The sequence below is a fragment of the Azolla caroliniana genome, unplaced genomic scaffold, assembly GCF_043228905.1.
Source record: "Azolla caroliniana isolate FFs.n. ecotype wild unplaced genomic scaffold, voAzoCaro1.0.p SCAF_5, whole genome shotgun sequence".
In the NCBI taxonomy this organism is placed as follows: Eukaryota; Viridiplantae; Streptophyta; class Polypodiopsida; order Salviniales; family Salviniaceae; genus Azolla; species Azolla caroliniana.
The window spans coordinates 12,476,037-12,548,125 of NW_028230440.1; the positions used below are offsets into that span (position 1 = coordinate 12,476,037).

Here is a 72,089-nt window from a genome sequence, read left to right on the forward strand (position 1 = left end):
AGTAATGGTGTGGTGCTAAGCGTGTATGCATTAATGAATTAGAACAAATGGTTGCCAAAGCAAAACGCATTGAAAAAGTTGACATTGGGCATGTAGTCGTCATGTTTTTGTTGAGTGCAATTGACATGGTAGTCCTTGCAAATGCTTTGGAATATGAACAAAAACTTACGAACGCCCTGGAAGAATTTTGCATGCAAACTAATTTGCATGTCAATAGCCAAAAAATTGCTTCTATAGAGCCAAATTACAGATAACCCATGCACTATTACAAGAATGAGCCAACTGAAACCATAGAAAGCTTTATGTACACCGTGGCCTTGACGTTCCCTCAAATTATGCATTTGAGAGGTTTATATATGCAATGGTGGAGAAATTGAATATTCGGTCTTAAAGAAATGCCTATTTAACACTTTGGTGATGTTGATGCTTCCCGATGGGGTGGAAGTATGAGGAAGTGGCATCCCTAACTTCTAAATCAACTTGGGAAGTGTTTGGAAATGTCGTGGAGAGATTGAATCACTTCCCATTGACATCATGGTCATGGAAAGCGTTATTGAATACACATTCCACTTCCCAAACACATCCAAAAGACACATAAAGAGTGTTGAGATACAAGCTCAACATTGGGTACATAAATGGGTGTGTAACCTAGTGCATAAAACCGTACGCACAAAGGCTGTAACGGTGCGTAAGCCGAGAGGCTGTTAGAGCGTTATTCCTTGTAAGGAATAATTTTGGGAGTTAGCGTAGGAGGCTCATTAATGAGCATTGAAGTATGTGTCAGTACTCTGACAATACTTCTGTATGTCCATAAGGACTTGTATAAAAAGCATTGATTGAGCGCATCTTGTATAGAGTGACAGAGAGTTATTTTTTAATCTAAGTTTTGTGTGTTCTACTCACTCTCTCTCACACACACACTCTCTCACACACACTCTCTCTCTTCTGTATATGTTGTGTCGTGTTCAAAGCTTTCCATTAAACCTTCTCTTCGTCATCTGTGTTACACGGTTCTGTCTGTTATGCTTCCACACACAATATTCTTTTACATGGTATCAGAGCGCAAGGGTTGAAATCCTCTACAGCCGACAAACATTAGACAAACATCAAGAACTAAAGAGAAATAAGAATGGATAGAGGGATGGCTAGCTCGCTTCCTACAGAGAAGCTGAATAGAAGCAACTATGCATCTTGGTCGTACAAGATGCACCAATACTTGCTTGGGCATGGCTACTGGAGTTATGTCAATGGAGCTAACGACACAACACCCGAATCGACACACAGAGACTTCCCGGCCTGGGAATAGTCAGCGAGTAGAGTTCTCTACTGCTTTGCGTCCTGTGTGAGCGAACAACTCTTGAGCTACATTCGGGATGCAAGAACGCCGAAGGATGCTTGGGGAAATCTGAAAAAGATTTTCGCCACAAGCACCACAACCAGGAAGCTCCAACTTCGACAGGAGTTGAGCAATGTGCGTCAACGTGACATGACGGTGGCTGACTACACCTCCAAGTTAAAAGATATCTGTGATTCTCTTGCCTCCATCGATGTGAACGTTGAGGAGGGCGAAATGGTGTAGATCTACCTTGGAGGATTGGCATCGAAGTTTGAAGCATTCCGAACTGCTATTTGTACAAGGGAGAATACGCCGTCGTTTTTCGACTTGCAGTCGATGCTCCTTGTAGAGGAGAATCACATGGGTGCGTCGACGAGTACGCACTCCGACAACAAGATGTTGTACACGGAGGGAGATAGGCCACGTGGACGTGGTGGACAAGGCAAATCAGCACACAATGGAGGCGGTTGACGGGAGCAAGGAAGCAGGGGGAGTCGACGAGTCGACGAGAACCGGTAAGGGAAACACGCCACGGAATGCTGGTATTGTGGCAAGAAAGGCCACAAGGAGAGCGAGTGCTGGAAGAAGCACACCGATTCGGAGAAAACCGGATCCGGATCCGGACCGACCGAACAAGGAAATCGGCAGTGGACGCACTACACCGAAGGATCCGAAAAAGTCGGAAAGGGGACAACCTTCGTGACAAGACACGCAACGAACTCGATGAAGAAGACCACCCCAAAATCGGACGAAGAGTGGTACGTTGACTCCGGAGCGTCAAAACATATGACGAACCATAAAGAGTGGTTCTCATATCTTGAAAAACCGGAACAACTGGGAGTAGTCACAACAGGAGACGACACTCCGCATCCGATCGTACATGTCGGTGAAGTTCCCCTCAGCCACGTCGGGCAAAAAAGGAAGCAAGTGAACGTGTTACACGTCCCAACAATTACGAAGAATCTGGTGTCAGTCGGACAAATCGTCGACCAGGGGATGCAAGTCCGGTTCACGCATCTCGGGTGCTTCATTGAGGAAGAAGGCCAAGTTATTGCGCAAGGGCGCAGAGATGGGAGGATGTTCATCCTTGACACCAATGACGTAGGCACCGCCATGTTCGCGAAAGAGCAAAAAGTCGAGTCGGATATTGACTTGTGGCACAAGTGGATAGGCCACGTCAACTACCAAAGGCTTCAGGACCTGCAATCGAAACAAGTTGTGTTCGGATTGCCGAAATTCAGTGGCCGAAGGGCCCAAATTTATGAAGCCTGCTAGCTAGGGAAGCAACACTGACTTCCTTTCCCCAATGAGCGTAATTGGAGCCGAAATAAGCTCGACTTGATACACTCAGATGTATGGGAACTAGCTTAGAACGTGAGTCTTGGCGGGAGTCGATATTTCGTCTCCTTCATCGATGACTACACCCGGCACACATGGATCTACCTCATCGAAAAGAAGGGTGAAGTCTTCGACTATTTCTAGAACCTCGAATATCTTGTCGAAAGGGAAACATGGAGGAAGATCAAGTGCCTGTGGTCAGATGGCGGAAAAGAGTACTTTTCCGGCCAATTCAACAGTTATCTGCAACAAATGGGAATTCGGCATGAATTCAGTTGCAGGTATACACCGGAGCAAAACGGCGTAGCCGAAAGGAAGAATCGGTCGGTTTTGGAAGCGGCACGGGCAATGCTAGAAGAAAAGAGCATGCCCAAGTTCTATTGGGCCGAAGCGGTCTGAACCGCGGTCTACATCCAGAATCAAATCGGAGAAAAACTGTCGACACATGAGCTGTATTTCAGAAGGAAGCCGAATATACAACACTTGAGGGTTTTCAGTAGCATCGCGTATGTGCATGTACTGAAGGAGAAGTGAAGGAACCTTGACGCAAAAGCCGAGAAGTGTATCTTGGTTGGCTATTCGGACGAACAAAAGGGTTATAAGTGTTATAACCTCCGAACCAAACAAGGTCGCGTAAGTCGCGATGTTGTGTTCGATGAGTCCGCGTCTTGGTATTTGCTTCTGACGGACCTCAACTCCAATCTGAGCGCGAAGTCAGAACTCCTGAAGAGAGTCTGATCTCATTTTGACTAAGTCGACCGAATGAGCGACTAAGTCGGTTTGACCATTCAGATGAAGAGTCGGCGAGTAGTGGAGACTCGGTCGTGCATTCCCCGCGTAGGGAGCCGAAGAGATGACTTATGCGCAAAGAAAAGGGAAAGAAGAAGATGCCGGAGTACGGCACGGATAGGGACGAGTCGGATTGACACGAATCTGACTCCGAGAAGAGCAATGACGGGCCTTCAAGAGCGAAGCCCATGTCGGCCAAAACGGCATCAACATCGGCTAATGAGCATTTACGCCGATCTACCCGCCAGAAGAACCTTGTTGTGCGGTTCGGATACAACGAGTACATGGCGCATCACTATGCGTACATGACACGTGTAGCAGAAGTGCGTGAGCCGGAGAGCTACGCAGAAGCAACAAAGGATGCGAATTGGTGTGCCACCATGGAGGAAGAGATGAACGCACTTGCGGAGAATGAAACCTAGAACCTGGGTGACGTCCCCAAGGGTGTAAAGCCGAGTGGATGCAGGTGGGTGTACAAGTTCAAGTACAACACCGACGGCTCGGTCAACCGATACAAGGCTCGGTTAGTAGCAAAAGGCTACGCGCAACAACACAACATCGATTACGATGAGACGTTTGTGCCGGTCGCGAAGATGACGATCGTCCGTGTTTTGCTTGCGGTAGCTGCGGCGAAGGGGTGGCACTTACATCATATGGATGTAAAGAATGCGTTCTGCAAGATGAGCTTGAGGAACAAGTGTACATGGTACAACCCCCTAGATTTCACTCCGGAACGAACACTTCGGCGGTATGCCGGTTGAAGAAGTTCCTTTACAGACTAAAGCAAGCCCCGCGTGCCTGGAACGTGAAGATCACGCAACAATTGCGTCGGATGGGATTTGCGACGTCCAAATCGGACTCTTCCTTGTTCATCCGGCAAGGTTGACTTGGGCCGGTTAGTATTTTACTTTATGTTGATGACTTGGTCATCGCCGACATCGACCTAGATGAAATTGACCACGTAAAGCTCCAGCTTGCGGCATCATTTGATATGAAGGACCTGGGCAACCTTCATTACTTTCCTTGGATCCAAGTGATCCGAACCCTCGAAGGCATACTGATCAGCCAACGACATTACATGTTGAGTATGCTCTTCAAGTTCGGGATGGCAGACTATAAGTCCGTCTCAACTCCTCTCGACAGAACCGTGAAGCTTCACCCCGACTCCGGAAAGGTTTGCGACCCGAAAAGTTTCCGACAGATTATCGGAAGCCTCATTTACTTGACTATCACCTGGTCGGACCTCAGTTACCCTGTCGGCTTGATTAGTCAATTCATGGCGTGGCCAACCGAGGAGCACCTTCAGTGCACGCAACACATACTTAGGTATGTCAGTGGCACTGAGGACTGGGGGCTACTATATCGGACTGGTACTGTTGCACAGCTAGTCGGCAATACAGACGCCGATTGGGCCGGAAATGTCGGCGATCGCCGATCCACATCTGGATTCGCGTTCTCCCTTGGGAGCGTCACAATCACGTGGAGTAGCAAGAAGCAGCCGACAGTTACACTGTCGAGCACAGAGGCCAAGTATTGAGGAGCGGCTATCGCAACTTGCGAAACCATATGGCTGAAGCGGCTACTTAAGGATCTGCAGGTGGAGGTGTCCAATCCGACGACGATCTACTGCGACAACCTCAGCAACATCCAACTTGCAAAGAACCCTGTCTTTCACGCCCGGACTAAGCACATTGAGGTGCACTACCACTTTGTCCACGAGCGTGTCCTCTCTGGTGAAGTCGAACTTCAGTATGTTTTGACGGATCGGCAAAACACAGACATCTTCACCAAGCCCCTTGGTCTAGACAAGTTGCGGCAATTCTCGGGTGTGCTTGGGTTGTGGTACCTCGACGTGCCGAACTTGAGGGGGAGAAAAGTCCCGCAAGACCACGGAAAGGAGCAGGAAAGGAGCGGAAGTGACCACAACACCAAATCAGATGACAAATTCGATTTAGTGTCGGCTAAAGAAGCCAAAGGCGGATCCGCGGAAGAGTCTGGAAGCGGACAAGAGGGCAGCAGTCAAAAGAAAGAGCCGGAGCCAGCCAAACATGGGGGAGATGAAGCCAACAAGGGCGAGAAGGCCAAAATTGAGGACAAATTGCAGACAGCCAATTCAGACAAAAGCGGAGACGAATCAGAGGCAGCTGATTCGGCTTAGATATTTGATTTGGAGACGCCGAATCAACTGAAGGCCAAGCAGAAGAAAGGGAAGCAGAAGAGGTGCCAACACCATGACAGGAAGGGAGCTAGAAAATCTTGTACGAGCAAACAAACCGATCGTAAGGGTCGAGGCGCGCAGAATCGAATAGGTCAAGGAGTGCAAGTGAGGCGTGAAGCCAAGAGAAACCAGAGTGAAGGACCGAAAGAGCCTCAAGTTGAGCTTGAGGGGGAGTGTTGAGATACAAGCTCAACATTGGCCAGATCGGTGCATAAACCGATGCGTAAACCGGTACGCAACAAGAGGCTGGATCGGTGCGGAAATTGGGAGGCCGTTGAACAGATATTCCACGAGGGAATATATTTGGGAGTTAGTGTAGGAGCTCAGTTATGAGCATTGAAGTATGTGTTAGTACTTTTGTCTGTCCGTATGGACTTGTATAAAAGTGCTCCCTGAGCACATCCTATGTACAGAGTTTTACACATTATTTTGAATTGAGTTTTTCTGTGTGTTCATTCCCTCTCAGTCTCTCCCACGTACATTGTGTCTTAAGCTCTCCATTAAACATGTTCTTCTCTGTCGGTATTCTGTGTTTCGTATAGCTTCCGATGGCTCTGTCAAACGCCACAAGGCCCGATTAGTGGTGAAAGGCTATGCGCAGAAGCACGGTGTGGATTACAACGAGACCTTCGCGTCGGTCGCGAAGATGACCACCGTGCGCGTTTTGTTGGCCATAACAGCGGCGAAGGGGTGCCATCTACATCATATGGATGTGAAGAATGTGTTCCTGCAAGGTGACCTTGAGGAGCAGGTATACATGGTACACCCCCCCCGGATTCTTATCCGAACAGAACACTTCGGCAATGTGCCGATTGAAGAAGTCGTTATACGAACTTAAGCAAGCCCCGCGAACTTGGAATGTGAAGATTATGCAACGGTTGCATAAGATGGCTTTTGTGCCATCGAAGTCAGGACTCTTCATTGTTCATTCGGCAAGGTCGACATGGACTGGTTTGTCTTTTACTTTATGTTGATGATTTAGTCATCGTTGGTGATGACCTGGATGAAATTGTCCGCGTAAAGTCTCAGCTTGCAGCATCATTCGACATGAAGGATCTTGCAGACCTTCATTACTTCCTTGGGATCGAAGTGATCCGCACCCCCGAAGGCATATTGATCAGCCAGCGTCATTACGCGTTGAATATGCTCTTCAAGTTTGGGATGGTAGATTGTAAACCCATCTCGGCCCCTTTAGATAGAAACGTCAAGCTTCGCCGAGATTCGGGAAAGGCGTGCGACCCAACATGGTTCCGACAGATTGTCGGAAGCCTAATCTATTTGATGATCACTTGGCCGGATCTCAACTACCCGGTTGGCCTAATCAGTCAATTTATATCGCAGCCCACGGCTGAACACTTTCAGTGCGCGCAAAGGATACTATGATATGTCAGCGGCACTAAAGACATGACGTTGTTGTATCAGGCAAGCGTAGACGAACAGTTAGTTGGTTACACGGATGCCGATTGGACCGGAAATGCCAATGATCGTAGATCCACATCCGGATACGTATTCTCAATGGGAAGTGTGGCGATTGCGTGGAGTAGTAAGAAGCAACCGACAGTAACATTGTCGAGCACGGAGGCCAAATATCGAGGGGCAACTGTTGCTACGTGTGAAGTCCTTTGGCTAAAACGGCTATTACGAGATCTGCATGTGGAGGTGTCCGCTCCAACGACGATCTATTGCGACAACCTCAGCAACATCCAACTTGTGAAAAACCCCGTATTTCACGCTCAAACCAAGCACATTGAGGTGCATTACCATTTTGTCCGTGAGCGTGTCCTCTCTGGTGAAGTCGAACTAGCGTATGTTCCGACAAGTCGACAGATTGCCGATGTATTCTCAAATGCTCTTGGGTTGCACCACCTCGACACGTCGAACTTGAGGGGGAGACAAGAACATGAGAGTGATCTTGAAAGGAGCGGAAGTGATCATCGCAACGGAACTGATCACCGTGATTCCGAGTCGAATGAAGAGTTTGATTTCAGGTCGGCTGAAGAAGCCGAAGATGAGTACATGGGCCGTAACCACGGGGAAGAGCCGAAGACAACCGAAAAAGGGGGCGATAAGGCTAAGACCAAGACATGGTCTAACATTGTCAAAGGCCTAAAGACTGAAGACGAATTGGAGACACCAATTCAGGCATAAGCGGAAGTGAATCAAAAGTGACCGATTCAATCAAAATGTTCGATTCGAACATGCTGAATCAATTGAGGGCCAAACAGAGGAAAGGGTAGCAAAAGAAGCGCCAGCACCAAGACAAAAAGGGAGCTGAGAAGGGCCATGTGAGCAGACAAGTTGACTAGAAGGGTCAAGGCGCGCGGAATCAAACGAGTCGAGGAGCACGTGCAAGGCGTGAAGCCAAGAGAAGTTGGAGCGAAGATCCAGAAGAGCAGGCAGAACCTCAAGTTGAGCTTGAGGGGGAGTGTTGAGATACAAGCTCAACATTGGGTGCGTAACCCAGTGCGTAGACTGGGTGCGTAAAACCATACGCACAAAGGCCGTAACAGTGCGTAAGCCGAGAGGTCGTTAGAGCGTTATTCCTCGTAAGGAATAATTTTGGGAGTTAGTGTAGGAGGCTCATTAATGAGCATTGAAGTATGTGTCAGTACTCTAACAATACTTCTATCTATCCATAAAGACTTGTATAAAAAGCGCCGATTGAGCGCATCTTGTATAGAGTGACAGAGAGTTATTTTTTAATCTAAGTTTTGTGTGTTCTGCTCACTCTCTCTCTCATTCTCTGTCTCTTCTGCATACGTTGTGTTGTGTTCAAAGCTTTCCATTAAACCTTCTCTTCGTCCTATGTGTTACACGGTTGTGTCTGTTACGCTTCCACACACGTTATTCTTTTACAAAGAGCATATTTGCTATTCGAGATATAAAAAATGATTTGGAAGATAGGATGCAATACACTTGTCTCGTGATGCATGGATAAATGGGACCTTTTTCGCAATGCTAATGTATCATGACATGGGGAAAACATGTTGGCTCAACGTCATACACTATACTACACATGTTGCACATAACCATAAAACCATATTCTTTACCAAATAAGGAAATCACACACATTGATACATGTTAGAGCCTATCTTATTGGCTACATTCAAACCACTACTTCCAATGACTTAGACGTAATTCACACTTGCTTTGATGGGGAATAATACATTGGGTCACATGTGATAAGACTAGTCCACTATATAAACTTTGCCCTAAATAAATTCCAGAGTCTTAAGTATCATACTTTGATACAATGCTCTACCTTTGGATATGTTCAACTTTGCTTTCACACATCTTCGACATATCCCAATCCTTGAATAAATTTCTCCCATTGTGACATTCATTAGTAAAGTTCTTGAAAATTATGAGGTGTTACCCACTTTCACAAATTTTATACTCTCTCTCTCTCTCTCTCTCTTTTCAATCGTAATTAGCTTACCCTATTAGTAAGTTGTTACACTACAAGACACTATGTCATGGGTTTGAACCTCTCTATTATATACTCCGTACATATCTCTTAATTCACTAGATGCCACTTGGAATGTAGGGTTTAAACCCATGACCACCTGGTCTCCATTGGGCAACCTTACCAACTAAACTACATCCATCTGGGCTCTCTCTCTCTCTCTCACACTCATAACAAGATCTATGATATGATCCAAGAAGTTTAGTTCTATAATCAGCTACAGCTAATAGGTTTCAGAGGTATTCTTCTCATAGGTTTTCGTCCTACAATGGCAACCACTCGTAAGGAGGCCACAAAGTCCCGGAAAATGATCGATAATGAGCCACAATTTTTACTGTCAATGCAATAAACTCAATCACGATGGACAAATTGCTTAGAAGTCACTTGATTTCTCTTCAAGACACCATAAAGAAGCAAGTTGAAGAGATTAGGACACTAATGAAAGAGAATGTTAATCTCCAAATTGTTGTCATTAGGAATGAAAGTCTTAAGAAAATAATTGCAAAACATGGAGATGAGATTCAAGAATGTAAGAGAACTTCTTTCGAAATAAATGAGTGCCTTAACAAGATTGAGTTAGAGGAAGCATTAAAAGAAGAAAAGTTGGAAACGATGAGGCGGAATTTGTTACCGGCCGGCAAGGAGTCCAAAATACGGAGTGAAGGAATTAATTAGATGGTTGTAAATGAGCATAGTGTGGACGGACGGACTGGAAACGGTATGCCGTTCCAGATCCGGACGGATCCCGAATAGGTGCGAGAGGCACCGTTTTGTACTACGGGCCGGAAACCTATTTAAAGGCCCGGACCCCATTGTAATGACAGCGGATAATTAATAGAGCTTATGATGTTTGTACTTCTGTCTTGATTTCCGTTCTGTAATCACTGTTATATCTTACGCGTGTAATTAACCGAAGCATTCTAATCGTGTAACCTATGTAAGTCGGTGTAATCGTTGAATATTAATCCTATGCCGTAATCACCCTTTGGTGAAGTGTCTCCGTGACACCTTGTGTTAGGCCTTGTCCGGCTAAGAGAATAACACAGTTTTGGCGACCACGATTCCTGCTTTCTCGCAGCGAACGACGGTAATGGATGACTAGACCAACGCACGACTTGGGTACAGACCGAGCTCGACGCCTCGCCGAACGGCAAAGACGGCGTGAGACTTTCCAGCAAGCAGCGCAGGAAATTCGCTCGGATCGTTCGTTCTCCAACGAGATCCGGAGAGTCGCGGAGGAATCTCTTCGGTTACGGCAAACTCGCGACCAGGACGACGGAAGCAGTCTAAGTAGTCTCCGGGAAACCGAACGCCTGCTAGAGGCGCTGGCAAGCGGAGAAAACGAGGCAGAAGCCTTTTCAGCCTACGAATCGGATTCCGAAGGGGGATACAGCGTGCACACGAACTACCGGAGCAGCAACGATACCCCCGGCGGCCCGGAGGACGACGGGTCGGATACCGTGCCGACTCCAGAACCGGAACCGCTCAACCAGGGCTATCCGGAACCACAAACGGAAGCCGTCAACCCACCAACACCGGAAGTGGAAGAAGCAACGCCACCAACACCAACGAAAGAGCCGGCAAAGGTACCGGAAGAAGAGCCGGTGAAGGAACCGGAAAAAGAACCGGAAAAAGCACCGGAAGTGGAACCGGAGAGAAAACCGGAAAGATATCAACGAACGCCACTGAACCGCGGCCTAATACTGGACGACGACATGCCGTTCCAATACTCAAAGTATCGCGATGATCCGGACGCGGAAGCGCATGTTGATGACTTCGAGCAGACATGGGAAGCAAATCACACGTCCCAGCGAATGACACCGGAGGAAGAAGAACGCTCGAAGATAGCGGAATTCGGAGTCACGTTGGAGGGACCAGCGACACGATGGCGGCGGTCGCAGGACCCGGCGACCATCACAACATTTGCAGAATTAAAAGCAAAATTCTTGCATTTTTTCCACAAGGAGGTCGACCAGACGACAATGGTGGGCCTGTTTTATACGATCCGGCAGGAGGCAGGGGAAAGCATTCCCCAATTCGTCATCCGTTTCCAACGAATGCATAGCCAGCTTGCCCGTGCACCTCCGGAGGAGGAATTACGGACGATATTTTTAAACGGACTCCGGGAACCGTTACGCACGGTGTGTACGGTGATCGACTTTCGAGGATGCACCATCGATCAGGTCATTGACCGGGTCAGAGAGATGGAAAAGACAAGCTCATGGCTTACGCTGGGAACACTGCAACGGGCGTTACCCACCGAGGAAGATCTCCGGTTCCGACAGGCAATTCAATGCACAATCTGCTTGAATGCCGGACACTCGGCAGTAGAGTGCACCATGCGCACTCAGTGTGTGATTTGTCAATCCAAGAGTCATACAACGGACCGGTGCGAGTACAACTTGTTAAATCGACAAGCACCACCCGTCCGACGGATCGAGCCAAGAAACAGCCAAGACGAAGATGAAGATCGTTGGCAAAAAATGAACCGGTACCGACCGGCACAGGATGTCCGGTACGGCGACAGGCAAGAGAATGATGGCCGGTACGGGAATCGGCGTGATAACTACGACCGGTATGAGCGATCGGACCGTTATCGGGAACCCAACAGGCGACACGAGCAATACGACAGAGACCATTCCCCTGGTTACCGAAGGCACCAGGAGGACTACAGCCGATTTTACGATCCACCACGACCGGACTACCGAAATAAACATAAGAATAATAAGAAACGTAATTTCAAGAAAGGTGGTCACCCTAGGGACCCGGAACATGGAACCCCAAGGAGCCAACCGGCACAGAACGCACCACTCGCTACGGGACCGGCGCCGGCTACCAGCAATGCTGAATCCAGCAATACCCGTAAAGAGTACTGCTACTACTGCAGGCAGGAAGGCCACTACAGTAACCAGTGCCCGGTAAAGAGCTACGAGAAACGACCAGCAGTTAATATGGTGGTTCCGGAAGTGACGGATGTACAGCAAGTAACCACACGGTCGAAAGGCATGGCCAAAGAGTGGGAAACACAAGAGGCCATACGAAAGCAGGCGACGGAATGGGTGAAGGAAGCCAATGAAAAGAACGTCACGGACGCGGAACGGCAAAAGGCAAATACCATAGGGAGTGCCGGCGGTAGCCACCCAGACAACGAGACATGGCAGGCACTGCAAGAATGTCAGATCACGTTGCCGTTAGGAAGACTCTTGCAGCTCGTGCCGCGATTTACGGAAGGGCTAAAAACGGGCATGACAGACGGCATAGCCCCACCGGCACCAGTCCTCTTCTCGAACCCGGAGGAGGGACCGACAGTGGTGGACACTAGTAGCCCGGTGATCACAGCTATTGTCAAAGGGCATGAACTTCCCGGCACAGTAATCGATGGAGGTTCCGGAGTGAACGTAATAAGCCTCCGCACATGTGATGCCTTGGGTATACATGAATGGGAGCCATGTCCGTTCTGGCTATGGATGGCGGATACGAGCTCGGTACGGCCGACGGGCTTAATACGGAAATTGGAAGTCACCATAGGAGGTCACACATTTCACATCTCGGCTGTAGTGCTGCAGCTACAGGCGCAAGGCGCGTACCCTCTATTGCTGGGCAGACCATGGTTGAAAACAGCACACATCAAGCAAAATTGGCGGAAAAATATGATTACCTTCCGGCGCGGGAAAGCCAAGGTCCGGGTACCGACACAACCACGGACGAGCAACGGTAAGGAATGCACACCGCTGTACGCGGAATGCGTGAACATGCTTGAAGGGTTGGCAGACGACGAAGAAGCTCAGTACTTGGAGGAACACCCAAAGATCGTGCCACTCTTCGAAATCGACGTAGCTGAAGCCGTAGCCCCATACTTGCCGCAGCGGGACGACACCGAAGCCGAACCAGACAAAGATGCGATTCGGGAGTTACGGCAAGCACAGGAAGCATTGGAACGGGAAATGGCCGTTTCCCAACGGGTAAAAGCATCCCAGCTCGACGAAGTGAACCTAGGAAGCAAGGACGAATCAAAGCCGGTACACATCGCCAAAGAAATGAAGCCAGAAGATAAAGCGGCGATGATCAAACTTCTCACGGAGTTTCGTGACGTATTCGCCTGGTCATACGAAGACATGCGAGGGCTGGACCCTCAATTATATCAGCATCAGATCCACCTAGGCAAGGACGCGAAACCAGTGGCACAACGACGTTACCGAATGAACCCCAACTACGCCGCCAAAGTGAAGGAGGAAATCGACAAACTCCTAAGAGTGGGCTTCATCCGGCCGGTAAAGAAAGCGACGTGGCTGAGCCCCATCGTCGTCGTCCCCAAGAAGAACGGTAAAATCCGTGTGTGTGTTGATTACAGGAAACTAAATGCCGCCACAATTACGGATGCATTCCCTCTTCCGTTCACGGACGGAGTACTGGATGCCGTCGCCGGTCATGAAGTTTATAGCTTTCTAGACGGGTTCAGCGGGTACAATCAAATTCGGATGCACCCGGACGACCAGGAGAAGACAGCGTTCGTCACCGAATGGGGGGTGTTTGTGGCCGAAGTCATGATGTTCGGCCTAAAAACGGCACCAGCAACTTTCCAGCGAATCATCATGGAGATCTTCGGCGAATACATTCCTGCCTTCATGCAAGTGTTCCTGGATGATTTTGCAGTCTATAGTCGGGGAAAAGACCATTTGCAGCACCTACGGTTATGCCTTGAAAAGTGTAGGTTATACCGGCTAAGCTTAAACCCAGCAAAATGCATCTTTGGAGTTTCAAGTGGAATATTGCTGGGACACATTGTAAGTAAGGAGGGCATTGCGGTCGACCCGGACAAAGTAAACGCCATATTAGGGGCACCGGCGCCGAAAACGGCCAAAGCACTAAGCCGATTCTTAGGACAGATCCGGTGGCACAGCCGGATGCTCCGTCACTTGGCGGACTTGGCTACACCATTACATACCGCGGTACATCGGACACCGTTCCAATGGACGGATACGGAGGATAAGGCATACAATGCCCTGAAGGTACTTTTATCGCAAGCACCCGTCGTGCAGCCTCCGGATTGGAGCAAGGAATTTCACGTGTTCGTGGACGCGTCCGACATCGTTATTGGCAGCGCCTTAATGCAGCTTACGGAGCCCAAATGGTACCGGCCGGTATATTACGCCAGCCGGAAGCTGTCCCAAGCGGAGAAGAACTATTCAACGACGGAACGGGAGGCCCTGGGCATGATCTACAGTGTAACAAAGTTTCGGCATTACCTATTGGGAAGGAAGTTCTCCTTTCATGTGGACCACTCGGCGCTCCTGTACTTAGTATCCAAGGCGTCCCTGACCGGTAAGTTGGCCCGTTGGACCTTACTGTTGCAGGAGTTCGAATTCGAGATTTTCCACCGGCCCGGTATCCAGCATGCCGTAGCAGACTATCTAAGCCGATTAGAGTCCGGAGAACCAGGCGACGGAGTAGCGGATGAATTCCCGGACGCAGAGTTATTCCGTATCACCCCGGAAACGGCAGCAGACGACACGGTGGTAGCAGAAGATAGGTGGCTGACGAACATGCACCAGTTCCTAAGCACGGGCCTGCCACCGGAGGAAATGAACCGGGACGAGAGGAAACGACTGGCGGTGCAGAGCCGCAATTTCTGTCTCTTACGGGACACTCTCTACCACAAGGGAGCAGATGGAATATGGAGACGGGCAGTCCGTAGTGACGAGAAAGAAGTAATCTTACGGGAAGCACACTGTGGGGTCGCCGGAGGACACTATGCCGGGGAAGCGACGGCAAGAAAGGTATGGCAGAGCGGCTTGTGGTGGCCCACGACGTTAAAAGACGCCGTCAAGTATGCTAAGGAATGTGACCTATGCCAACGAATGGGCCAGCCTACGGAGCAAGCACGGATGCCACACCAACCGGTACTTCCACTAGAGCCATTACAAAAGTGGGGGTTGGATTTTGTCGGACCGTTCAAGCCACCGGCAATGAGAACGGGTAATCGTTATGTCATCGTGGCAACAGATTATTGCACTAAATGGGTGGAGGCTAAGGCCCTGAGAGACAACACCGCGTTATCCACAGCAAAATTCCTGTACGAAAACATTTGGTGCCGGTATGGATGTCCGATTGAATTAATCAGCGACCAAGGAGGGCATTTCCTCGGCCAGGTAGTGGAAAGCTTAACAACGTTCTATGCCGTGGTTCATAAACGGAGCACACCGTACTACCCACAGGCGAACGGGCTAGCGGAGTCCACCAACAAAACGCTGCAGAACATTCTCCGCAAAATCGTCAACGAAAACCGGACGGACTGGGATACAAAGCTCCATAGCGCGCTATGGGCGTACAGAACGGCATTCAAAACAAGTATCCGGACAACGCCGTTCCGGTTAGCATTCGGCTTAGAAGCGGTCATGCCGGTCGAGTTTCAGGTACCAAGCTTACGGATCCAACTACGGGAACGGCTGAATGAAAAGAAGTCGGAGGAAATGCGGCTGGCAGCACTATGCGAACTAGAGGAGCAACGGCTGGCCAGCATCCTACACATGGAACTGGAGCAACGACGACGGAAAGCGTTCGTTGACCGTCACCGGAAAGGTAATGAGAAGATGTTCGACATTGGAAAGCCGGTGCTAGTATTCCAAACGAGGATGGGCAAGATGCCGGGCAAACTCCGATTCAGATGGACAGGCCCGTATTGGCTGACACGGGAATACAACGGGTCCTATCAGATAGGGACACTTGCCGGGGAAGTACTAGGCAAGTGGGTGAATGGATTTCGACTAAAGCCCTATAAAGGACCGATGCCAAAGAACCCGTTTATGCAGCTCACCGGCACTACACCAGGAACCTGTCCGGGATCGGTACGGATCGATCCGGAAGAAAAAGACGACGGGGAACCCGTAGTAGTGACGAAGGAAGACACGGCAACCCGTAAGGAAAACGGTCAGGGTCCGAAGGGACTTACGGATGTGTAAGGTCACACACCGTCATAAAAAAAAAAAAAAAAAAAAAAAAAAAAAAAAAAAAAGGTCACACACCGTCATTAAAAATCGAGGTATGAACGGGTGTGAAAGCAAGGCGCGAAAAGGTACGTAGTGGGCATTTAAGAGACGCCACGCTACTTAATACTAAATTGGTACACGACGTGGGCATGCTCGAAAAAGGCGCCAAAACGCACAAAGAAGAAGCAGAACGCATGGAGACCTTTTCATTTCGCGAGCCAAGAAGCACAGAAGCACCAAGACAGTGGAAGCTGAGCAAACGCGAACCTGCACGCAGAGAACCCCCGCGCTCAGAACGCTCTCTCTCTCGCTCTCACTCTCATCACCACTCTACCTCGCCATCTTCCCTCGACCTTGAAGCAGACATGGAACCACAAACGCTGTCGGAAGCGGCCAGGAAATGGTTCAGGCAAAACGGACTGGAGGGGTTCTTGGCCATCATGGAGGCACCGCCGCACAGAGAAGCCGACCGGGTCATCAAGGAGCTCGCCACAGAGGTCATCACCGAGGAAGCGATCCGCGCGCTAACAGGCCTTCCGGAGGGAGGAATCTTTCAGATCGATAACCCAACCTCGGAGCAACTCACCCGATATTTCGGTGAGTACTCTGTTGCCGGCAAAGGCTATCGGACGCAGGGCGGCGAAGATCCGCTATTCAGGGAGATAGCTCGAGTGCTCCATGAGTACGGTCACGTGTACCCCCGACCCCCTGTCATGCCAAAAAATCGGGCAGGGATGATCATAGCCACCTATGAAGGGGTCAAGGTGGACTGGCCGGTGTTGATTGCAGACGGGTTGTGCATGGCAATCGACATGGTACGAGGGAAGGACGGCAAGGAGGGCCGGAAGCTGTGGCACGCCGTAGCTCAATGGATAACATTGCTCGTGCCGCCGGTCGAGACCGCCCAGCCAAAGAAGCGGCCAAGAGTATCGGAAGGAAGCACCTCGAAGCCGGCGTCCAAACGACAGCAGCTGCTGGCGTCGAAGGCGACGAAAGGGAAGAAACGGGTCCCAGAACCGGAGGAGGTGTCACCGGTCCGACCCGTCAAGATAACCTTACGGAGACCGGGACAGAAGGAACCGGAACCCTTGACGGCACAGAAACATGCCGTGACACAGGAAGAGGAAACGGAGGAGCCAGAAGAGCACCTCCAACGACGGTCAAGAAGTAGGACCGCCGAGACAGGAGGGGAGCGGTCGTACCCGCGAGAGGCAGAAACGCCCCCAACTCAACCTGAGCAAACCACAAGGGAAGAACCGGAACCGGTGCGTAGGGAACCGGTCTTGTCGACTTCTATAGAAGTCAGTCCAACGGCTCCGGAGACGGCGAGAACCGGAACTCAACAGCCGGCGAGCCCAGCCAGAGCACACGGCGGCCAAGGAGTAGAACCAGAACGGCATATGCAGGCAATCAGGCCAGACAATTCCACAGAGAATGAGCCGACCCGACCAGTACAGCAACAAGGCACCAGTAGCATGTGGCTACGGTGGGTAGGCGAGCAAATCGCCGGAGCGGTCGAGTATATAGAGGCGGAAGAGAGAGCGCACCAGGAACGGTTGCTCGTCACAACCGTAGATCTAGAGACGGCCCGGTCCAGAATCCGGAGCCTTGAACAAGACTTGGACAGGGTCACAAGGGAAACACAAGTCCAAGCACCGGTGACTCCGGGCAATGTACAGAATAAAGCGGCAGATCAACCTGTACATAGCAAGCAGACCCCGGCAACGGAAACCGTTCCGGAGAAAAATGCGGCACAAGCCCAAGAGCTTGCGGATTTAAAGGATGAGCTTGCTGCCCAAGAAGCGCTGAGGAGCCGCGAAAGAGAACTGAAGACGGCAGCGGAGGCAGAACTCAAAAAGACTGCTGAGAATCTACGCCGGGCCGAGGAGAGCTTACGGAAAGGCCACCAAGCGTACGACCGGCTCAAGGAGGAGAAGGAGAAAATGCTGCAAGAGAAGGAGAGACTCCGGAGGAACGCCGAAACAGAAGTAGAGCGCCTGAAAGAGGAACTCCGGCAGGTAAAGGACCGGGAGGAGCGGAACCATCGCCAGATCAACGGCAAGCTCAAACTAAAAACAGAGGAATTTGAGAACTTGCACCGGGAGTATAAACGGTTGCAAACGGAGCACAAGGAACGGATGGATGAGCTCCGGCAAGCAGTTGATCGGACCGCAACCGCATTCGCCAAGGAACAAGCGGAAAACAGAAAACGGTTGGAAGAGGCGGAGAAGGTTCGGACAGAGCTCCTCAGGCAACAGCAGGCGGAAAAAGAAAGAGCGGCGGAGGTACTGCAGAGGCTGCAAACGACATATCAAGGGCAGCTGACGCGCTACAGAGAGCAGGCGGAGGATACGGCAAATCTCATCAAGCAGTTGAAGGAGGAGTGACAAGTGGTGGAAAGCAGAGCACAAATGGGAGTAAGTCGCATCCAGGATATCATGCGGGCCTGGTTGAACCAGACCAAGAGCTTGATTGACAACGGCTCCGTCAAATGGTGGACCAAGTGGGCCACGAACGCGGCGGAACTCCAATTGCTCCGGGCTGACGTAGAGAACCGGCGGAAGGAGGGAGATGATTGCTATATGCTGAATTCTGAAGACTTCACCGGCATAAGAGATGAGCTGGCCGAAGACTTTCAAGCCTTGGCGGAGGACCAACTAGAGCAAGTCCGGCAACTTGTAGCTCAGCTGGACGATGACAGGCTGGAGGCGCAGATCCAGTTTGAAAGTTACGAGAGGTCCCGGATCCGGGGAGAGAAAGAACGAGAACCGGTTACGGTCAACCTCAGTGATGAGGAACCGTTACTGGAAGGAGACCGGACCGGAAGCAGTCAAACGGAGATGCCGGAGCCAGAGAGACAAACGGAGCAGCCGGAGTCAGCGAAACAAACGGAGCAGCAGCAGCAAGCAGAGCAGCCGGAGCAACCTCAGTCCCAACCACAACCACAGCAGCAGCAAGCACAGCCGCAACAACCACAACCGGAAGAACAAGCGGAAATTCTTGAACAAAGTAATTTGGACAATTTGGGTGAACAATAAAGGGGCCGAGAAGGGTTCGACGTACAAGGTACTGTCCCACGGGCGTGCCATGTGTTACCGGCCGGCAAGGAGTCCAAAATACGGAGTGAAGGAATTAATTAGATGGTTGTAAATGAGCATAGTGTGGACGGACGGACTGGAAACGGTATGCCGTTCCAGATCCGGACGGATCCCGAATAGGTGCGAGAGGCACCGTTTTGTACTACGGGCCGGAAACCTATTTAAAGGCCCGGACCCCATTGTAATGACAGCGGATAATTAATAGAGCTTATGATGTTTGTACTTCTGTCTTGATTTCCGTTCTGTAATCACTGTTATATCTTACGCGTGTAATTAACCGAAGCATTCTAATCGTGTAACCTATGTAAGTCGGTGTAATCGTTGAATATTAATCCTATGCCGTAATCACCCTTTGGTGAAGTGTCTCCGTGACACCTTGTGTTAGGCCTTGTCCGGCTAAGAGAATAACAGAATTTAAGTGAGATAAAATAATGTATGCATAACAAAGTCATGGGCTGATGTCGAGCCACAATCACCAACGATTTTGAATGGCAATGCAATAAACTCAATCACAATGGACAAATTGCTTATAAGTCAATTGATTTGTCTTCAAGAAACCATAAACAAGCAAGGTGAAGATATTAGGACACTAATGAAAGAGAATGCTAAGCTCCAAATTGTTGTCATTGAGAATGAAAGTCTTAAGAAAATGATTACAAAACTTGACGATGAGATTCAAGAATGGAAGAGAAATTCTTTCGAAATAAATGAGAACCTTAACAAGATTGTGTTAAAGGAAGCATTAAAAGAAGAAAAATTGGAAACGATGAGGCTCAACTTGAGGTCGGATCGTGGTGTTAGTGTCCGCGACATTCGGTTCTTCTACACGGCTCCTTCTGGCGTTGCTCCGCCTTGCTTGCACTCCTAGTCTAGTCCAATCCTATTTGTCGCGACCCTTCTAGTTCTGCACACTTCGACCTCCTCGGTCGGCTTGTCTGCTGCGACTCTAGCGCTTGTCGATCCATCGGTTCTTTCGTGTTGGTATCGACTTCCATTGCGTCCATTTGGCCTTTAGTTGATCCGGCTTCTCCGAATCTTGAACCAAATCGGTTTCCTTCGATTCGTTCCAGCTCTTGTCCGAGTCAGTGTTCTCCAACTCGTCTTCCTGTTTCAGGCCCTTCACCACATCGGACCACGTTCGGGTCTTGGCCTTTTTCTTCCGGTCGGGTCTATCCTTCTTGACTCTGCCGCCGCTGCCACTTGTTCCGACTTGTTCGAATGTGCTGACTTCCTTTTTCCTCTTGCCTCCCCCTTTCTTGGTTCTTTCTTCCTCTCCAGGTCCTTGTCTAGTGCCCTCGGTTCCCTTTCCTTTTCTCCCCCTCAAGGATGGCACATCGAGATGTTGAACACCAAGCATTTTGGTGAAGTGCTGCAACTTGTCCGATCCGAGCAGGTTTGATGAAGATGTCGGTAACCTGCCAATCCGTTTGAACATACCAAAGCTCAGGACCCGCTCACATACAAAGTGATAGTGCACTTCTATGTGTTTCGTCCGAGCATGGAATACAGGGTTCTTGGTGAGCTGAATGTTGCTCATGTTGTCACAGTTGATCAAGATCGGGGTCGGTACCTCGATTCGTTGATCTTGCAGTAGTTGCCAAAGCCAAATGGCTTCACGGGTGGCATTGGTAGCACCCCGGTATTCAGCCTCAGTGCTCGACAGAGCCACTATTGGCGGCTTTTTGCTGCTCCACGCAACAACCGCGCTACCTAAAGTCCATAAAGGACTGACAGAAGTATTGACAGGTACTTGATCTTCCTCTCCATTTCCTGTTCAACTAAGCTTTGAAGGTTCCGGAAACACTCGAAGACTTCGCTCTTCCTCTTGATGAGGTAGATCCACGTATGCCGGCTGTAGTCGTCGATGAAGGAGACAAAATACCGACTCCCGCCAAGACTAACGTTCTGTGTCGGTCCCCATACATCTGAATGTATTAGATCAAGCTTGTTACGGCTCTGGTTTCGTTCAGTGGGGAATGGAAGTCGATGTTGCTTCCCAAGTTGGCAGGCTTCACAACTTTCGGTCTTCCGGCCGCTAAATTTCAGCAAACCGAAAACGCGTTCGGTGGGGAATGGAAGTCAATGTTGCTTCCCAAGTTGGCAGGCTTCACAAATTTCAGCCTTCCGGCCGCTAAATTTTGGCAAACTGAAAACGACTTGTTTCAATTGCAGGTCTTGAAACCTCTGATAATTGACGTGGCCAATCCGCTTGTGCCACAGGTTGATGTCCAATTCGACCTTCTACCCTTTCGCAAACATAGTGGTGCCAACATCATTAGTGTTGAGGATGAATATCCTCCCATCTCTGCGCCCTTGCGCAATTATCCGTCCCTCTTCCTCGATGAAGCACACGAGGTGCGTAAACCACACCTGCATCCCCTGGTCGACGATTTGTCCGACCGACACCAGGTTCTTTGTGATTGTCGGAACATGTAGTACGTTCATCAGCTTCCCCTTTTGTCCGACATAGCTTAAAGGGACTTCTCAGACATGCACAATTGGGTGAGGGGTGTCGTCTCCGGTTTCGACAATCCCTGGTTGTTCCGGTTTCTCCAAAAAAGAGAACCACTCTTCATGGCTCGTCATGTGGTTGGACGCTCCGGAATCAACGTACCATACTTCCGATCTAGATGTAGTCTTCTTCATCGAGTTAGCCTTGTGCTTCATCACGAACGCTGGCCCTTTACCGGTTTTCCTGGTTCCGGATCCTTCCGATCCTTCTGCATAGTGCGAGCTTTGCTAGTTCTCCCGACCGGTTTTGCCGTATCCGGATTTTTCCGAATCGGCGCGCTTCTTCTAGCACTCGCTTTCCTTGTGGCCCTTTTTGTCGTAGTACTAACATTCCATGTCGGCCTTCCCTTGCCGGTTCCCGACGCCACTTTGAATTCCCCTGCTTGTGGAGAGTTCGGAACTAATGTTGGCACCACCTCTGTGCCTCTGGTCCTGCTCTTGTCAGCTGCCTCCATTGCGTGCTGACCCACCTCGTCCACCACGTCCATGGGGAGGATCTGTCTCTGTGTACAGCATCCGACCATCCAATTGAGTGGTCCTTGACCCACTCACGTGGTTTTCTTTGACCATCAGCATCGATTGCAAGTCGAAGAAGGACGGTGGTTTCTACCAGATGCAAATCGTTGTCCGGATTGGCCCGTACCTTTGCGCTAGACCACCGAGGCAGATTTGTACCATCTCATCTTCGTCCACCGTCACGTTGATGGACCCGAGTGCTTCGCAAATCTCCTTTATCTTGGTGGTGTAGTCTGTAACCAACATGTCTCTTTGCTAGATGTTGTTCAGCTCTTGTCGGAGCTTCAACTTAAGGGCTATGGTACTTGCGGTGAAAATCTTTTGTAAATTTCCCAAGCCTCCTTCGACGTCTTTGCATCCTTGATGTAGCTGAGCATCTGATCATGCACACCGGACGCGAGACAATACAGTACCCGACTCGCTCCTTGCTCCCATACCGGGAAGTCTTTGTGTGACGGCTCCGGTGCTACTTCATTTGTTCCTTCCACGAAGCTCCAATATCCATGCCCCATCAGGTACTGGTGCATTTTATATGACCGGGATGCATAGTTGCTCCGGTCAAGCTTCTTTGTTGGAAGTGAACTCGCCATTCCTCTATCCATATCTTCTCTCTATCTGTTGTTACCGGGTTCTAAGGTTCGTCAACCGAAGCAAGTGTCAGTTGCAGAGGTTTTCAACCCTCGCGCTTTGATACCATGTGAATGTTAATGTGCGGAAGCGTTAGGCAGAACCGGCTCAACCGGATAGCAATAGAAAATGAGATGAAGGTTTAATGGAGTAGCTTAACACAAAGAGTATATACGGGAGAGACAGAGAGACCAGAACATAAACTCTATTCAAAAAATAATTCTAAAACTTTGTACACCCAACGTGCTAAACAACACTATTATACAAGTCCATAAAGGACTGACAGAAGTACTGGCAGGTGCTTCAATGCTCATACGTGCGACTACCACTAACTACGAGACAATGATTACCTAGTAGTCTAGGCTACTACTAGGCTTCTGGTTCCTGCTCGAATCCAGCTCTTCGATCCATCTCCCCGATCTGGCCGGTTGTTTCCAGATACCGATCCAACTCATCCTTCCAAATGCCGATCCGGCTTAGGCTTATTCAGCCGATCCGGATCCGGTTGAGCTTGCTCGCTCAACATAAGAGAACTTCTTTCGAAATAAATGAGCGCCTAAACAAGATTGAGTTAAAGGAAGCATTAAAAGAAGAAAATTTGGAAACGATGAGGCGGGATGTAAGTGAGATAAAAGAATGGATGCACAACGAAGTCATGGGCTAATATATGTGGTGGGGATTCTGTATCCAACTCATCTATTATGCATGTGATGAATCAAGAGAAGAATATTGAAAGTATAAATGTCCAGGAATTGAAAGAATGTTGATATCCGTGGGATTAAGGATGAGAGTGTAGAAATGCCCGCATCCCCCGAAAAGGCCATTGGTGAATTCTTTAGCATGCATTATGGTTTGTCGGATGTGAATGTATATGAGCATACTGAGCTGGGTAACATGATGTTACTCGCTCTGGAGAAAGGTCTATTGTATGCACAATGACGGATGATACAAAGAGGATCATACTCGAAAGTAGTTGGGCACACCTCAAAGGTACGCAATATTTTGTGAGTGAAGATCATATTATCTCACAGTAAAATGCCCGTCGTAAAGCATATGAAGAAAAATTGAAAAATAAGGTTTAGGATGTGCTTAAAGATGGAAATGTAAGCAAATAGAGACACTGGACCGATGAGACTAGACCATGTCTTCTACGACTATGCTTTTGGAATTGCAATGGATACCCATGGAATGCGGGATTTGGCTCGGATATCCCACTTCTTGTTGAAACATGGGGGCATGATACTCAAAGGATTCAAGGTTTAGGAAACTATAATGTACACTCTTTGATATGGGAGAAAAATCCAAGATAAAGATGATGATAAGGAGAGGTGACATGTTTGATTAAGAAGGAAATAGAGAAATATATGTCAATCATAAAAAATGATGAACATAAATGCTACATATGGCTCAAAATAGAAACACCAAATGATTTGCCCACTTTTGTAGTTGGATGCAATATTCCTCATCAAGATTCTAACTTTTATGCTTGTTTGGATAAAGATCAACCTTTTGCCAATCTAGAAGATGATATTGCTTATTTCAAATCCAAAGGGGAAGTTATTGTCTTTGGTGACATGAATGCCCACACAAGAAGTTTCTAACTTGATGTACAACAATCTTTCATGCCACATATCTCAAGGATGCAAGAGAATATACAAATGTATAATCGCTCTTCTAGCGATGAAGAAGATTCGGACCAATTTGGGAAGTTACTCTTTCAAATGTACAATAATATTGAATTGCTTATTGCAAATGGTGTCTCCTTGTGGCCCAACACCAATGGTTTTACATGTAGAAAACTATTAGTGTAATTGACTTTGTGCTACTTTCTGAAAGTATTTTGGATCATATTCATAACTAGTGTAATTTACTTTGTGCTACTTTCTAAAAGTATTTTGGATCATATTCATAAGTTCTCACTTGGTGAATGGACACTGGAATCTGATCATAGGGCTTTATGTATTAACCTCAATTGTATGCATAGGTTTGATTGTGAGAAGTCCATTGCAGATAATAAACAACCCCACTTGAGGATGAACATTAAGCAAGTGCCCATGTATTCCAAGATGGTTGAGGATATGTTACAAATGACAAAGATACAACATGGTGCCACACTAGAATGCAAATGGGAAGCTTTTAAGAAAGTCATTCTCTCATGCGCAAACGAATGTTTTTCAACCAAGCACACATCTTGGAAATGCATCAAGAAATATAGTTCAAAGAAAAAATGGTTGAGTGTCTTGGTTAGGGGCATAAATCCCAACCATGTACACAACCTTGCCAAAAAACTTGATTTCTAGAACCAAAAACCGACCATAAGGATCATTATGCACCACTTGAGGATAATATTTATCCCGCACGATTAATACCACACCCGAATAATGATTATTAAGATGTCCTGCATAGAATGATGAATATCCACGCAAATGAATTATGGATCCCGCCAACTCATGACATTTATGCTCAACTGCATTAATACATCCCATTCTTTACTTAACAAAGTTTCCCATAATATATACTTCTTATGAGGAGAACATGCCTCTCTCACATTCCATGTTACCAATTTCATTCAATCAACAATGTTATGGGTGCACTTGCTCCTTTAGAGCAACCGATGTCATGAAACTAGTCAAAGCATGTTCCAATGCTGCATATGGATTCTCATGCACCACATCCTTAGGGTTATCTATTGAAATATTTTATTTAGGTCCTCCTGCTTGACGAAAACCTTGAGAACCCGATGAATTTACAACCCGACTCAATGAATCAAATTGAAGGTGAAGGGGTATCCTTTATCCCTAATTTGTCGTTGCCAATTAACTTTTCGAGGACCCTCCCTAGTTCCTGAATTACCTTGCCAAGTAGTCTCACGAGTAGTTGGAAAACTATTATGTTGCATATTCATTGATTTCCCCTTCGACTTGCCCTTAACCTCATGTCAATCTTTGTCAACAACATCACAACTAGCTCTATCCAATGGTTTTTTCCCCTTATCTATAACCACTAAACTTTGTTTTTCCATATCCATAGATTGAGTTCCCTTATTCTTAGGGCCCAAACCTTGAAGTGACACCTCTTTATAACCTACTCTAGATGATGTTCCTTCATCCATGAAAACCACAATATATAACACACCAACATCTCTCCCAACTCCTTCCTTACCATTCCCTTCATTTGGAACCTCTATAGTTGAAGAACAATGACGATGGCATTCCGCCATAAAGTGACCCCATTCACCACATCCAAAACAATGACCTGCAAATGTCTTCCACTTCAATTTAAAACAAAGTCTTTTCATACACACCCATCCTGTCCTCTTACGACTTGTATCCCATAACACACAAATCTGCACTTATTTGTAGTATTTGCATGTGGAGATACCAACACTTTACCCATTTGTGTCATAGACAGGATGCTGCATGGAATGTACGGGGTTAAACCCATGACCTCCTGGTCTTATTGTGCAACCTTACCAGTTGAGCTACTTCCATTTGTGCATTATTATTGCATAAGATTCAACTTATTACATTGTATGTTAATCACTAGAACTTTCAAGAAACTTCTAGAGAATGCATCTTCATGCACTCTCTAGAAGTTTCTTAGCTTACATGCATACCTCCACATTCTTGTATAAATACTTGGGTGCACCTTGATTACAATCAAGGTGAACAACACCAATTACAAAAGCATAATATTGGTTCTTGTTATCTTGTCTATTCTCTCTCTCCCATTCTTGTTTTCTTGCTTATGCACTTGCTCTCTCTTAGTATTTAGCCTCGTCTACCCATCCGTGACAATTTGTTCACCTTCCCATTTTCTAAGCCTCAGCATGTCGAATCTTACCGAGAGAATAAATCAGCTCATGGAAGCCATGCATCAACTTCAACTTGAGAATGACAACCTTCGGGAATCGTTACGGAAGCTTCAAGTTGGAACACCGATGGAACTCGAAGAATAAAACAACTCTCCTCCTGCATCAACAAATGTTTTACCTGTAGAGTTTGGTTCCTTGTCCACTCTTTCTCCAACTCCTCTCCATCCCACTACAGGTATGGAGCCCAAGATTGTTCACTTGACAAGTTCGATGGCACGAGGAAGCACTTCCGAGGGTTCATACATTAGATCAAGCTTCTTATCCAACTACAGCCCTAGCGGCATGCGGATGATTTTTGTCAAGTTGGTTTCATTGCGACCCTTCTATCAGGAGTTGCACAAGACTGGTTTGCACCGTTGGTCGAAACTTCATCACCACTTCTACAAAATTTTCCTACCTTTCTGGCAGAGTTCGAGGCAACATTTGGGGATACGAATTGATGCTAAATTGCCATTACCAAACTCTATTCATTACATCAAGGTATGTGTCCGGTATCTGTTTATGCCTCTGAATTTAGACAATTAGCATATAATGTTCAATGGGATATGGCCAAGCGTTGTACGACCATTTTTGTTAGGGCCTTCGAAGAGAGATTAAAAATCTACTCCTCAACTTTCTGGAGCCTATATCATTGTCGCAAGCCATCACCCAAGCAGTTAATTGTGACAATCAGTTGTTTGATCTTCGTCAAGAGGAATGAGCAACTTCAAGGTGGCAACCCTCTTCAAGATATTCTCCATCGACATCGTACGATGACCCCATGCCGATGGAAATTGATCGAGGTCGAGCCCCGCCACTCACCGAGGCTGAATGAAGGTATCGCCGATCCAATAGACTATGTTTATATTGTGGTGCATCTACCCATCTAATTCGTTTTTGCCCAGTCTAGAATAATCAACGAAAATTATCTACAAACAATACAACTAGACGGCCCCAACAACCAGAAAACGATGGTGTCCACTACAATAGGAGCCATGTGGTTGGAGAATCCGCATTCCTGTTGCTCCCCTAGTTCGGCTACATCTATAGAAGATTTCTCCTTCCCAGTAAGCATCCATTTCAAGTCTATTTCAATTAGGTACTTAGCATTTCTCGATTTCGGGGCAATAATGTGTTTTATGGACGAAATGTACGTTCGTAAACACAAATTTCCAGTTGTCTGATTGTCCAACCCAATCCCAGTGGAAGTTATCGATGGACGCATGCTCTCTTTTGAAGCAGTCACCGAAGCCATTGTCCCACTTATCTTACAGCTCGGGGACCACCATGAGGTCTTAACATTTTACGTTATCACTTCACCATGACATCCGGTCATACTTGGTTTGTCTTGGCTGAAGGCACAAAATCCAATTGGCGATTGGCACAACCACTCAATTACTTTCTCACAAACCAGCTCGGAGGTGCAAGAAATATCTCATGTTGGAGCAGTAATATGGCACAAATCGGTTTCAGGCACTCACCCTTCCATTAAAGCAGGAATCAGCTCTAAGGCGGATGCTCATGTCCCAGTCACAACGAAGAAAATAGTGCATAGTGCCTCTGAGTCGAGCAGTCCAATGAAGGCAACTACCGACTCACTGTCATCCAAGTATGAAGACTTCAGGAACGTGTTTGTGAAAAAGATGTTGATCACTTGCTTGAGCATCAACCCTACAACTGTCCAATCGATCTACAAGAAGGTGCCAGTCCTCCCTTCGCCTCAATTTATGGGTTGTCAAACCCAGAACTCCAAGTATTCCAAACTTATCTCGACGAGAACCTTGAAAAGGGTTTTATTCAACCCTCAAAATCACCAAAAGGAGCTCCTATTTTGTTTGCGAAAAAGAAAGATGGCTCCTTACGTCTTTGCGTCGACTATCGGGGTCTAAACAAGATTACTGTTTGCAACCGGTAGCCACTGCCTCTCATCCCATAGTTGTTGGATTGACTCCGAACAGGGTGGATCTTCTCTAAGATTGACCTACGGGGAGCATACAATCTGGTACGGATCAAACCTGGAGATGAATGGAAAACCGCCTTTAGAATGTGCTACGTCATTTCGAGTATAAGGCAATGCCTTTTGGCCTTACTAATGGACCTGTAGTATTTTAGCATATGATGAATGACATCTTCCGAGAATATCTAGATCACTTTGTTGTGATCTATTTGGATGATATCTTGGTCTTCTCGTCGAACATCAAGGAGCATACTCAACATGTCAAGTTAGTCCTCGCCAAACTTTGAGAGCATGGACTCTATGCTAAAAGTGAAAATGTGAATTTGATCGTATTGTTGTATAGTTTCTTGGGTATGTCATCGCGACACAAGGAATCACAATGGACACACGGAAAGTCAAGACTATCCAAGAGTGGGTTGTCCCAACTCGGGTACGAGATGTGCCATCATTTCTTGGTTTGCCAATTTTTATCGTCGTTTCATCAAAGGATTTTCAGTGATTGAACAACCTCGCATTGCTCTTACCCGCAAGGATGCTACTTTCAAATGGACAACAGCTGCACAAAAGGCATTCGACTTTCTGAAACAAGCCTTTACTACGGCACCAGTCCTTTTACATCCTGACCCCACTAAGCCTTTCCAAGTAGAAATAGATGCTTCCAATTTGAATTCGCCATTGGGGCGATCCTCTCCCAGCCATATGAGGTCAGTGTGCTTCACCCGATGGCTTACTACTCCCGCAAATTCACGGCCCTAGAAATCAACTACCCCATATATGACAAGGAGCTTCTCACTATTATTGTTGCTTTTGAAGAATGGAGACCCTACTTGGCCAAGGTGCAACACCATATCCAAGTGGTTACCGATCACAAAAACCTAATATACTTTTCTACCACACGAACTTTAAATCGTAGACAGGCACGATGGTCAACCTTCTTGGCAAACTATGATTTTGAGATAATCTTTCGACTTGGAGCTCAACACGATGGCCGATGTCTTATCCCGCCGATTTGAGTTTGAGCTCACTCCGGAGGATGAAGCCTATGTCTAGTAGTCCCTGAGTTTGTTACAGCCTGACCAATTCTACAACTTTGCTTCTTGCTTGCTCCGGGATGACTCTTTACTCAAGCAAATAGCAGTTCAGCCACTAAGACTTACAAGTTCGCCATAGAGGTCAAGGCAAGTATCACAAACCCCTCCCATGAACCCAAAAGTTCCAATTTAGCTCGTTTTACAATTCAGGATAACCTTTTGTTTCGAGATAATCTTTTGTATATCCCAGATGGTCCGTGTCGGACCAAGGTGCTCCAAGAGTGTCACGGTGATCCACTTGCTAGTCATTTTGGCGTTGCGAAAACCATGGAGTTGATATCTCGCAGGTACTAGTGACAACAACCATGGAAATTGGTCAAAGAGTTCATTAAGTCATGCAACACTTGTGCTCGTTCCAAAGCATCTCACCATATGGTCTCCTTCACCCTGTCCCAATCCCCAAATGGCCTTGGGCCTTTCTTTCCATGGCTTTCATCATTGACCTTCCCTTTGTTGGTGGCTACGACTCGGTGTTCGTAATGGTCGATCGCTTCACCAAGATGGCCCATTTTGTTCCATGTGGCAAAACCATTACCGGAGAGGAGACAACCGATTTGTTTTTCGAAAATGTTGTTCGATTACATGGACTGTCGGATGATATCACTTCTGATTGAGGACCACAATTTATTTCCAATTTCTGGCGGCGTAGTCTGCAAACCTTTGGTTGTACTGTGAATATGTCTTCAGCCTATAATCTACAAACCGATGGACAAGTGGAGCGGGTTAACCAAATCTTGGAACAATACTTGTAGTGCTCTCTTAGCTACCAACAAGACGACTGGGTTGCCCTTCTCCCACTTGCCAAGTTCGCCTACAACAACTCTCTGCATGCATCTACGAGAGTTACTCCATTTTTCGCAAACTACGATCTCCACCCCCGCTTCAACATTTCTCTTCCCTCTGACTCTGTCAATCCTTCTGCGGAGGATCGGGCACGTCTCTAGGAGGATGTACATCGCGACCTTTCCGTGGAGTTCATCGTCATTGGAGAACGCTACAAGGAGCAAACTAACCAACTTCGCTCAAATGCCCCCCGGTTCAAGGTGGGTGACTTTGTTTGGCTTCTCTAGCACAATATTGCCACCACTCGTCCTTTCCTGAAGCTCGATTACAAGAAGTTAGGCCCTTTCCGAATCATCAAGAAAATTGGTTCCATGGTTGTCCACTTAGAGCTACCATCCCACTTCCGTATTCATAATGTATTCCATGTCTCCCTTCATGAACCTCACCATATATCTGAAATCATTGGTTGACACCCTTCTCCTCCATCACCAATACAGCTCTCGACCGAAGAAGAATATGTTGTCAACCAAATTCTCGACTCTCGTCTCTTTCGTCACCAGCTTTAATACCTTGTCCTCTAGAAAGGGTACCCAATCTCCAAAGCAACATGGGAGACAGCACAACATCTCAAGCATGCCCCGAACATAGTTCGGGCATTTCGTGAACGATATCCACAGAAACCGACCATGGATCCTAGGAGGTGGCCTTAGAGGGAGGATAATGTCATAGATAGGATGCCACATGGAATGTATGGGGTTAAACCCATGACCTCTTGGTCTTATTGGGCAACCATACGAATTGAGTTATTCATCTATGCATTATTATTGTATAAGATTCAACTTATTACATTGTATGTTAATTTAAACTAGAACTTTCAAGAAACTTCCAGATAATGCATCTTCATGCACTCTCGAGAAGTTTCTTAGCTTGCATGCATACCTCCACATTCTTGTATAAATATTTGGGTGCACCTTGATTACAATCAAGGTGAACAACACCAATACGAAAGCATAATATTAGTTCTTGTTATCTTATCTATTCTCTCTCTCCTTTTCTTGTTCTCTTGCTTATGCTCTCGCAATCTCTTAGTATTTAGCCTTGTCTACCTGTCCGTGACAATTTGACTCATCAACTCGAGTAAAAGTGACCATAAAAAAGCATGCTTACAATCCATTGTTACCCAAACAGGGCATTCTTGTTTTAACAAAGCATGATAGTCCACTACGGGGAACTATTGCATTACATGCACCAATCGTTTATCAAAAAACACAGGAACTTTAGTCAACAATGCACTTCGATCTTCCGGTGAACGAAATACTACATCATAAAACCCTTGTGGTCCTGCATGTATATATTCAACACAATTTGGTGACACGATTGTGTTCAACCATTGTTTAATCCAATTAATGTATGGGAGTTTCCCGGTAAAAAATAATATAACCGCATGATCATAGAATACATCAAAAGATTGCAACACTACCATAGCATCAACTTTCACATCATGCACATCCTCATCAATGCATTCTTTTGCTTCATTTTCATTTTATTCCACAATATCAAACAACAAGGTAATATCCTAATTACAATTATCTTTGTCAACATCATCTACATATATTACTTCGACATATGTCAATTTTTTCTCATTAATTTCCTCAATACCCTTAACCTTCTTAGAGCTTCCAATGTTTTTCCTTTCACAATCAACCATCACATTACTCTCTCTTTTATTAATTATTTCCATATCGATGTCCCCACAATTTGTGAGGACTTCATGTTTATATCCATTATTCTTGATGTGATTTCGATCTAGGATAAAACAATTTTCCATGAACAAGAGAAAGAAAGAAAGATGTATTAACGTCTTCTAAGGCCAAATTTGGCCCATGAGACAATTGGTTTACAACAATAGAGTATTTATCCAGTCACCGGAACTCACCCGATTGAAGAGGTCGAAAATGATGAAGACAACAGAAGACCCACAATGTGTGTTGAGTATGTGGATGCCGACAACAAATTTAACTTGCTATATCTCGTTACGAAGCTCTAATCGAGAGCTTTCTAATGCTTATCTTTGTGCCCAATCTCTCTCTCTCTCTCTCTCTCTCTCTCTCTCTCTCTCTCTCTCTCTCTCTCTCTCTCTCTCTCTCTCTCTTATATATATATGTATGTATGTATGTATGTATGTAACTTTTGTTTGCCCCTTCATTTCCCATTTACAATGGAAATGAAAACATATACAATGAAAAATACAAAAAACAATAGTAGACTAAAAACCAAGAACAAAGATAAAAAGCGAGAATGAATTATTGGATCTCCTGACCCATCCCAACCCACATGAAATGACTCATCTCGATGGTATTCTGTGCTTGAGTACCAATTAAATCCTTCAATGTTTCCCAATGATGACTCTTATTTACTTCGTAGAGAGGATGTCACAATCTTCTCTAAGTTCATTGAAGCCTCTTGTACCTAGCCTTGAGTTATTTTTCCTTCTCAAATATGATTCCTTTTAGGTGAGCTAATTTGATTGTTGTTTGCTTTATTTAAGCTTAAAAGAGATCTAGAAAATGTGATATGTCGGTGAGCCGAGTTATGGTTGAGGGTTCAATGTTCCTACAATGAGTGTGAGCATCCACCCTATGTTCTTCAATATGTGGCTCACCTGCACCTTTAAAATTCCAGATCATCTAAATCCCTCATAATAGACAATGGCAATTACCTCACACATCATGGTATCCATTGCTAGCTTTATGCCCCTCTTAGAAAGCTGCCATAGCTGACAATTAGTTTTCACGTTTTCCCATTTATTGGTAACTATGTATGGAGTTGGCATGAAGAGGTGCCTACAATAACCATTCGGTTAAGTGCACATTTTGAAGGCATGGGCAAGGTGCGCACTTAGGGGGTTTGTTGAAATTTTTTAGGGTTTTTAAAAAAAATTTAGGGCTTCCTGGAATTTTTTTTCCTTTCGTGCTCTAATCATACATTTCTTGATAAGGAAAGTGATCAATTTATGTAATATAATTAACATAAAACGTTGCAAGGGTTTAGGGTTGCAACAGAAAGAGAATAAACGAGATGCACAGAATGAGAGGGAGGGAGGGAGAGAGAAAGAGAAAATTAAGAATGAATGAATTGAAGAAGGCGGGGGGAAGGGGGAGACTGAGGGAGAGAAAGAAAGAAACGAAATTACGAATGAATGAATCCGGAAAAGGAAAAAGGATAAATGGATTAAGAAAGAAATTTTATTTTTTAAATCGAGAATCAAAATTCCTGACTCACAAATACTGCGATTACTTTTCTTATCAAGAAACGTATGATTTGAGCCCAAAAGTGATCAGTTGATCGGACCGATTCCAAATTTGCGTTCTTATTTTCCCTGCATTTCTCTATGCGTTTTCATTATACCCCACCCACCATCGCGTAAAAATTTCTTTTCATTTTATTTTTGTCAAAATCTCCTTTCTTTTATTGTTTTGTGCATGTTCAAAACCCAGGCTTAGCTTAATTTGGTTTGATGTAAGTTCATCATGAACAATGTATAAATTTTTTTATCTGCATTTTGACCTCTATAAAAAGCACACTTAAAATAGAGTTTGCGCACTTAAGTGGGCACGCACTTAACCGAATGGTTACTCTATCTCTCATTGGAAGCAAGCTATGCATAAGATGTATTTCAATGCATATACACAAGTGATGGTAAAAGAGTTGGCAACAGCAAGTATGGTCATGTGTCACGCATCCTTAGTTGGGAGGTTTTAACCCATGTCATCTTGCCTTGAGATAATAATATACCTTTTATTACCCAATTTTAACCCAAAACTGAGACAGTCCAAAATGTAGTGACAGGGAGGACATGCAAATGGAAACCAACTTCCAATAGATATTTCAAAGGTAGGATAGAGCACCATCAGAACTGCCTCATTCTGGGGGACGACTCAAAAACCATCTCAATGGGTGCTGTCCCTGTATCTGGGTACTTAAAGAGTAGGTTGACGGTTATATAAAATGATTACTTCACTTGGGGGACTTGACTTGAAATTACCCGTAGTCTCTTTTTGAAGGTCAGTAAAAAAAAAAAAAGCAAGTGCTCCATAAATGGAAGCCAATATGTAGATTGAATCTCACCGAAAAACAAACAGAATCAGAAACACCATTAAATAGTGTGACTGATAAAGCTTAAAGAGCTATTGATTACTAACACATTTTCCATGGCACACAAAACGGGGTAACTAACTACATACTCCTTCAAATCATTATTTCCGTTGCATAGTTGGAACAAATATGCCCAACTTATTACTAAAAACAAGTCATGCTCGAATGTATAAAAAAAAGAATTCAGTTCAATTTCAGTCGGACATGTTTTCACGAATCACAAGCTCTTTCATTGAAAGTCTCAAATGATCGGATTGAAACAAGTTCACAAAGTCAAACACAAGAAGTCTATTACTCAAGCCTTACAAATTCTCCAACAAAACAGAACATACAAAAGCTCTTTCATTCAAAGTCTCAAAATATCTCATCAAAGTCGATAGCAACGCCTCATAATATATGAAAACATCTGTTAATAGCTAAACAATAAACTTGAACTAACTGCAAAAAAGAAGACAAAAACCTAAGATCTTGGCTTCTCTTTCTTCTCCTTGAAGAGAGCAAGCAGAGAGACTCCAGAAACCTTCACAACTTTAAACCTAACCCCAGGAATATCACCAACAGCATGCCCTTTCCGACCAAATCCAGCAATCAATACTTCATCCTGTGAGTAATATATATATATATATATATGGCAAAATGCTTAAAAAAGGATCTCAAAACAGTATAAAAGCAGACAGAAGGAGAAATATTGATGTCACATATCTTTGACATGATTAAAAAAATCACCGCATTTCTATACTTCGATCACGAATTCTTCTAAAATAAGACACACTAAACCCTTAATCCTGGGCAGAAGGATGACGTGCCCAACGAATTTAAGAGCAAGAAAGAATTCGAGCAAAACACCAATCGTTACTTGCATTTTTCTTCAATATTATTGAAAGAAACGAGCATAAGCACAACTGAAGTTGATCTCCAATAACATTTTCTTCAATATTGTAAATAAGCCCATTACTTTACGCGTTTTTTAACAGAAAAGGATGTTTCTCGCTACTCGAATTCCCTTCTATATAGCCAGAAGAACACAAGTGTATCCACAGAAAGAATTTGAAGAGCTTATACTCACATTTTCTTCAATATAGTTTAAGCAACCATCATTGGGAACAAAAGCTGCAATCTTTTTTCCGTTCTTGATAAGTTGAACACGAGCACACTTACGAATAGCAGAGTTAGGCTGTTTGGCTTCAATACCACTGTACAAAAACCAAGTGAAAATCTCAACAGAGCATCCTGAATACAAATCCTTGCATAACATAGATTCCCAACAACATCTATTAGAAAATTTTGGAAGTAGCAAAAATCACATAGATATGCAGCCTAAAATATCAATCAAGAAACAGCAATTCCTCCGCAACTAATGAAATGAAATTATCTTCTTCTGGAAAAGCCAGGGTAACACTTACATTTTCTCCAAAACAATTCCTTTCGCATGAGAAGAGCCAGCGAAAGGCTTCTTCCATTCGTTACCGAGGTTTCTCTTCTTATATGACTTATCGGCCCAACGTTGTTCACGCCTGTGGGTCTTCAACTTGCGACCAGCTCCCATACCACGTGTTTTCCTGTAAGAAAAGGATACAGCAGTTAAAAAAAGGATTTGCATCGGAAAACCAAGACGAAGCAGCAGCAGCAGCATATATTAATTGTGCGTGCCTGCGCACATGAGAAGAAGAACAAGGAGAAGAAGAAGATAATGTAATAGGATGCGCAAAAAAAAACTGAAGAAAAAAGAAGCAAATTTGATGTGGACACTAGTACGTATGGAGCATTTAGGGATAGGAAGAAAACATAGGAAACAAAGAAGGGGAACTTCCTGTGTAATTGAAGATCGATCGATCGATCGAGTATAGTACAAAGAAGGACGTGAGTATGAATAAGAAGAAGATGCTCTCAAACGAGAAACTCGCCAGATCTGAAGAAGGAGATACACCATATGTGTGTATGCATTTTTGAAAGAGGCCAAGAGAAAGCGAGAGCGGAAGAAAGAGAGCAAGAAAGGAAGGGGGAAGGGGAAGCTGTAGAAAAGACAGAAGACAGTATATGTAGAAGTGAGACTAAGGAACTTACCCCATGCTTCGTGTTGCTTCTGTGCCGGACAAAGAGCGAGAGCGGTGTGCTGTGCTGTGGTGTGCTGTGGTGTCTGTCAATCAGTCCGCTCCACACAGATAGATAGATATGTATCTAACACAGGCGAGACGAAGAAAACACAGAGAAGCAGAAGATTAGAGAAGCAGAAGATTAGAGAAGAAGAAGAAGAAGGGGGGGGGGGGTGCAACGCAAAGGCAAACTTTCTTTCTTTTAGCCCTAACCCTCCCCTCCCTCCCCACTTTCTTTACAAAACTCGCTCCTCCTTTTTTGCTCTTGAAAGTTTTGACAACCCCACCCACCCAATACACACACACACCCAATGTTAGGGTCGTGCGCCAGCAGCAACGGTCGTGCGCCACGCTGTCGTCGCTGCCGTCTGCGACGTCTGTCGCCGCCTGCTACCGAGCTGCAGTCCCCCCCCATCGTGCGCTGCTGTCGTCTGTTGCCGCGCTGCCGCCTCTGACGTCCGTCGCTGTCTACTGACGTCCGTCGCCGTCTGCTGCCGTCGGCGTGCTGGACGACCTGCTGCAGTTCATCATCATCCGTTGTAGTCGCCGTTGCCGTTGCCGTGCTCTTCTCCACCTTGTTTCTTGAGGTTGCCGAGTGTCGCGTTTCTTCTCTTGGCGGCGCATCCTTGTTCGTCTAGCGTGCTCGTCGTGTGCGAAATGCCAATGTGACTACGACATAACACAAACTCGGCTAAGTCTCGAACCCATTTACTTTATCCTTTTTTTTCTTTTCTTATTGACACTACAATGTCTAAACGAAAGGAACACAAGGATACACAAGACGAGGCTATAAGTAAGGAGGACTTTTTGGATATGTTTAACCGTTTAACAAAAATAGAGACGGATATGAAAAAATGGGTGAAAGACGCCGAAACCCACAAGAAAAAAGATAGAGAGGAAAAAGACACCCTCAAGGCCGAAATAGAAAAACTTAAAGAGGAAAACACAAACCTCAAACAACAACTTAATGACATCAAGGTATCCCGAGAGGACGGTGAAATATCCTCCATAGAGGATATAAAAGATGAGATCAAAAAAGTTAAAGAGGAGGTTAAAAATAACATAGAGTTAGCAAAAACGGGTTGGGTAGATGTCGTTAAAAGAAACATTAAAAAAGAAATAAAAGATGAAAATATTGTTAATACCACCCTCGAAGAGGAGAAAATGCGTCAGGCCCGACGCCTAAATGTGCGTGTCACTGGGCTCAAGGAAGGTGCATCCCCGGACGAGGATGCACAAACACTCGGGAAAATGTTAGGGTACACAACGACCCTACCTATCACCAAAGCTTGGAGGGCCGGATGCGACACAACGAGGAAGAGAGCCTTAGTTCTTCAATTTAAAGACTTAGACTCTAGAATCACTTTCTTTAAGAAGAGACCAATTCTTCGAGGATTGGGTGGGGACCCTATCTATCTCGATGAAGACCTCACCAAGATGCAAATTGAGCATCGCAAGAGTTGTATGCCAAAGGTTATGCAAGCTCGCAAAGACGGGCATCGCACCTTTTATCGAGATGGGCGAGTGATCATAAATGATCGCACTACTAATTGACGGCGTGTGGCCCATGTGACAGAAAACACACTTAGGATGACCTTATGGAATTGTAACGGCGCACTCTGGACACACCCCGGCCGCCTAGAGGGGATATTAAAGGAATCAGATATAGTTTGCCTAGTAGAAACACACCAAAGCCCAAATAGGGGACTCCCACGAGTCGAAGGATTTCGTTGGGAGTCGGCTTTTAGACAAACCTCACGTCGATGCACTACCAGGGGATCTGGAGGTGTCGCAATATTGTTTCGGAGGGAGCTACATAATAGGATAGAAATACTGAGCACAGACCCAGAAGCTCGTTTTATGTGGGTGAAAGTCTCCACAAGCAAGGACAAGGCAGTAATTTTCGCCATTTGTTACTTCCCCCCAAAAGGCTCTCGTTATAATCTGGCTGGCGAGGCGAGATTAGTTGATGACGGAGTGCCACATGGGCCTTCCCCATATGAACCTCTATCGGATGACATAATCCGATATTCTTCCCAAGGCGAAGTATTCCTTGTAGGAGACTTTAATGCGAGAACCCAATCCCGACAATGCACAATATTTCAAATGAATAGAAACCTAGAAATGGTAAATGTCGATCCTTCAGACATAGACACCACACGTAGATCAAAGGATCAAGGTGCAGACGCCACGAGCTTTGGCCATCATTTGCTCGAACTCGGTAGTCGGCACCAGATGGTCATATATAATGGTTTAGCCAAGTGGCCAGGTTCGGAAGAGCTCACATGTTTCCCACATGGAGGAGGGGAAAGCACAGTCGATTATCTAATAGGACGCCCTGAAGCCACCCACATGATTAACTCCTTCCGAGTGGCCCCATGTCCTATTGGCGCGGACCATAGTTTCTTATACTTCGAGATAAAATGCGATATCTCTAACGTCACCAACTCTAGTCAACCACGCCATGACATCACAATACATTTCACACATGAGCTCTCTGACATATATGCTCGACATGTTCAAGCCCATCTCTCCTCCCTTGATCCCTCCCTACCTTTAGAGAGCCTTAATACGAAACTCACACACATCCTTCATTCTGCAGCGGTTAGCAGCTTCCCATACACGAAACACTCCAATCAAGGTAAAGTAGGATCTATGCCACAAAATAGATGGTATGATGAGGATTGTAGGTGCTTACATCGACAACTTACAATATCGCAACTCAGTGGTAGTATTACCTCAGTACAAGCTCGTAAAGAAATGCGCAAGATGACACGTCGTAAGAGACGAGCATGGGAGGCATCCCAATATTGGGAACTCTACCACATGCTCATGAGTAACGATTGTGCCACTGCATGGAAGAGATTACGGGAATCAAGACCACAAACACCCATCGAAGATCCCGAAACTTGGCACACTTATACAGAGAGACTTTACCACATCCCAAACCAACCACCCATTCCAATGCCTTCCACACCCCGACCTACTATGGGGACACTCTTCACGACCTCTAGGGTCACGAAGGTCATAAAGAAATTACGACATAGGAAGTCCATGGACCACACAGGATTGCGAGCAGAACACATCATATACGGGAGAGAGTGCCTAGCTCCCTTACTAACTCTAATCTTCAATCGTGCCCTTGCAGAGGGTTTTCCATCACAATGGACCATGAACACAGTGGCCCCCATACATAAGGGGGGGGACCCCATGGACCCAAATACTTATAGGACCATTATGATAGGTCATACCCTTGCTAAATTATATGGTGCAGTAATGGAGGCAGAGCTTAGCGAGTATATGGAGACCTTACATCTTCGTGCACCTGAACAGGCCGGCTTTAGACGAGCCTTCTCCACTATTGACCATATCTTCACACTTAGATGCTTAATTGACCAGACTAAGGCTCGCAAGAAGAAACTATATTGTTGTTTTGTGGACTTCCGCAAAGCCTTTGACACGGTCCCTAGAGAGCGGTTGTTTGATAGGCTTAAGAGCTTGAGGATACCAGATGACATGGTTTGGGCCATCTACGCACTATATGAACAAGTGTCCGGGTGTGTTCGATGCCCAGGCGGCATATCCGATAGTTTCACTAGCACTATTGGTGTAAAACAAGGTTGCCCCTTATCTCCGACTCTTTTTGGGATCTACATTGATGAGATCACAGATTTTATTGCTCGTAAGGGAGGCAATGGAGTAGTCCTTGGAGATACGCAGGTGCGTATCTTGCTCTATGCAGATGACATAGTTTTGCTCTCTAAATCCGAACACGACCTACAAAGGCACCTTAATGCCTTAGATGATTTTTGCACACAACGAGGATTGGTAGTGAATCTAGGGAAAACTAAAGTCCTTATCTTCCACACGTCGGCCCAAGTTAGAGCTAAGTGTCACCTAACTATCTCCCATAGCCCAGTTGAGGTGGTTGGATCATATGTCTATCTCGGAGTCACTTTCAGTGCCCGCTCAGGTAAATTTTCGATGACACAAGCAGCGAAGGATAGACTTAAAAGAGGACATGCATCCCTCTCACTCCTCGAGAGACAATGCCACCAAGCATACTTCCAAGAGCCACGAACTAAAGGGTGGCTCTTTGACTCATTAGTGACTCCCTCTCTCATGTATGCATCAGCGGTTTGGGCCCCAGGACTACCATCTTTCATGTGGACGCTGTCGTGCCTTTCGGCTCCGGATCGTTGCGTGAGTCGGGTGGGAACCACAGAGGTCTTGGACTAGGAGAAAAGAAGTTCGTGAGATAGAGATTAATTATGAGTAAATAGCAAAGAGAAAGATAAGAAACTCGTGAATCACACGAGTATACTATATTAATTGGTACTTAGGGTGTTAAGAGAGAAGTAGATGTATAAATCGTGAATCCCACGAATAAGTTTTGTATTAATTAATCCTTAATCCAAATAATCAACAACAACTACAATGTGCTCCCCGTCCTTATATAGTGATGGGAGAGACTAAGCATAGCTACATGCTTTTTTTTCTAATATGTTCATGCACACTAAATGTGCATGTGATGCTTTTTTTTTATTTCCTAAGTATAGGGCTCATGCACGCTAGATGTGCATGAGTTATTTTTAGTGTCTCGTGTTTTCTTTTTCATATATTAAAAAAATACACGATTTACCTTTTAATAAAGGTATGCATAAATAAAGGTCTTATACGTATTAAATCTATATTTAAAACACTTAAGATAAGTTAATGTAATGGTAAGGTTGGGGTTTGTCAACGTGGAGGTGCAGAGTTCGAATCACGCCCTGCGCAGTATTGAGTATTTCCTTTTATTTTACTTTTATGTCTCTTTATCCGGCTCTTCCTTGCCGGTATGCCGTTTTCTTCCTTGCCGGTATGCCGTTTTCCTCCTTGCCGGTATGCCGTTTTCTTCCGGTTCTCACCGAGCACTCCATTCTCTATCCGGAGAGACAAAAATATAATTTCCACATAGTGTGCAACCTACACTACGACACTCGCCCCCTCCAAACCCGCACATCCTCCGGTATGTGCCGAAGTTCTTGATTCCTCGTATCCGTCTTCATCCGAAGCTTCCTCCGATTCTCCCCTTATGTCGACTATGAGTTGTAATCCACTTTCTTTGCTTCCCGCATCATTGTGGTCTTCGTCCGATTGCTCCTCGTTGTCGGTCTCGACTTGGATCACATAAGGTTTGTCGTCGGTCCGCTTCTTGAAAATCTTCACCCGCTTCCCGGCTATAGGCACTCGTAGTATTGTTCCATCCAACTCGGACAGTCGGTACGTCCCGTTGTCGAAGACCTTCCGAACCTCGTACGGCCCGAACCACCTTTTCGCGAATTTCCGCATCGTTGTATGTTGATGGTCCAAGCTACTATCATAGACGATCACCCAATCTCCTTCTTCAATCCTCCTCGGTCGTAGTCGGTGCTTTGTGTCAAACCGGCTTTTGTTCCGGAACCGTGCTTCTTGTTGTCGGCGTGACGCTTCCGCTACATCTTTCGGTCTTCCCTCCAGTTGTCGTATCCGGACCGCTAGTAGTTCTTCCCAGCTCATCTCTTCCTTCCACGGTAGTATTGTCCATGTCGCGATTGCGGTTTCCGTTGGCATTACCGGTGCTTGTCCGGTCATGAGTTCTGCCGGCATGTAACCGGTCACGGAGCTATGCGTCGTCCGATCCGCCCATAGTGCATACGGAAGCATTTGTGGCCAATCCTTCACCCTTCCGTCGCATGCCTTCGCAAGTGCTTTCACGATCGGACTATGTCCTCGTTCGATCTTCCCGTTGGCCTCCGGATTGTAGGCCGTTGTCAACGTTAACCGAACTCCATGTTTGGCGAAGAATCCCCTAGCTTTGTCCGAGTCGAGTTCTCCCCGGTCCGCAATCACTTGTCCTACGCAGCCGTACCTACAAAACACTTCTTCCAAAAGAAATTGGCACACCGCGGCACACGTTTTCCTCCGAAGCGCTCGACCTTCAACTTGGTTTGTGAGATCTTCTCGAGCTAACACCAAGTATTTCTTTTGTCCAATCCCGGTCGGCATAGCTACAATGTCGACCATCCACTTGAAGTTGATTGTCGGTGAGAATGTCGGATGCAGCTCATCTCGGTGTTGGACCCCGGAGTAGACTTGACATTTCTCGCAGCTTTCTGTGAACTCCGCGACATCTTTATACATGTTCTTCCACAAAAGTTGCCCATGTTCCTCGATGTCCAGCCCAATCGGATTCGTGGAACTCGGACATTATCCGGTTTCGTTGCTCTTTCATCCCGACTACTCGAAGTGGTATCCCATCCGGTCTTTTCGGCGTCCTCCATATTAAGCCGTTTTCCAAGAAGAACTTTTGGACTTGCCTCTTCTTCCTTCGGATCTCGGCTCTCCTTTCTTTATCATTGGTTGAATCCTCGACCTCTTGTAGCATCTTCCCGATCATCAAGGTTTCCCCCTCGTATTCTTCTTCCCGGAATTCTCGGATCACGTTCACTCGGCATATGTGTTCTGACGTGAAGTAGTCTTCGGAAACTTCTTCGTTATCTGATTCGGTTATGTCGTCTTCAAACCGCGCCCTCGATAACATGTCCGCTACCGCGTTGTCCTTCCCCGAGATGTGTCGAACCTCCGGATTAAGTGACTTGACATATGCAATCCACCTTAGCATAGCCACATCCGGTATCGTACAACACCGCATCATCCCGAGTATCGGAAGACAATCCGTCTCGATCACCACTTCAGCTCCGATCAAATAATCCCGATCCGATTTTATCGCCGACACGACTCCCCACAATTCTCTTTTGACTTGTGCATATCCGCGTTGCCTTTCGTTGAGGACCTTTGCTCCAAATCGGATCGGATACCGCGAACCATCCGAGTCGGCTTGATTGATGACCCACCCGATACCGGTTGGACTTGTATCAACCGTTACTATGATTGGCCGCTCATAGCTTGGCTTCCTAAGTGATTCCGCCCTCCATAGTGTCTTCTTGAGCTTCCTCATGGCTTTAGTGTGTTCCGGTTTCCACTCGAATTTCTTACCTTTCCGCAACAAGTGATAGAGCGGGTCCGCTATATGTGCATAGTGCGGAATCCATATGTGATAGAATGCACACGCACCCAGAAACCTTCGGACTTCCGATGTTGACTCACATACTTCCTTCATAGCTTGAATCGCATCGATCTTTGTTGGTGACGGTCTTCGGCCGTAGGGTCCACATAGATGTCCGACCACCAATATTTCTTCTTGCCCGAATGCCGATTTCTCCCCGGAAAGTGTTAGGTGCACATCTTCTAGCTTTCGCAACACTTTCTCGCAATCATGAATATGGTCGACCACGAACTTTCGGCATCCCCGATCATCCATAGTCTCATCTTTTTCTTCCACCGCGCATCCTTTCATCGGAATGTCATCTAGAAACGGCATCGTTATCTCCGGGATGCAATCTCGAAGCACCTTGTTCATCGCGTTCATCATATGTGCAACCGAGTTTGTCGCTCCTTGTGGTAGTGTGCACATTCGAACTAGTCCTATCGGTGTCCGCATGGTAGTGATGTCTCGGCTCTCCACGGCTAGTTGGAATTGGTCATACCCCGAGTATAGGTCCCCGATGGAGTATATCGCACGTCCGGCAAAAGCTTCCGCGAATTCGTCCACTATCGGACCGACTCCCGAGTTCCGGATCGTGACCTTGTTCACCGGTTGCAAGTCTTGGATGAATCGGAGTGACCCATTCTTCTTCGGAACCGTAAACCATCGATTTGAGTACGGAGCACTTGATGGCTCTAGAATCCCCATCGCCACCTTCTCCTTGAGCAAGTCGATGACTTTCGGAATATGCGCCCGTGGCACCGGAATCGGCTTCAGGTTCCACGGTACATGATCAATCGTGAAAATCACCATCGGCTCCACTATCTTTGGATCAATGCATCCGATCTCCCTCGATGTGAACGCGAATGCTTTGCCATGTTGCTCCAACATCTCTCGAAACCGTTTTTCTTCTTCTTGTAAGAGGAACCCACCTCCACCGATCCGAAGTTTCTTCCGGGTCTCATCTGTGAAGGCATGTCCGATATCCACGGACTTCCGAAGTGTCGGATCTCCCGACACTTCTTTCTTCTTTTGTTCGCTATCGGCGGGTAGTGGTCCCGCGGCCGGTTTCACCTTCTTCTCCACGGTCTTGTATTTCGTACTTACCATTGCTTCTTCTTTGCGGAGCGCATCCGGCCCCATTTTCGCAACGATCTCGTACATCTCGACCGATTCCACCGGGACTACCCGGTTCCCTTGGCTTTTATCTTCCGCAAGCTCTTCAAGCCGTTGTAGTGTATTCCCATAGAACACTTCCTCGATCACTCCCACGATTTCTTCGTCTTCTTTTATTATTGATGCCGACCGTAACTTATCCTCCACTTGTCGGTATTGTTTCTTCATTCCTCCGGTTACGGCCGTGTACGTAGATGCCCCATCCGGGCCGATTCGTACTTGTTTTGCTCCGAGAGTTTTCTTCCTGTGTGGGGTATCAGGGCTTCTCGGACTATCACTTCCCCACTCCGCAACAGTCCGCTTTAAAAATCCATTCTCACTTGGGACAAGAGTTCCCTCTTGTTCCTTTCGTGATTTGCCGGCACCGTTAGGAATTGGACGGATTTCCCTCCGTTTTGGCTCCGAATTCGCGCAAAAGCCGCACCACTATCGAGCACCTTCGTCTCCATCCGTGAAGCCGTGATAAAGGGTTGGCCGAGGATGACAGAATGTGAAACCTCATCCTGCAGAAAGAAATTTTGGTCAATTTCGACATCCCCGATCTTTACCGTCACATCCGGACAAGCCGCAAATAGGTCTTCTGTCGTTTTCGTGGCTGCCCGAATCTTCCATCCATGGTTGGTGTTTATAGGCCACTTCCCCTTTCGGTAGAACTCCTTGGACATCAAGTTGATCTCCGACCCGTGATCAATCAATGCTAGCACGGGTTCTTTGATGTTGCCGATTCGGACCGGAGTCTCCGTAGTCGCACGTGCCCAGTGTGGCCTTGTATAGTGGGAGTTCGGAATTTCGCCTTCCACTTCGGTGTCGTTCATTGAAACGGTATTTGCATTCACCCTTGGAGCATTTTCCTCCGTACTTTGTCTCTTCCTTTTCACGAGATCCACGAGAAGATCGTGAAACTCCTTCTTCGCTATTCCGAGTAGTTCCCGCAGCGAAAAATCTACCTGGCTATCCAAGATTCTTTCCTCGAACACTCTTTTCAAGTCGGTTTGTTGTTCTATGTCCGAGGCGAGCTTGAATGCCGGAGTCGCCTTTTCTTTTCCCTTACCTCCGGAGTTCCAGCTTTCCGGTATCTTCGATGGTCCGGCCGCATCCTCCGTGCGCCGTCGTTTCTCATCCACATACACCTCATGTAATTGACACAGGGCGTATATGCTATTCTTGTCGACAGGGCACTCCCATCCCGTAGCTTCCCGGACGCCTTCCGCAGTGTTTCGGATATCGTTGGAGTCGGTTTTCTCGGTGTTTCCTAGCACCTCCGGCCAAAAAGACGCTTTCGCTCCCGATGACTCCCCGACACATATTCCCGCGGTTGTCGCATAGTTGCTTCTTGCCGCTAACTCCTCCTCGAGCACCTTCTTCATGCCGCCTTTCCGGAAGTTCGGTCGGAGTGGCTTCCGAGAGTCCATCGAATGAATCCGGTTTCCCTCGTAGTAGATGAGATCCCGTCGTAGCGCCTCCTTATGGTCGTCGCAATCCCTCCGATCGTGTTCGGCGCTATCGCACCATATGCACCGTCGATCCGCATATTTGGAGCTTGTGGGGCGGTCATCCGACTTCTTCACCATCGCGATCTTTAGATTCTCCATCTCCTTCAGCAGCTGCTCCACCGTAGACGTGTCGACTCCCTTCTCGGCCGTAATCTCCCGAGCCCTCGGTTGATGGTCTTCCAGTCCCGTTCTCGGTTTCGGAATCGGTTCCGAAACCCTCTTTTCTTCGTTGGCAAGCCATTGCCCCCTCTTCGTGTACCGCGCGACGATATCCCGCACGCTTTCCCATGTTTCGGTGAGGCCGCTTTCGGTGGTCGTGTCCTCAAGAAGCACTCCGAGATCTTTCCGGTCCCGGACGTCCACAGCTCGCAAAAACATGATGACTTTGTCCGGTGCAAGAATAGTTTGATCTCTCGCAGACAACCTCCCGAACCGACTTTCGAATGTCGAAAACACTTCGAGGACCTTCAGCCCCTTACCTGACGTTTCCACCCAATCCTCGAATCCCCTCCGCGTTGCCTTGGAGGAGTCCTCGACGGCAAACGTGGTCTTTAACGCCTCTTCGAATGCTTCCCACGTCGGGTTTTGTTGTTGCAACCCGTGGATACTCCCGTGAAGCCCGTCGGTCGCCACCCGGTTAAAGGATGTCACTTGCAGTCCTTCCGAAGCCCGGCACCGGAGTATCTCCGCCTTGTAGTCCTGCAAATATCGCGACACATCCTTACCATTAAATTGCCCGTTGCGTTGCACGAGCCGCTCTACTGATGCTGAAATCTCCGACATCGTGCGTTGTTCTTGAAGCATCCGTTCGAACATCGCCATCATATTGTTAGCTTGTTGAGCCTCCATCTCCTTGCCACCCGTGTTCACGTCGGGTTCACCAACTGTGTCGTGCCTTTCGGCTCCGGATCGTTGCGTGAGTCGGGTGGGAACCACAGAGGTCTTGGACTAGGAGAAAAGAAGTTCGTGAGATAGAGATTAATTATGAGTAAATAGCAAAGAGAAAGATAAGAAACTCGTGAATCACACGAGTATACTATATTAATTGGTACTTAGGGTGTTACGAGAGAAGTAGATGTATAAATCGTGAATCCCACGAATAATTTTTGTATTAATTAATCCTTAATCCAAATAATCAACAACAACTACAATGTGCTCCCCGTCCTTATATAGTGATGGGAGAGACTAAGCATAGCTACATGCTTTTTTTTCTAATATGTTCATGCACACTAAATGTGCATGTGATGCTTTTTTTTTATTTCCTAAGTATAGGGCTCATGCACGCTAGATGTGCATGAGTTATTTTTAGTGTCTCGTGTTTTCTTTTTCATATATTAAAAAAATACACGATTTACCTTTTAATAAAGGTATGCATAAATAAAGGTCTTATACGTATTAAATCTATATTTAAAACACTTAAGATAAGTTAATGTAATGGTAAGGTTGGGGTTTGTCAACGTGGAGGTGCAGAGTTCGAATCACGCCCTGCGCAGTAGTGAGTATTTCCTTTTATTTTACTTTTATGTCTCTTTATCCGGCTCTTCCTTGCCGGTATGCCGTTTTCTTCCTTGCCGGTATGCCGTTTTCCTCCTTGCCGGTATGCCGTTTTCTTCCGGTTCTCACCGAGCACTCCATTCTCTATCCGGAGAGACAAAAATATAATTTCCACATAGTGTGCAACCTACACTACGACAACGCAATTAGAGAGACCATTGGTGATGATGTTATCACGCCAACTCCGAAGCAAATCGTCGGTCCCACATGACATTATTAGGGCCGAGTTCACTCTACCCCCTATGTTAGTAGAAGCACTTTTTCAACTGGTAGTCTTTATACACAGGATACATAACCAACCACTTGATAGAATATCCCACCAAGCCTTTAAGGCTTCTCGTGCATTGTATGAGTCCGGCTATACTAGCTCATGGTATGGCATGATGGTGAGTTGGCTTCTTGCCAACGGTCTAGACATTACTAACCTCCCCCCCCTTAAGTACGACCACACGAATGATAACACTTTACTCTCTCATGAGGACCGTAATAAAGTAATACGCCAAGAAATATGGCAAATTTATACCCGGTATAAATGGATCACCCCACTAGAGCCACTCCCATCTAAAATGTCGTACTATAAGGAACACTTTATGCACTTCTCTGAGTTAGGTTTTATCACGCGCCCAAAATATCTAGATGTATTCTTACCACATGCACTAAGGGTTGCCATTGGTCAACTTAGAATATCATCTCACCAACTTGAGATTGAGAATGGACGTACTAATGGAGTCCCTAGGGAGGAAAGGATATGTAGGTTATGCCACATAGAGATAGAGGATGAGTACCATTTTACATGCAAATGCCCCACCTATGCCGAGATAAGGGCAAAATACCAAGACATACTTGGTTCCTCTCCCACCCTCCCTAAACTATTAGATACACTAGATATAAAGAAATTAGGTAGATACATCTTAGAATTGAAACACCACAGAGAGAACAAATTACAAAACGTTGATAATAATGTTGCTAATGTTTACCAACATATAACAAATGAAGTTTTTCAGGAACAGGGGGAGACAATGAATGTCGACACACCTGCACCACTCGGACTTCTCCTTGATGAAGCAGAAAATCAAAGAAGAACCAAACGCCCTCGGATGCCGGGTTTCAAAGCAACTCGACGAGATGTAGAAGCAATAAAGAAAATAAGGGAACGTGAACTACACCGCCTAGAAGCCATGGCTAGGGCACTCTATGCATCGGGACCATGGGTCACACCCACACCAAAAACTTTTGACCTCCCACTTCTTTTTGAGAGACTTGGGTGGAAATGAGATTAGGCTTGGTGCAAAGTTTTGTACACTACTAGAACTTTCTTAGCTTAAGCTATTTTCTTTTATTTTTAGTTTTGATGATTGGATAAACACTCATTTTTTGTTGTAACCTATTTGTCTCATGGGCCAAATTTGGCCTTAGAAGACGTTAATATTTCTTTCTTTCTTTCTTTCTTTCTTTCTCTCTCTCTCTCTCTCTTCTTCTTCTTCTTCTTCGTCTTCTTCACTACTACTCACACTTACCAACCAACAACATCCAAATTAAATTATGTACATAGATAGTAAGTACATAGTAAGCGCATCGATCAATCAACCGATTTCTCGTGCCTCGTGCTTCCCTTGCCGAACGAACTCTCAACAACATGAGCCAAGCAAGCGGCTACCCATCGCTTCATTTCCCTATGCTCTCCCTTTACCTGCTCTGCTGCCTGCTCTTAGGGACACAAGAGTCTTCTCTTCTTCTCTTACCATCCATTCATGCATGCACCCTCTATCCTCTCTCCACAAGAGTCTTCTCTTCTTCTCTTACCATCCATTCATGCATGCACCCTCTATCCTCTCTCTCTCTGCCCACACCCTTTTGTAGGATTGTGACAAATGTGGAACAAACGGTATCCAACTTCAAGACCTCCCATGTGTTGAAGATATATATATATATATGTCAACCTTGTCGATATGACTTCCTCTCATAGCATTTGTTTTGCATGTGTGCCCTCTCATCCATGCACAATTGCAATGGATGTTCATTTGCAGCTTGACACACCCCTCCTACGTTGGCATTAGCCAACCAACATATGCTAAAAGAACAATCCTTATTATACCTTGTCGCACCCTCACAACCTGACCCAAAAGTGTGGGTTCTCAATGTTGCACTAATGATTTCTCATTGAAGTTTTATGCAATGAAATCTATGCCAAGTTTTACTATATGAACTTGGCATAGATCATGTGATGTTGTGATAGCTCAAGATGGGGGGCAACATAATGTTGCTTGTGATATTAAGGACGATCGTGCAAATTGGCACATGGTCCAATGTCAACAACCACGCATATCTTCATGCAACTTGTCTATAAACCTTCCAGGAAAAAAATAAAAATTGTAAGTCGAACACATGGAATAAGTTACTATTATGCATAAGAATCAATGTGCAATTTTGGGAGACTTGTCAATGCATAGAGATATAGCGATGATACCAAATGAAGAACATTTACACAAGATGTGGTTCATGGGTTTGAATATCAAGGCGCCTGACATAAACAACTACCACTAGTCATTAACATTGTCCCAAAGAAGAATAAATAACGTGATAATATTGGCATAATAGTTTCACATCTCATTAAACATGTGCATTGATGATGGAGGGCGACAAATTAATGTTATCGTTCCCACTTATCATCATCAACCAACATAGTGCTTCGTGTTGTCCACTTGGTTAATGAGCTCCACAAGCTTCATTTCAAATGGTTACGTTTTTCCTATCAAAATTGGTTGACTTGATTTTTCCTTGCATGATTTTCATATCAAAATTGTTTGACTTGGTTACACTAAAATCTCAAACTAGCAACAAGTACAATTAGAAAATTTTGCCCAGTCACATGCACATAGAGGGCAACCTATGGAAATGACGTAAGATCCCAATAGAAATTGCGGTTACAAAACAATGAACTACAATAGGTCTTCATGATATAATCCATGCCATTACAAAGATGAACACAAACTGGACAATATCACACTTATGAAAATATTGTTACAAAGATTAACATGAGGCTAGAGAAAATCACATTTAGAAATAAGGGGTTGTCTAGTTTTTGCACTAATAGCACTTTAACTCCTTGATTTGCAAAGGAGCCCCTTAATATCTTTATTCGAATAAGTGGAACAGAAAAGTATACAAAAACCTCGTTTTTTAGTTTCGTTGATACGAGGAACTTCGACATTTAGTTAGTTCAACATGTTGTTGACAGTGCTAAAGATGATTCTTCATTGTCAAATTTGAGCATTTTCACCCATTTTTTGTCCCAAATGGTTTTCAACTATCTTTATTCGAATAAGTGGAACAGAAAAAGTATACAAAAACCTCGTTTTTTAGTTTCGTTGATACGAGGAATTTCGACATTTAGTTAGTTCAACATGTTGTTGATAGTGCTAAAGATGATTCTTCATTGTCAAATTTGAGCATTTTCACCCATTTTTTGTCCCAAATGGTTTTCAACTCGTGCTTTTGTGTTATTGGATGAATCATCCTTTGTTGCTACTTCACCCTTAAATTTTCTGACTTTAATAAGCTCATTCAACAAAAATGACTATTATGTTGGGCCAAGAAGGTTTGGACTCTTGAGATTTTGATCATCGTGTTATTGGTAAAATGCTTCGAATTTTTGGGCTAGTGTGTTTTAGTTTATTATTAGAAGTGATAATGTTATTAACTAAATTATAAACCATTTTTATAACGAGCACAAAATCAAAGCCATTGCTCTTGACTCAACCTTATTGTTTCAAAGCACAACTGTTAGCATAACATCATGTTAACGTATTTACATTCTAAAATCTAATAAGGTAATTGCATGACATTACAAGGAAGAATTTATGGAGATGCTATTAGTTTCTTGTATGAAGTAAAAAGGCATTGTATTGTTTCTTCATTCCCACATCCATTGATTTGGCATCATGAGAGAATTTGTCATGCAATTGTCATGCAAAGGTTCATGCATAAATTCAACTCCTTTACTATTATAATAAGATGCTTGTCGATTCATTTTTGGACAAGAGAATGTATGAGCTATTATAATCATGATAATATTGTTCATATTGTTAGGATCACAATCAATGTTATGAATTAGTTTGCTTCCTTGGCTTTTTTGAAGATTCTAATCTAGGAGGAAGAAAGAGAAATAAGGCATCCTACGAAGAACATTTGTCACTTCAAAACTTCAACATAGATAAACTTTCATAGGAATTGATAGTTGGGTACTAAAACATTCAGAAACTACCAAATCGAAGGAATGTACAATACAATGTATAAAATGAAGAAATTTGCAACAATATAAAAAGGATTAGGCCCTTGAGTAGGGTTAGAGGCCAACGTAGAAAGAAGGACAAAGTGTGGATTAGTATGACATTTAAAAATTTAAAGAGAGTTGTACATGCAAAAGTAAGGTGTTAATCCTCTAGCATTGGCTAGTTTATTAATTGTTCCATGGTGAAAAGATGATTCATTAAGCTTGGGTATAAGTTCCAAATAGTTATTTGGTATATCATTTTGTTAAATATCCATCATACGTCTCACCTTTTGTGCTGAAATATGGGGATCATACAATATGAGGTTATACCAAAGACATATAATTATTTTTTGGGTCATGACCTATTGTTGCAGGTCACCTGCAAGATATTGCCTACAATACGTAACTTGTAGCAGGTCATTGCAGTCATCCCACTATCCCACGGGCTAGGGCCAGGAAAAAATAAAATAAAATGAAAAAAGTTATTAGTTTATAAATAAATAAATTTGATATAATTTTATTTTTATTTAAAAGAAAAAAATAAAAGCAAAAGTGTTGCTTTATCCACACCAGATACAACTCCATTGTTATGGTGGTGTGTTGCGTGACCGATTTTGGGTGTTTTTTTATTGTTGGATTTATGATGCTTTTATTTTTATTCACTAAAATTTTGATTGTGCATTTTTATTAATATCTACTTTTATTCAATTATTTATTTTGTCGACCTAGAAGATGTATATATGTATTACTAATAATTAGGTAATTAACTACAAGTTAATTAGTGTCTAATTATGTAAGTAGTTGATCACGTTGTCGTGAAGGATTCCGGCCATAGGGAGAAAAAGGGCCGGATGCGTGTGAACGAGGGCGTGGAAGGATGCACACAAATGAGGCCTACAATGTACATAAAACAATTGTAATTATTATAGGACTAATAAGTACTAGGCAATATGACTTAGATGGGAATGAAACATGTGCGGGGAGGAAAACGAGGAGGGAATTGCAGGCATAATCGACTGTCTTGATGTATGATGCAACGGCCTCCCCTTTGAAGAAAAAATAATGTACTATATGAAGAAAAAATAATGATGGGCTACAACTGAGTCCCAATCACATGATGCAAGAAACAGAAAACAGAAATAAGACGACATGGAATATTAACGTGGAAAACCCTAATTGGGAAAAACCAAGGGAGTTCTCTGAACTCCGAACAAGATCACTATAGAGGAGAGGTAAAACAATGTGAGACTCAGAGGCAACGACCTCGAGCTCTTTCCTTCACCAACAGACGGTTACAACAACAAAGCTTTCTATCTATCTATCTCTCTCTCTCTCTTTATGTCTCTCATTGTACAACAATGACTCACACCCACTAACAATATTGCCCTAATTATATTTATACTCATATAACTTTAGGGTTATTTACAAATGTGACCTCAGTTGTCATGTTGGAACATGTATATATATTAATATGTCTGGCCGGTGGATGGATCCGGTTTCCGGATATCTTCCGGATCCATCCAGTCCGGTTCCTTCCTTCGGCTCGTCTGATCCGGCACGTCTTCTTCTCATCTGGATCCCATTCTAAGGGACCAAATTCCCAATAAACTCCCCCTTCCCTCCGTCATGGGATGTATTGTCAATCCGATCCATCTCCAACACAGGTCCAGCTTCTCAGCTGACAACGCCTTAGTCAGCATGTCCGACCCGTTCTCCTCCGTATCGATCCGACCAACTTCACATCCGCCATGTTGAATCATTGGAGCACCTTCGTCACACACTTCTCTTGTGACAGCCACAATAGCTTCTTCGTCCGGTCCCGGACTATGTGCATCCCCAAGATCTGTCTCTCCGGACCCATATCTTTCATTGAGAAGGACTGGCTCAGTCAGAGCCTTCTTCAACATTCCGATTTTGATACGGTTTCGTTCGACGATCAACATGTCGTCCACATACAACATTAGTATCAGGAAGTCTCCTCCGTTGAACTTCTTCATGAACACACAATGGTCCACCTGCATCTTGTGGTATCCTTGGTCGATCATGAAGGAGTCGAACTTCCGGTACCATTGCCGGGGAGCTTGTTTCAGTCCATATAAGCTCTTCTTCAACCGGGACACCAAGTTTTCCTTCCCTTTCTTGACAAATCCCCCTAGTTGTTGCATGTAGATCTCTTCTTTGAGGTCACCGTGCAGGAATGTTGTCTTGACGTTAGACGACCTCAACGAACAAAAAGAGGCCACTACACGGACTGAACAAACGCTCGAGGAACTGAGGGAGGCTAAGACGAAGCAAAAGGAGTGGTACGAGGAGCAGATGGCAGTTGAAAGCAAATTGGCGGAGGAAATACAATCCCGAATGCGGCAAGAAATGGCACGTATGGAGGAGTTGCACGAGAAAGAATTAAAAATCTTGCAGACGAACATGGGTCTCATTCAATACCACTACGCCATTCAATCGGGATGCGTTGCAAGTACGATTAAGAAACTTGAGGAAACCATACAACACATGCGGACACAAACAAAGATGTCTGCAGAAAGGATCTAGATGTTGCTCGCCAATTGGAAGGAATTAGCCATCAACGTGATTTTTGACAAGGTGCAATGCGGATGTGAGGACTGGTTTGTGCAAGTAGCCAAACTCCACATTTTGACGAGAAATATGTGGAATAATCTCCGGCCACAACCGTAGCGTAGATCACTTGATGACAATCAAACAAGAAGAAATGGGAATGGAGGTAAGTACGCAAACAGAAAAGAGAATACACAGGATGTTAACGTGGAAAACCCAGAGAGGGAAAAAACCACGGGAGTTCACAGACTCCAAACTATCACTATGTCAAGGAGTACAATAGGGAGCATAGAGGCAACGACCTCTTGCTCACAATCTTCGCTTGGCGGCGGTTACAACAGAGACATGCTCTGTATTGCTCTCTCTCTCTCTCTCTCTCTCTCTCTCTCTCTCTCTCTGTACAGTCGTTACACCAATTACGCTATACAAAGATAATAATAGCAACAATCGTATCCATACTATTTGCCCTAGGTCACATTTATACTAATATGACATTAGAACTATTTACAGATATAGCCCCAATGGGCTCTTAGAAACATATCTACATATATGTCCCTTCACTCGGTGAGAGGTTCTCACCGAGCTTGCAACATCTGGTTCTCATCGGGTCTTCCTTGCCGGGTACTCGTCATCCGGTTCTCACTGGGTCTGCATCATCCGGTTCTGGGTACTCCACATTCGGTTCTCACCGGGTCTTCTGATGTTGGGCCTTCGTATCCCATCCGGAGGGACCGAGATCCTAACAAAATCCCCCTTCACTCTCGCATGGGATGCCTCGTCAATCCGATCCGCTTCCAGCATGCGTCTAGCTTGTCGGGCGCCAGCACCTTGGTCAGCATATCCGACCCGTTCTCCTTCGTGTGGATCTTCGTCAACACGAACTCTCAGTCTTCTACTCGCTCCCGAATCCAGTGGTGCCTCCACTGGATGTGCTTCATCTTGGAATGATACGCTGCGTTCTTCACAAGGTGGATGGCACTTTGACTGTCGCAATAGAGCTAGTATTCCTCTTGCCGGACCCCTAGCTCTTCGATGAAGTCCTTCATCCATAGTATTTCCTTGCCAGCTTCCACAACCGCCATGTACTCCGCTTCCGTGGTTGACAACGCAACCGTCTTCTGCAGCCTCGATTGCCACAAAACAGCTCCCCTCGCATATGTCATGACATATCCAGATGTTGACCGGTTGGTATCCGCATCAACCAACATATCCGAATCGGTGAAATCGTCAAGTTGGGGTTTACCGGAGCTGAATCGGAGACACATACTTGAGGTGCCTTTCAAGTATCGGAGTATCCATTTTATTGCATTCTAGTGCTCCTTGCCGGGATTGCTCATAAATCGGCTCACCACTCCGACTGCATATACGATATCCGGTCGGGTACACACCATTGCGTACATTAGGCTCCCGACAGCAGAGGCATATGGTATCTTCATCATATCCGCCTTCTCTGCCTTCGTCTTCGGGCTTTGCTTATTGGATAACCTGCAGTTTGCCGGAAGTGTCGATCTGACCGGTTTCACATCTGACATGTTGAACCGCTGAAGCACCTTTGTCACGTACTTCTCCTGTGACAGCCACAATTGCTTCGTTGGCCGGTCCCGGATGATATGCATCCCCAACATCTATCTTGTTGGACCCAAGTCTTTCATTGAGAAGGTCCGGTTCAGGGCCTTTTTCAGCATTCGTATCTTGACTTGGTCTCGTTCGACGATCAACATGTCGTCCACGTACAAGAGGAGTATCAAGAAGTCTCCACCTTCGAACATCTTCACAAATACGCAGTGATCGGCCTACGTCTTGTGGTACCCTTGATCGGTCATGAAGGAGTCGAACTTCCGGTACCATTGTTGGGGAGCCTGCTTCAACCCGTAGAGGCTCTTTTTTAACCGACAAACCAGGTGCTCCTTCCCTTTCTTCACAAATTCCTCTGGTTGCTGCATGTAGATCTCCTCTTCGAGGTCGCCGTGGAGGAACACCATCTTCACGTCTAATTGCTCTACCTCGAGGTCTAGGCTTGCCGCTATGCTCAGCACCGTCCGGATGGAAGTCATTTTTACTACCAAGGCTAATATCTCGTCGAAGTCCATGCCCTTCTTCTGCTGGAACCCCTTCACCATGATCCTGGCTTTGTACCTTGGAGGGTTGCCGACATCTCCCGGTTTCAACTTGTACACCCACTTGTTTCGGAATGCCCTCTTTCCTTTCAGCAACTCCACCAATTCATATGTGTGGTTCTCATGCAGGGAATCCATATCGTCTTGCATGGCACTCAACCACTTGCCACTATGTGTCATCCTTTGCTTCTTCGAAGCTTTCCGGTTCCCCCTCATCGGTCAGCAGCACATGCTCTGCATCCGGAAATCTCTGGGGGGCCCTTCTCTCTCTGAGAGGATATCTCCGTCTTTGGCTTTCGGCAACCGGCTCCTCTATTTGTTCTTCATCCGAATCCGATTCGGGGTCTTGGCCGGTTCCGGTTTTAGCTTCCTCTACTTCTTCTTTTGTCGGTTTGGTATCCTCACCGTAACCGGCTGGTTCCTCGAGTGTCAACCGGCTCTTAGCCGGGTGGGTCCGAATCTCATCGGAGTTCATTATTTCTTCTCCAACTCCCGGTCGACAAGAGTCTTGTCCTCCATGAAGATAATATCTCGGTTCCGGAAAACCTTCTTGTCAACCGGATCCCACACTCGGTAGCCGAACTCATCATCGCCGTATCCGAGGAATATGCATGGCCGGGTCTTTGGATCTAACTTTCCTCTTCGGTCCTTAGCAACATGCACGTACGCGAGACACCCGAACACCTTCAAATGCCGGTAGGAAACTTCCTTACCGGTCCAGACTCTCTGTGGCATGTCTCCATCCAAGGGCACTAAGGGTGATCTGTTTATCACATACGTCATTGTCGATAGCGCCTCAGCCCAAAACGTCTTGGGTAATTTTGCATGTGCCATCAAACTCCAGACCCTCTCCATTATAGTCCGGTTCATCCTCTCGGCCAACCCGTTTAGTTCCGGCGTCTTCGGCACGGTAAATTTGAGCCGGATTCCCTTCGACCGGTAGTACTCCTCGAACTGCCCCCGGTATTCACCTCCGTTATCTGCTCAAACCGCCTTCAGCTTCCGGCCAGTTTCTCTTTCCACTCTCGCGTGGAGATCTTTGAAGACGGATAGCACCTGATCCTTAATCTTCAATGGTGTGGCCCACAACTTCCGGCTGTGGTCATCTATGAACGTCACGAAGTACTGTGCTCCGGCATGTGACTTCGTGTCTACTTGACACACATCCGTATGCACCAACTCCAGTGGTGGATTACGTCTCATCGGTGGCCTTGGTCGGAAGGAGGTCCGGTTCTGCTTACCGGCCAGACAATCAGTGCACTTCTCTAAGTGCACGTTCTTCACTGGAATGAGGTTGTCATCTGCAAGCCTCTTCATCCCCTTCTCGCTCATATGACACAGCCTCTTGTGCCATAGCTCACCGGCAGTGTTGGATGCCACGTTCACTTCTTTCGGACATAACCGGGCATTCATCAGGTACAGAGTGTTTACCTTCCGGGCCCGAGCCACAATCAGGCTCCCTTTGCTGAACTTCATGACGCCGTTCCGGATGCTACCCGTGTAGCCCTCATCATCTAGCCGACCGGCTGATATCAGGTTCAGTCAAACCTCCGGAACGTGTCGTACATCCTTTAGCAGCAACTTGCATCCGGTTGGTGTCGACAGCCACACGTCTCCTATGCCGACAATTCGGCATGTCCCTTCATTCCCCATCCGGACACAGCCGTGATCACCGGCTGAGTAGGATGAGAAGCATTTCCGGTCCGGGGTAAGGTGGAACGACGCTCCGGAGTCTACAACCCAGGTCATCTCGTCGCCGGCAAGGTTTATCTCACTCTCCTCGGTGATGAGCATCAACTCTTCTTCACTTGCCACGATTGCCGTCGCCGCCTTCCGGTCCTGCCCCCTCCGGTCTTTACCGTTTCGGTCCGGTGTTCGCTTCAAATCGGTACCGTCGGTTTCCTTGTCTTTCCGGAAATGCCGACAGTTCTTCTGGAAGTGTCCCGGCTTGCCGCAATAGAAGCAAGTAGGCCTCCCCCTTGACATTGACCGTGTCCCCGACTTCTCCTGGTTCTGGGGACTACGATTCCTTCGTCTTCCTCGTTCCGATTCGGTAAGGAGCGCTTTGGAGTCGGAGCTCATATCCTTATCTTTCCGACGTGCCTCCTCATCTAGCAAGCTTGACTTCACTCTTGCTAGGGATAACCGTTTCCCTTTCGGCCCATCGTTGCCCAAGGTGACAACCAACGTCTCCCAGCTATCCGAGAGGGAACCGAGCAGGAGTAGCGCTAGTACCTCATAGGCGAGAGGTACTTCCAAAGATGTTGTCTGGTGGATCAGCCCTTGGAAGGCATTCATGTGCTCCGCCATGCTGGAGCCATCTTGGTACCGAAGTCTTACTAGCTTCCGGAATACCGAAACCTGATTAACAACATTTTTGTTCTGAAACATAATGCCGATCTTCTCCCAGAGCTCATGAGCCTTGCTCTCTTCATTGAAGTTGTTGTATAGACTCATGTCGATGAAGCACCGTATGTACGTTGTCGTCTTCATGTGCATCGTGGTGTCAATTTTGTCCGGTCTCTTGTCCCCGAACTGAACCGGGAACCAAAGATCTTTAACCACGAGCATGTCCCTCATCTTCGACTTCCACACCGAATAGTTGGAGCCGGTGAGCTTGAACATACCTCCCAACGAATCATCCATTTTCTGTTTTGTTTTGCTCTGATACCACTTTGACAGGAACTGCTCGATCCCTATGCGCAACGCGCAACCACAACCGAGCTTAGAATCATACACAGAAAATGGGAAATGAAAGCACGACACAATGGAGAGAAGAGTAGACAGGATGTTTACGTGGAAAACCCCAAACACGGGGAAAAACTACGGCAGTCCACTAACTGCTAACTATCACTATGTAACAATAATTACAACAGTGAGCTCACGGAGGCAACGACCTCGTGCTCACGATCTTCGCCACAGGCAACGGTTACAACAGAGGCAATCACCTCTTCCTCTCTCTGTCTCTGTCTCTGTACACTGTTGCGCTCTAATCTTGCGCTAACAAGAATGACAGCAACTCTCACACACTATATGACAAAAGTTTGCCCTAAGTCATATTTATACTAATATGACTTTTCGGCTATTTACAAATATAGCCACGATGGACACTCAGAAACATATTTACGAATATGTCTCTTCATCCGGTGAGCACTCCTCACCGGGCCTGCATCATCCGGCGCTTGCCGGGTACTCGTCATCCGGTTCTCACCGGGTCTTCCGTTTCTGGGTACTCCTAATCCGATTCTCACCGGGTCTGCACCATCCGGCTCTCCGTAGCCGGGTACTCGTCATCCGGTTCTCACTGGGTCTTCCGTAGTTGGGTATCCTCATCCGGTTTCGGCCTCGGCCGAGTTTGCTCATCAGTATTGTTCTTCTCACTTCCCATCCGGAGGGATCTGTTTCCTAACCGTTAGAAGATGTGCACCTAACACTCTCTAGAGAGAAATCGACATTCGAGCAAGAAGAGATATTGGTAGTCAGACATCTATGTGGACCCTACGGCCAGAGACCGTCACCAGTCAAGATCGATGCGATTCAAGCTATGAAAGAAATATGCGAGTCACAATCTGAAGTCCATAGGTTTCTTGGTGAAGGTGCATTTTGTCACATATGGATTCCGCACTATGCACACATGGCAGACCCACTCTATCACTTGTTGCATAAGGTTAAGAAGTTCGAATGGAGACCGGAACATATCAAAGCCATGAGGAAGTCCAAGAAAACACTACACAGGGTAGAAGCACTTAAAAAGCCGTACTATGACCGACCGATCATGGCTATGGAGGAAAACATGTTCTACAATATGCCAATTTCTCTTGGAAGAAGTGTTCTGCAAGTACGGGTGTGTAGGACAAGTGATTGCAAATCGGGGAGAACTTGACTCCGATAAGGCTAGGGAATTCTTCGCCAAACATGGAGTTCGGTTGACACTAACCATGGCATACAATCCAAACGCAAACCGGAAGATCGAACAAGGACATAGTCCAATCGTAAAAGCACTTGCAAAAGCATGTGGCGGAAGGGTGAAGAATTGGCCATAGATGCTTCCGTATCCACTATGGGCGGATCGTACAACGCATAGTTCCGTGACCAGTTATATGCGAACGGAACTTATGACTGGACAAGCTCCGTTTCGGTCCGGTGTCCACTTCAAATCGGTACCATCGGTTTCCTTGTCTTTCCGGAAATGCTGACAGTTCTTCTGGAAGTGTCCCGACTTGCCGCAATAGAAGCAAGTAGGCCTCCCCCTTGACTTTGACCGTGTCCCCGACTTCTCCTGGTTTTGGGGACTACGGTTTCTATGTCTTCCGGGTTCCGATTCGGTAAGGAGCGCTTTGGAGTCGGAGCTCGTATCTTTATCTTTCCGACGCGCCTCCTCATCCAGCAGGCTTGACTTCACTCTTGCTAGGGATAACCGTTTTCCTTCCGGCCCGGCGTTGCCCAAAGTGACAACCAACGTCTCCCAGCTATCCGGGAGGGAACCGAGCAGGAGTAGCGCTAGTACCTCATCGGCGAGAGGTACTTCCAATGAAGTTGCCTGGTGGATCAGCCCCTGGAAGGCATTCATGTGCTCTACCATGCTGGAGCCATCTTGGTAACGGAGTCTTACTAGCTTCTGGAATACCGACACCTGATTAACAACATTTTTGTTCTGAAACATAATGCCGATCTTCTCCCAGAGCTCATGAGCCTTGCTCTCTTCATTGAAGTTGTTGTATAGGCTCATGTTGATGAAGCACCGTATGTACGCCGTTGTCTTCATGTGCATCACCTCCCATATCGCGGCGTCGATTTTGTCCGGTCTCTTGTCCCCGAACTGAACCGGCAGCCAGAGGTCTTTAACCATGAGCATGTCCCTCATCTTCGACTTCCACATTGAATAGTTGGAGCTGGTGAGCTTGAACATGCCGCCAAACGATTCGTCCATTTTCTGTGTCGTTTTGCTCTGATACCAATTGACGGGAACACAACGCTCCTTATGCACAACGCTCGGCCACAACCGAGCTTAGAATCAAACACAGAAAACAAGAAACGGAAAAACACGCGACACAAAAGGAGAGAAGAGGTACACAGGATGTTTATGTGGAAAACCCCAAACTAGGGGAAAAACCACGGCAGCCCACAGGCTGCGAACTGTCACTATGTAAGAATGTACAACAGTGAGTTCACTGAGGCAACGACCTCGTGCTCACAGATCTTCGCCACAGGCGGCTGTTACAACAGAGGCAATGACCTCTTTCTCTCTCTCACGCTCTGTACAGTTACGCACTCACTCTTCTTTTTCAAACAAGAATGAAAACTACTACTACTAGTTTGCCCTAAGTCATATTTATACTAATATGACTTTTCGGCTATTTACAAATATAGCGTCGGTGGACTATCAGAAACATATTTACGAATATGTCTCTTCATCCGGTTCTCACCGAGTCTGTATCATTCGACTCTCTGTAGCCAAGTACTCCTCATCCGGTTCATACCGGGTCTGCACCATCCGGCTCTCCGTAGCCGGGTACTCCTCATCCGGTTCATACCGGGTCTGCACCATCCGGCTCTCCGTAGCCGGGTACTCCTCATCCGGTTCATACCGGGTCTACACCATCCGGCTCTCCGTAGCCGGGTACTCCTCATACGGTTTCGGCCTCGGCCTATCGGCACTGTTCATCAGCACTGTTCTTCTCCCTTCCCATCCGGAGTGACCTGTCTCCCAACAGGAATGAAGGTACATGCCAAATTGTCGGCATAGGAGACGTGTGGTTGACAACACCAACCGGATGCAAGATGCTACTGAAGGATGTCCGAGACGTTCCGGAAGTTCGACTGAACCTGATATCAGCCGGTCGGCTAGATGATGAAGGCTACACGGGTAGCATCCGGAACGGTGTTATGAAGTTCATCAAAGGGAGCCTGATTGTGGCTCGGGCCCGGAAGGTCAACACGTTGTACTTGATGAATGCCCGGTTAAGTCCGGAGGAAGTGAACGTAGCATCCGACACTGCCGGTGAGCTATGGCACAAGATGTTGTGTCACATGAGCGTGAAAGGGATGAAGAGGCTTGCTGACGACAACCTCATTCCAGTGAAGAACGTGCACTGATTGTCTGGCCGGTAAACAAAACCGGACCTCTTTCCGATCAAGGCCACCGATGAGACGTAATGCACCACTGGAGTTGGTGCATACTGATGTATGTCAAGTGGACACGAAGTCACATGCCGGAGCACAGTACTTTGTGAGGTTCATAGATGACCACATCCGGAAGCTGTGGGCCACACCATTGAAGATGAAGGATCAGGTGCTATCCGTCTTCAAAGATCTCCACGCGAGAGTGGAAAGAGAAACTGGCCGGAAGCTGAAGGCGGTTCGAGCAGATAACAGAGGTGAATACCGGGGGCAGTTCGAGGAGTACTGCCGGTCGAAGGGAATCCGGCTCGAATTTACCGTGCCGAAGACGCCGGAACTAAACGGGCTGGCCGAGAGGATGAACCAGACTATAATGGAGAGGGTCTGGAGTATGCTGGCGCATGCAAAATTACCCAAGACGTTTTGGGCTGAGGCGCTATCGACAACGACGTATGTGATAAACAGATCACCCTCAGTGCCCTTGGATGGAGACATGCCACAGAGAGTCTGGACCGGTAAGGAAGTGTCCTACCGGCATCTGACAGTGTTCGGGTGTCTCGTGTACGTGCATGTTGCTAAGGACCGGAGAGGAAAGTTAGATCCAAAGACCCGGCCATGCATATTCCTCGGATACGGAGATGATGAGTTCGGCTACCGAGTGTGGGACCCGGTCGACAAGAAGGTATTCCAGAGTCGAGATATTATCTTCATGGAGAACAAGACGCTCGCCAACTGGGAGTCGGAGAAGAAGATAATGAACTCCGAGTCGACCGGTAGGGATCGATTCTACGATGAGCAGACCCAACCGGCAAGAGGCCGGTTAGCACTCGAGGAACCAGCCGGTTACGGTGAGGATACCGAACCGGCAGAAGAAGAAGTAGAGGAGGCTGAAACCCTAAATCGGATTCGGATGAAGAGCAAATGGAGGAGCCGGTTACCGAAGCCCAAAGACGGAGATATCCTCTCAGAGAGAGAAGGGCCCCCCGGAGATTTCTGGATGCAGAGCATGTGCTGCTAACCGATGAGGGGGAGCCGGAAAGCTTCGAAGAAGTGAAGGCCGACACCCACAACCGCAAATGGTTAAGTGCCATGCAGGATGAGATGGATTCCCTGCATGAGAACCATACGTACGAAGTGGTGGAGTTGCCGAAAGGAAAGCGTGGACAAGTTGAAACCGGGAGATGCCGGCAACCCCCCGACATACAAAGCTAGGATCATGGTGAAGGGGTTCTAGCAGAAGAAGGGCGTGGACTTCGACGAGATATTTGCCCCGGTAGTGAAGATGACCTCCATCTAGACGGTGCTGAGTATAGCATCAAGCATGAACCTCGAGGTAGAGCAGCTGGACGTGAAGACGCCATTCCTTCACGGTGACCTTGAAGAGGAGATCTACATGCAGCAACCGGAAGGATTCATGAAGAAAGGGAAGGAGCACCTGGTATGCCAGTTGAAGAAGAGCCTGTACGGACTGAAGCAGGCTCCCCGACAATGGTACCGGAAGTTCGACTCCTTCATGACCGATCAAGGGTACCACAAGACGCAGGCTGATCACTGTGTGTTTGTGAAGAAGTTCGAAGGAGGCGACTTCCTGATACTCCTTCTGTACGTGGACAACATGTTGATCGTCGGACGGGACCAAGCCAAAATACAGATGCTGAAGAACGCTCTCAACCGGACCTTCTCAATGAAAGACTTGGGTCCGACAAGACAGATGCTGGGGATGCGTTGTCGTGCCTTTCGGCTTCGGATCGTTGCGTGAGTCGGGTGGGAACCACAGAGGTCTTGGACTAGGAGAAAGAAGTTCGTGAGATAGAGATTAATTATGAGTAAATAGCAAAGAGAAAGATAAGAAACTCGTGAATCACACGAGTATACTATATTAATTGGTACTTAGGGTGTTAAGAGAGAAGTAGATGTATAAATCGTGAATCCCACGAATAATTTTTGTATTGATTAATACTTAATCCAAATAATCAACAACCCTTTATATATTTCTCTCCTCATATAAGGAAGGAAGAGCCAAGCATGGCTTCATGCTTTTTTTTTACAAAAAGTGTTCATGTCCACTAAATGTGCATGTGATGCTTTTTTTTATTTCCTAAGTATAGGGCTCATGCACGCTAGATGTGCATGAGTTATTTTTAGTGTCTCGTGTTTTCTTTTTCATATATTAAAAAAATACACGATTTACCTTTTAATAAAGGTATGCATAAATAAAGGTCTTATACGTATTAAATCTATATTTAAAACACTTAAGATAAGTTAATGTAATGGTAAGGTTGGGGTTTGTCAACGTGGAGGTGCAGAGTTCGAATCACGCCCTGCGCAGTAGTGAGTATTTCCTTTTTTTTTTTTTACATTTATGTCTCTTTATCCGGCTCTTCCTTGCCGGTATGCCGTTTTCTTCCTTGCCGGTATGCCGTTTTCCTCCTTGCCGGTATGCCGTTTTCTTCCGGTTCTCACCGAGCACTCCATTCTCTATCCGGAGGGACAAAAATATAATTTCCACATAGTGTGCAACCTACACTACGACACTCGCCCCCTCCAAACTCGCACATCCTCCGGTATGTGCCGAAGTTCTTGATTCTTCGTATCCATCTTCATCCGAAGCTTCCTCCGATTCTCCCCTTATGTTGACTATGAGTTGTAATCCACTTGCTTCGCTTCCCGCATCATTGTGGTCTTCGTCCGATTGCTCCTCGTTGTCGGCCTCGACTTGGATCACATAAGGTTTGTCGTCGGTCCGCTTCTTGAAAATCTTCACCCGCTTCCCGGCTATAGGCACTCGTAGTATTGTTCCATCCAACTCGGACAGTCGGTACGTCCCGTTGTCGAAGACCTTCCGAACCTCGTACGGCCCGAACCACCTTTTCGCGAATTTCCGCATCGTTGTATGTTGATGGTCCAAGCTACTATCATAGACGATCACCCAATCTCCTTCTTCAATCCTCCTCGGTCGTAGTCGGTGCTTTGTGTCGAACCGGCTTTTGTTCCGGAACCGTGCTTCTTGTTGTCGGCGTGACGCTTCCGCTACATCTTTCGGTCTTCCCTCCAGTTGTCGTATCCGGACCGCTAGTAGTTCTTCCCGGCTCATCTCTTCCTTCCACGGTAGTATTGTCCATGTCGCGATTGCGGTTTCCGTTGGCATTACCGGTGCTTGTCCGGTCATGAGTTCTGCCGGCATGTATCTGGTCACGGAGCTATGCGTCGTCCGATCCGCCCATAGTGCATACGGAAGCATTTGTGGCCAATCCTTCACCCTTCCGTCGCATGCCTTCGCAAGTGCTTTCACGATCGGACTATGTCCTCGTTCGATCTTCCCGTTGGCCTCCGGATTGTAGGCCGTTGTCAACGTTAACCGAACTCCATGTTTGGCGAAGAATCCCCTAGCTTTGTCCGAGTCGAGTTCTCCCCGGTCCGCAATCACTTGTCCTACGCAGCCGTACCTACAAAACACTTCTTCCAAAAGAAATTGGCACACCGCGGCACACGTTTTCCTCCGAAGCGCTCGACCTTCAACTTGGTTTGTGAGATCTTCTCGAGCTAACACCAAGTATTTCTTTTGTCCAATCCCGGTCGGCATAGCTACAATGTCGACCATCCACTTGAAGTTGATTGTCGGTGAGAATGTCGGATGCAGCTCATCTCGGTGTCGAACCCCGGAGTAGACTTGACATTTCTCGCAGCTTTCTGTGAACTCCGCGACATCTTTATACATGTTCTTCCACCAATATCTTTGCTTGATTTTCACAAAAGTTGCCCATGTTCCTCGATGTCCAGCCCAATCGGATTCGTGGAACTCGGACATTATCCGGTTTCGTTGCTCTTTCGTCCCGACTACTCGAAGTGGTATCCCATCCGGTCTTTTCGGCGTCCTCCATATTAAACCGTTTTCCAAGAAGAACTTTTGGACTTGCCTCTTCTTCCTTCGGATCTCGGCTCTCCTTTCTTTATCATTGGTTGAATCCTCGACCTCTTGTAGCATCTTCCCGATCATCAAGGTTTCCCCCTCGTATTCTTCTTCCCGGAATTCTCGGATCACGTTCACTCGGCATATGTGTTCTGACGTGAAGTAGTCTTCGGAAACTTCTTCATTATCTGATTCGGTTATGTCGTCTTCAAACCGCGCCCTCGATAACATGTCCGCTACCGCGTTGTCCTTCCCCGAGATGTGTCGAACCTCCGGATTAAGTGACTTGACATATGCAATCCACCTTAGCATAGCCACATCCGGTATCGTACAACACCGCATCATCCCGAGTATCGGAAGACAATCCGTCTCGACCACCACTTCAGCTCCGATCAAATAATCCCGATCCGATTTTATCGCCGACACGACTCCCCACAATTCTCTTTTAACTTGTGCATATCCGCGTTGCCTTTCGTTGAGGACCTTTGCTCCAAATCGGATCGGATACCGCGAACCATCCGAGTCGGCTTGATTGATGACCCACCCGATACCGGTTGGACTTGTATCAACCGTTACTATGATTGGCCGCTCGTAGCTTGGCTTCTTAAGTGATTCCGCCCTCCATAGTGTCTTCTTGAGCTTCCTCATGGCTTTAGTGTGTTCCGGTTTCCACTCGAATTTCTTACCTTTCCGCAACAAGTGATAGAGCGGGTCCGCTATATGTGCATAGTGCGGAATCCATATGTGATAGAATGCACACGCACCCAGAAACCTTCGGACTTCCGATGTTGACTCACATACTTCCTTCATAGCTTGAATCGCATCGATCTTTGTTGGTGACGGTCTTCGGCCGTAGGGTCCACATAGATGTCCGACCACCAATATTTCTTCTTGCCCGAATGCCGATTTCTCCCCGGAAAGTGTTAGGTGCACATCTTCTAGCTTTCGCAACACTTTCTCGCAATCATGAATATGGTCGACCACGAACTTTCGGCATCCCCGATCATCCATAGTCTCATCTTTTTCTTCCACCGCGCATCCTTTCATCGGAATGTCATCTAGAAACGGCATCGTTATCTCCGGGATGCAATCTCGAAGCACCTTGTTCATCGCGTTCATCATATGTGCAACCGAGTTTGTCGCTCCTTGTGGTAGTGTGCACATTCGAACTAGTCCTATCGGTGTCCGCATGGTAGTGATGTCTCGGCTCTCCACGGCTAGTTGGAATTGGTCATACCCCGAGTATAGGTCCCCGATGGAGTATATCGCACGTCCGGCAAAAGCTTCCGCGAATTCGTCCACTATCGGACCGACTCCCGAGTTCCGGATCGTGACCTTGTTCACCGGTTGCAAGTCTTGGATGAATCGGAGTGACCCATTCTTCTTCGGAACCGTAAACCATCGATTTGAGTACGGAGCACTTGATGGCTCTAGAATCCCCATCGCCACCTTCTCCTTGAGCAAGTCGATGACTTTCGGAATATGCGCCCGTGGCACCGGAATCGGCTTCAGGTTCCACGGTACATGATCAATCGTGAAAATCACCATCGGCTCCACTATCTTTGGATCAATGCATCCGATCTCCCTCGATGTGAACGCGAATGCTTTGCCATGTTGCTCCAACATCTCTCGAAACCGTTTTTCTTCTTCTTGTAAGAGGAACCCACCTCCACCGATCCGAAGTTTCTTCCGGGTCTCATCTGTGAAGGCATGTCCGATATCCACGGACTTCCGAAGTGTCGGATCTCCCGACACTTCTTTCTTCTTTTGTTCGCTATCGGCGGGTAGTGGTCCCGCGGCCGGTTTCACCTTCTTCTCCACGGTCTTGTATTTCGTACTTACCATTGCTTCTTCTTTGCGGAGCGCATCCGACCCCATTTTCGCAACGATCTCGTACATCTCGACCGATTCCACCGGGACTACCCGGTTCCCTTGGCTTTTATCTTCCGCAAGCTCTTCAAGCCGTTGTAGTGTATTCCCATAGAACACTTCCTCGATCACTCCCACGATTTCTTCCGCAAGCTCTTCAAGCCGTTGTAGTGTATTCCCATAGAACACTTCCTCGATCACTCCCACGATTTCTTCGTCTTCTTTTATTATTGATGCCGACCGTAACTTATCCTCCACTTGTCGGTATTGTTTCTTCATTCCTCCGGTTACGGCCGTGTACGTAGATGCCCCATCTGGGCCGATTCGTACTTGTTTTGCTCCGAGAGTTTTCTTCCTGTGTGGGGTATCAGGGCTTTTCGGACTATCACTTCCCCACTCCGCAACAGTCCGCTTTAAAAATCCATTCTCACTTGGGACAAGAGTTCCCTCTTGTTCCTTTCGTGATTTGCCGGCACCGTTAGGAATTGGACGGATTTCCCTCCGTTTTGGCTCCGAATTCGCGCAAAAGCCGCACCACTATCGAGCACCTTCGTCTCCATCCGTGAAGCCGTGATAAAGGGTTGGACGAGGATGACAGAATGTGAAACCTCATCCTGCAGAAAGAAATTTTGGTCAATTTCGACATCCCCGATCTTTACCGTCACATCCGGACAAGCCGCAAATAGGTCTTCTGTCGTTTTCGTGGCTGCCCGAATCTTCCATCCATGGTTGGTGTTTATAGGCCACTTCCCCTTTCGGTAGAACTCCTTGGACATCAAGTTGATCTCCGATCCGTGATCAATCAATGCTAGCACGGGTTCTTTGATGTTGCCGATTCGGACCGGAGTCTCCGTAGTCGCACGTGCCCAGTGTGGCCTTGTATAGTGGGAGTTCGGAATTTCGCCTTCCACTTCGGTGTCGTTCATTGAAACGGTATTTGCATTCACCCTTGGAGCATTTTCCTCCGTACTTTGTCTCTTCCTTTTCACGAGATCCACGAGAAGATCGTGAAACTCCTTCTTCGCTATTCCGAGTAGTTCCCGCAGCGAAAAATCTACCCGGCTATCCAAGATTCTTTCCTCGAACACTCTTTTCAAGTCGGTTTGTTGTTCTATGTCCGAGGCGAGCTTGAATGCCGGAGTCGCCTTTTCTTTTCCCTTACCTCCGGAGTTCCAGCTTTCCGGTATCTTCGATGGTCCGGCCGCATCCTCCGTGCGCCTTCGTTTCTCGTCCACATACACCTCATGTAATTGACACAGGGCGTATATGCTATTCTTGTCGACAGGGCACTCCCATCCCGTAGCTTCCCGGACGCTTTCCGCGGTGTTTCGGATATCGTTGGAGTCGGTTTTCTCGGTGTTTCCTAGCACCTCCGGCCAGAAAGACGCCTTCGCTCCCGATGACTCCCCGACACATATTCCCGCGGTTGTCGCATAGTTGCTTCTTGCCGCTAACTCCTCCTCGAGCACCTTCTTCATGCCGCCTTTCCGGAAGTTCGGTCGGAGTGGCTTCCGAGAGTCCATCGAATGAATCCGGTTTTCCTTGTAGTAGATGAGATCCCGTCGTAGCGCCTCCTTCTGGTCGTCGCAATCCCTCCGATCGTGTTCGGCGCTATCGCACCATATGCACCGTCGATCCGTATATTTGGAGCTTGTGGGGCGGTCATCCGACTTCTTCACCATCGCGATCTTTAGATTCTCCATTTCCTTCAGCAGCTGCTCCACCGTAGACGCGTCGACTCCCTTCTCGGCCGTAATCTCCCGAGCCCTCGGTTGATGGTCTTCCAGTCCCGTTCTCGGTTTCGGAATCGGTTCCGAAACCCTCTTTTCTTCGTTGGCAAGCCATTGCCCCCTCTTCGTGTACCGCGCGACGATATCCCGCACGCTTTCCCATGTTTCGGTGAGGCCGCTTTCGGTGGTCGTGTCCTCAAGAAGCACTCCGAGATCTTTCCGGTCCCGGACGTCCACAGCTCGCAAAAACATGATGACTTTGTCCGGTGCAAGAATAGTTTGATCTCTCGCGGACAACCTCCCGAACCGACTTTCGAATGTCGAAAACACTTCGAGGACCTTCAGCCCCTTACCTGACGTTTCCACCCAATCCTCGAATCCCCTCCGCGTTGCCTTGGAGGAGTCCTCGATGGCAAACGTGGTCTTTAACGCCTCTTCGAATGCTTCCCACGTCGGATTTTGTTGTTGCAACCCGTGGATACTCCCTTGAAGCCCGTCGGTCGCCACCCGGTTAAAGGATGTCACTTGCAGTCCTTCCGAAGCCCGGCACCGGAGCATCTCCGCCTTGTAGTCCTGCAAATATCGCGACACATCCTTACCATTAAATTGCCCGTTGCGTTGCACGAGCCGCTCTACTGATGCCGAAATCTCCGACATCGTGCGTTGTTCTTGAAGCATCCGTTCGAACATCGCCATCATATTGTTAGCTTGTTGAGCCTCCATCTCCTTGCCACCCGTCTTCACGTCGGGTTCACCAACTGTGTCGTGCCTTTCGGCTCCGGATCGTTGCGTGAGTCGGGTGGGAACCACAGAGGTCTTGGACTAGGAGAAAGAAGTTCGTGAGATTGAGATTAATTATGAGTAAATAGCAAAGAGAAAGATAAGAAACTCGTGAATCACACGAGTATACTATATTAATTGGTACTTAGGGTGTTAAGAGAGAAGTAGATGTATAAATCGTGAATCCCACGAATAATTTTTGTATTGATTAATACTTAATCCAAATAATCAACAACCCTTTATATATTTCTCTCCTCCTTATATAAGGAAGGAAGAGCCAAGCATGGCTTCATGCTTTTTTTTTACAAAAAGTGTTCATGTCCACTAAATGTGCATGTGATGCTTTTTTTTATTTCCTAAGTATAGGGCTCATGCACGCTAGATGTGCATGAGTTATTTTTAGTGTCTCGTGTTTTTTTTTTTTTTCTTTTTCATATATTAGAAAAATACACGATTTACCTTTTAATAAAGGTATGCATAAATAAAGGTCTTATACGTATTAAATCTATATTTAAAACACTTAAGATAAGTTAATGTAATGGTAAGGTTGGGGTTTGTCAACGTGGAGGTGCAGAGTTCGAATCATGCCCTGCGCAGTATTGAGTATTTC

General features: G+C 46.5%; 2 protein-coding genes across 2 annotated transcripts; one reads left to right on the forward strand and one right to left on the reverse strand.

Annotated features, from left to right (window-relative positions):
* Window positions 1–34,992: 34,992 nt before the first annotated feature.
* On the reverse strand, window positions 34,993–36,287 carry LOC147864167 (small ribosomal subunit protein uS12). Its single transcript, XM_087319161.1, has 3 exons — window positions 36,128–36,287; window positions 35,791–35,917; window positions 34,993–35,325 (listed from the first exon to the last, which is right to left on the reverse strand). Exons 1-3 carry the CDS (start codon window positions 36,268–36,270, stop codon window positions 35,185–35,187), a joined length of 411 nt encoding a protein of 136 aa, XP_087175287.1. The 5' UTR covers window positions 36,271–36,287; the 3' UTR covers window positions 34,993–35,184.
* A 303-nt stretch (window positions 36,288–36,590) lies between these two features.
* LOC147864168 (uncharacterized) lies at window positions 36,591–38,371 on the forward strand. The gene is made up of 2 exons (XM_087319726.1): window positions 36,591–36,656; window positions 37,796–38,371. Exons 1-2 carry the CDS (start codon window positions 36,591–36,593, stop codon window positions 38,369–38,371), a joined length of 642 nt encoding a protein of 213 aa, XP_087175852.1.
* The last annotated feature ends 33,718 nt before the right edge of the window (window positions 38,372–72,089 follow it).

What these genes read in the sequence shown, in the direction of transcription:
- LOC147864168 (XM_087319726.1), top strand. Translation starts at nt 36,591, where the DNA reads ATGAATAAGAAGAAGATGCTCTCAAACGAGAAACTCGCCAGATCTGAA. An exon ending in AAGAAGGAGATACACCATAT is followed by an intron (nt 36,657 to 37,795) that starts GTGTGTATGCAT and finishes AATGACATCAAG; the next exon opens with GTATCCCGAGAGGACGGTGA.
- LOC147864167 (XM_087319161.1), bottom strand. Translation starts at nt 36,270, where the DNA reads ATGGGAGCTGGTCGCAAGTTGAAGACCCACAGGCGTGAACAACGTTGG. An exon ending in GGAATTGTTTTGGAGAAAAT is followed by an intron (nt 35,918 to 36,127) that starts GTAAGTGTTACC and finishes GTTTTTGTACAG; the next exon opens with TGGTATTGAAGCCAAACAGC. An exon ending in TAAACTATATTGAAGAAAAT is followed by an intron (nt 35,326 to 35,790) that starts GTGAGTATAAGC and finishes TATTACTCACAG; the next exon opens with GATGAAGTATTGATTGCTGG.